The following is a 72,089-nucleotide window of genomic DNA, read 5'->3' as shown; positions in this document are numbered from 1 at the left end:
TCCTTACGAGTCGGAAAGAGCGCTAAACAATTGGACTACAGAAGAAATACCTGTAGTTTTTAGGATTTCCTCAGAGTAATGTCCAGAACACCCTTATTGCTTTTTAGCCTAGAAGTGATAAGGATTCCTTTGTGAAATAGGCTCATGTCCAGAAAATCGTTACTTTAATAAAGTTCATGTTTGCAGTCATTTTTGGAGCAAATCTTTCTTTCCATAAGAGCAGTTATTTTAAGTTTCTCTCGAACTACACTTGCATTTCATTCATGACCATATTGCACCAAACAAATTCCTGAATCCATATTGTTTATCATAACAGGTCCTACGATATCAATGATACGAATATCACTCTTACAAATTTAGAGTCTCCTTTTGAACGAAACATGTGTTTAGAGGGATCGTATGATTTTGAGGATGACGAAGACTGTGGTTTGTCTCCTGACTTGTTGAAAATAGTAGAAAGGACTGAGAAGCAAATCTTACCTCATAGGGAATCAATAGAAATTGTGAGCTTGGAGGAAGGTAAAGAGGTGAAGATCGGATCGGATATCTCTGCAAAGACAAGATAAGACCTCATCGAATTACTCCGAGAGTTCAAGGACGTGTTTGCATGGTCATACCAGGATATGCCGGGGTTGAGTGCCGACATTGTAGTCCATTGCCTCCCTATAAGAGAAGATTGCAAGCCAGTGCAGCAAAAGCTCAGAAGGATAAGGCCTGATATCGTGTTGAAGATAAATGATGAGGTCCAAAAGCAGTTTGATGTTGGATTTCTGCAAGAAGTCAAGTATTCTGAGTGGGTGGCTAACATCGTACCAGTTCCAAAGAAAGATGGAAAAGTTCAAATGTGTGTGGATTATCGGGATTTGAACAAGGCTAGTCCAAAGGATAATTTCCCATTGCCCCACATCGACACATTGGTAGACAATACTGCAGGCCTTTCATTGTTTTCCTTCATGAATGGTTTTTCTGGGTATAATCAGATAAAGATGCATCCTGAAGACATGAGAAAGACTACGTTCATTACGTTATGGGGGACGTTTTGTTATAAAGTGATGCCGTTTGGATTGAAAAATGCAGGAGCGACATACCAAAGAGCCATGGTAGCCTTGTTCCATGACATGATGCATAGGGAAATCGAGGTTTACGTTGATGATATGATCACGAAATCTAGAACGGAGAGCGAACATGTGCGGGTCTTGAGAAAGTTATTCTTAAGATTGAGGAAGTTCCAGCTCAAGCTTAATCCAGCGAAGTGCACTTTTGGGGCCAGGTCAGGAAAGTTGCTAGGCTTCATAGTCAGTGAAAAGGGAATCGAGATTGACCCATACAAAGTTAAGACAATACGAGATTTACCTCCACCTCGCACTCAGAAAGAAGTTCGAGGTTTCCTCGGAAGACTAAATTACATCGCTAGGTTCATTTCACAACTAACTGAGAAATGCGACCCTATATTTCGTCTTCTGAAGAAACATAATCCTGGTACTTGGGATGAAGAATGCGAAGAAGCTTTTAACAAGGTGAAGCAGTATTTGTCTAATACTCCAGTGCTGTCACCACCTAGCCCGGATAGGCCTCTGATATTGTATCTAATGGTATTTGACAATTCCATGGGGTGTGTGCTAGGTCAACATGATGAAACAGGGAGAAAAGAAAGGGCGATATATTATCTCAGCAAGAAATTCACTGACTGTGAAATGAGATATTCGCCTATTGAGAAGTTATGTTGTGTCTTGATTTGGACAACCCGAAGATTAAGGCAGTACATATTATACCATACGACTTGGCTAATCTCAAAGTTAGACCCGTTAAAGTATATGATGGAGTCAACTACTTTGAATGGGAGAATGGCCCGATGGCAGATCTTACTGTCTGAATTTGATATTGTTTATGTGAGCCAGAAGGCTGTGAAAGGGAGTGCAATTGCTGGCTTTCTAGCTAGTAGAGCTCTGGAGGACTACGAGCCGTTGAGTTTTGATTTCCCAAATGAAGACCTGATGTGTATAGCGGCTATTGAGGAAAATCCCCAAGAAGGTCACGGTTGGAGGTTAAACTTTGATGGAGCCTCGAATGCTGTGGGTAATGGAATTGGGCCAATCCTAGTGTCCCCGAATGGTGATCATTATCCTTTTACTTGCAAATTGGATTTTGATTGTACAAACAATATGGCAGAATATGAAGCATGCATCATGGGTATTCGTGCAGCTATAGAGCGAGGAATCAAAGTGCTAGAGGTCTATGGAGATTCAGCATTGGTGATATATCAGCTCAGGGGTGAATGGGAAACGAGAGATCCCAAATTAATCAGTTATCGAAAGTTGGTCCTCGAATTGATTAAGGAGTTTGAGGACATCACTTTTTGCTATCTCTCACGAGATGAGAACCAGATGGCTGATGCACTAGCTACTTTAGCCTCCATGATCAAGCTGAACGGACATGGGGATATGAAGTCAATCCAAATGAGTATCTATGAATACCCCGCTCATTGTTACAATATTGAAGAAGGAGAAATCGATGATAGTCCTTGGTATCAAGATATACTACGGTATGTAAAAAATCGTGAGTATCCTGGCCAGGCAACGGAGAATGAAAAGAGAACTCTGAGAAGACTAGCCATTGATTACGTCTTAGATAGGGAGATCTTATACAAGAGGGGAAAGGATCAAGTTCTGCTAAGATGTGTGGACGCCGTGGAAGCAAAGAAAATCTTGGAGGAAGTCCATGAGGGCATCTGTGGAACGCATGCTAGTGGTTTCACAATGGCCAGTCAGATTATGAGATTCGGGTACTACTGGTCCACCATGGAAGGGGATTGCATCAATTATTCCAAAAAGTGCCATAAATGTCAAATCTATGGTGATAAAATGCATGCACCTCCTTCACCTCTTCATGTCATAACTTCTCCATGGACTTTCTCCATGTGGGGTATGGGTATCGGGCCAATATCGCCGAAGGCTTCAAATGGGCATCGTTTCATATTCGTGGTTATTGACTACTTCACCAAATGGGTAGAAGCTGCTTCGTATGCCAACGTTACAAAGTCATCAGTCATTAAGTTCTTGAAAAGAGAGATCATATGTCGGTATGGAATGCCTGAAAGAATCATATCCGATAATGCGTTGAACTTAAACAACAGCTCAATAGCAGAAGTCTGCAGTCAATTCAAGATCAGACATCACAATTCATCGCCGTATCGCCCAAAAATGAATGGTGCAGTGGAAGCGGCTAATAAAAATATAAAGAAGATTGTGGGGAAGATGACTGAGACTTACAGAGACTGGCACGAGAAATTACCGTTTGCCCTCCTTGCTTATCGAACGTCAATCAGGACCTCCACCGGGGCAACTCCTTTCTCCTTAGTTTATGGCATGGAGGCAGTCTTGCCTATTGAAGTTGAAATCCCTTCTCTCCGGGTCTTGACTGAGCTACAATTGGATGAAGCAGAATGGGTTCAATCTTGATACGATCAGTTGAACTTGATAGAGGGAAAAGGCTAAAGGCTATTCATCATGGTCAGATGTACCAGAAAAGAATGATGCGAGCCTACAACAAGAAGGTCTGACCTAGAGAATTTCACGAGGGGGACCTGGTGTTGAGAAAAATTCTTCCTCTACAAAAAGATTTTAGGGGGAAATGGATGCCGGATTGGGAAGGTCCTTATGTTGTAAAAAAGGCCTTTTCTGGAGGAGCCCTGATCCTGGCTGAAATGGATGGAAGAAACTTGCCTAATCCAGTAAATTCAGATTCGGTCAAGAGATACTTTACCTGAAGAGGGGAAAGAACCAAAGTGAAAACCCGCAAAGGGCGCTTTGATTCTAAAAAAAAAAAGGGGAGAGGCTAAGGTGAAAACCTGCAAAGGGCACCTTAAGACCAAAGGGGATTTGAGTTGAAAACCTGAAAAGGGCAGCTCAAATTTTGTTCGTCACGTGGTAGTCTTGTTGCACCTAAATCGGCAGAAAAGAGTGGATGACATCTTGGGGCATCAACAAAATGCTGTGAACCTCCTAAACACGTGTTGAATTCAGAAGGGTCTTCGAAAAGTTGTATAGAGAAATTCAAAGCAGAGATATCTAGGGCACCTGATCATAGTATTTGTATTGAATTCGTTGTTTTAGAATATTTCATTCTTCTTCAATATAAATGTCCCCAGACAATTCCTCTATCATTTGCAATCCATTGCGAGCTATGCTCCCAAATTAATTTTGTTTTATTCATCGTTATGATCTTTTCACAAGCATGTTGCATTAGAATGACGATTAATGGACTAGTAAAACTTTCACAAGGGAAGTTTTTCATATTACTCTAGAAATCTTTAAACAGCTCAGGAACCTGAAACAGGACTTTTGTTTAGACCCTCACTGGGTTAAAAGGTCGGAGATATCTAGGAAGTCAAGAGTCAAGATTAAAATTTGCAAGTTTTGACAAAGCGTTGTTGTCGCGAAGGAAGCCTTAATGAGCAATAATGATTTTAAACATTCAATATTCATTTTTCATGACATAGCATTCAAATGTCATTCATACATGCCTAGTTAGGAGCATTTGATTCATTCTGATCATGACATCCTAATCACTAGGCATAATTAGGTTCATAAAGTAAATTATACAGGTCATGTTCCCCAGAGAACAGATCGATGAAATCATAAAGCCTTATCTCCTTGAGTAATAGTGGAGTAGGTTGAAAAGCAGCAGATCTTGTCTTCCCATATCGGTGGTGAAGCAGATCAAAGAAAGCAGATCTTGTCTTCATGTACTGGCGTGAAGTAGATCAAAGGTAGCAAATCTTGTCTCCCCATACTGGTGGTGGAGTAGATCAAAGAAAATAGATCTTATCTTCATGTACTGGCGTGAAGTAGATCAAAGATAGTAGGTCCTGTCTTCCTATATCGGTAGCGAAGTGGATCGAATATACATATCTTATCTTCTCATACTGGTGGCGAAGTAGATTGAAGATTACAGATTTTGCCTCCCTAAGCAGTAGTGGAGCAGATCGAAGATGGCAGATTTTACCTCCCTGAAGTTGCAGTGGAGTATATTGAAGCCAGTAATTCTATCTCCCCATACTGGCGTGAAGTAGATCAAAGAAAGCAGATCTTGTCTTCATGTACTGGCGTGGAGTAGATCAAAGATATAAGTCTTATCTCCCTGAAGTTGCAGTGGAGTAGACAAAAGTAACCAATCCTATCTCCTTGAAGTTGCAATGGAGTGGATTAAAACCGCAGATCTCATCTCTCTGAAGTTGTAGTAGAGCAGATCGCATCAGACTTATCTTTAAGTTGTAGCAGAACAAATTGAAGCCATAGATCTTATCTCTCTGAAGTCTCAGTGGAGCAGATTAAAGATAGCAAATTTTGTTCTTTTGAGAAACTACAAAGTATGAATCCTATCTCCCTAGCATTGCAGTGGAGTGGATCAAGGCATTATTTCGTATACCTCTGGAGATGCAGTAGGAAGGAATGATGCTACCCAAAGAAGAGAAGCATTGAAGAAGTTGAGGTTCAGTGGGACTGGGCATAATTGGGCCTTGTATTCTTTGCTCTGTTCCCGTTACACGACAACGAGCAAAGAGGGGCAGCTGTAGCAGACCCAATAAGCCCGGGCCCGCACAAATAAATTATTGTGCGTAGCCCAGTTCTCTTCACAGGCCCAACAAACTAAATGGCCCAACAATTAAAGCAGCCAAACCCTAGTGCTGCAAGTCTAATGCCGCAACAGCCCCTTTGCACGTCGCAACCAACGCCCAGACGCCACACGTTTCGGAACCGGCCCTCTTCCTCGCGCCGTGCTCTCCATAACCACCTGTAAAAACGGACTAAAAGAGTTCCAATATTGTAAAACAAAAACAACGTGTTCTTGCGAGCTATAAAAGCCTTAGAAAATCTGTAAAAAGGGACGGATATTGAATAGGCAGAGAAATAGACAAAAAGAAATAGAAAGAAAAACAGAAAATATGAGTTTTATTAAGGTGATTCTTTAGTTTTCTTTGCGGTTACCGTCGTTTTTGTTTGCATTTTTTTTTATTTTTTTCCTTTATTTTCATTTTATTTCATTTAAGATAACAAAAAGGGAGGGAAACTTACCTGAAAACGCCATGCCACCGCCATCTCCGTCGTGATCGGAGTTTTGGTGAGAGGGCCGATTGAGCAGCGGCGCGATAATGCTAGGGGCAAAACCCTAGCAGAGCACCAGATGACCTTTGAGTGTTTTTTATTTTTTTTCCTTTTACTCTGGTTCAAATGGTTTTTTAAGGGAAAAATCTGTTTTAAATAACAGATCAAAACGGCGCCGTTTCGTCTAAGCCTTGACCCGGGCGGTGACCCGACCCGAAGGGGAGGATCCGCGCGTTTGGCTTCAAAGGGAAAATTGCGCATTTAGTCCTTCCCTTTTGTAGCGCGCACCAGTTAAACCCTTTTTTTACTTGTTTTAAAATTGGACCGCATATTTGATGTCCGTTTCAATTTAGTCCCTTGCTGCGCAGCGTTTTGGAAGGAGGGGATAATTTCCCTTTTGGTCCTCCACTGTTGTGCGCGCATTCAATGTGGTCCTGTCTTTTAATTTGCTTCAAATTTACCCATTTTTTTTCTTCTTTTTAGGTTCAATTTAGTTTTTTTTACTACTTTATTTATTTAATTTGTTTTTTTAAATTATGCTATATCATGATTTCATTTTTATTATTATTACCATTATTTCATCTATACCTACACATGTTTTATACATCATATCTAGGCCTATTTAATATACATGTATTTTAGGTTTTTATATATGCGTGCTTTGTTTTATATACATTATCTTACTTCCTTAATTTTTTGCATCCATATATATATATGCCTATGTGCATACGTTTTTGAATATGCTTCTTTTCTTAGACTTTTATATATTTTATATTTTATATATTTATACATACTCATATATTTCTGCTATTTTGTAAATATATACCATGTGCATACTTTTATCCATTTATTTTATTTTCATGACTTTCATATACATATATACACGTTTTTATTATTAGTTTTTTTTTATTTAATATCTTACATTACTTTTGATATGTATCCTTGTATATGTGTGTTAAATATATGTGCACACATATTTGCAAATATACTTGTAAATTGTACTTGTATATATATATTTTGTAAATATTCATTCACATATGTTTTAAATTAAAGTTTTTGTATCATATTGTACATTTTTTTAAAAAAACATTCCCTTTTTGAAAATATAGTTTGGCTTTAGCCATAAATCAAAATCATTTTCTCTTGATTCAAAGGGTTTTTTAAAAAATAAAAGTAATATTCAAAGTTTGGGGATTTTCAAGGGAAATTGAGCCCTAACGTATTGGGTTCTGATTTTCTTTGTTGATTTCGAATAACCAAGAATATTCTTTATTTTAAATACGTGAGCACAAAAAATTCATTTTTGGGAATTTAACTTGTTGTGCCCTAACGTATTGGGTGTGGCATGTTACTTTCTCAAAATAAAGATTTTCGTATATAATAAAAGTGATATTCAAGTTTGGGGATTATGAGGAATTGTACCCTAACGTATTGGGACTCGATTTCTTTACATGACTTGAACAATTGATTATCCTTTTGTAAATTTCATCATTCAAGCTTATTTTAAAATCTTTTTTAACTTTCGACACTAAGACATTAAATAGTCAATTTGGTACCGATTTTTGGGCGTTACGAGGGTGCTAACCCTTCCTCGTGCGTAACTGACTCCCGAGCCGGTTTTCAAAATTCGCAGACCAAAATAATTTTTAAGGTAGGCTGGTCACACCTTAATAAAGGATCGGTGGTGACTCCAATTTTTGTTTTTAAAGTCGACAACTAAAATTTTTGTTTTTCAAAAAACGGTTTTGACAATATGCACATTAAAAAGTTTTTCATATAATAAAATAATTTATTTTTTAAAAATTTAAATGGGTCGGGTTTGGGTTTGACATCTATGATTCGAGTTGAGCTTAGAAAAAATTTTAGACTCATTTTTCGCGCTAATCTCAAATCTATCAAACGGGTCTAAAATTTCACTATAGTTTAGTCCGACCCATTATAACCTCTACATATAAATAATAATTTTTTAATAAGGTTAAAATATGCTCCAAACTCCTCTATACTTTATACATTTAGAATTTAGTCTTTCTACTTTTATTTCCAATAATTTAGTCTCTATTTTTTTTTAGATTTCAGAATTTAGATCTAATTGTTAACACCATTAAATTGTTCTGTTAAATTCATTAATGTGACACTTTAAAATATAAAGAAAATTACTCACTTAATATTCATGTAAAAAATGACATTATAATAAAACTGAGTTTAACAAAAGAATTCTAACAACATTAACAATTAAACTTAATTTTTTTAATTTAAAAAAAAAGGATAAACATTTTAATTTTATTGAGAAGAAAGAAAAAAAGAAAAGAGGTAGAGAATTTTACTTTAATACATCTTCAAGTTTGTTTATGTTTGTATTTGATCCCTTTCTTGCTCTTTTAGGTTTTGACGTCTTTTCTTTATTCAAATTCTAATATGAGAATAGGGTAGTTGAATCAACCAAATTAAGAAGAGATTTCCCTTAATCTTCTCTCAAAATCATCTTCCATCAAAATTAAATTTCGAATTTTATAAATGTAAAAAGTATTATGCCCATAAGATAATTATGATATATTAGAAAATTATAGATTAAAAAAGTATATAATTGATATAGTATTAAAATTACTAATTTTTTTAAATATTATAAATTTTAACATTTTACAAATTTTATAAATCACATCAACCAAAGCTTGAACATTAAATACAAAAATTATTTTATAATTTAATTAATTGGAATTTATAATTGATAAATACTTTGAAATAATAAATTGAATAATTATTTAAATTCTTTAAATAATAAAAAATCAAATATATACAATTATTTATAAATTTGGTATATCATCCTCCAAATTTTTACACCCAAACACACTCTACAAGTCTTTTTATATACAGTTAATTAATAAAGGAAACAAAATCAAATTTGTCAATAATATATGCTAATCAAGGTTCAATTTTTTATCTTTATAACCCTAAACCTTACTTAAATCCAATCAAACTGAATGTTTAATTAGACCCACTTAATTGATGATTAATTAAGAATGTTTTAATTATAATATTAAAATTTAATCATTATTACTTTCAAAATTTTAAAATATCATTAATTATTTATGGTGCTAATTAATATTTTCTGCCCAAATTGAACCATGTAACAACTCATGGCATAAGGAAATAATGCGGAAATAAGAAATAACAAATTAATCAAGTTGTAATATTAATCAATATTAACTGTTTTATAAGGTCACCATAAAACAATAAGAAATATCTCCAATAGATACAAAATCAATTGCTCAACCATAAAACTAAGGACAAACTATAAAAACATAGTTATTCTTCCAATTCCAAATTATTTTCCAATATGTAACACTAACATCACATTTTATTTACAATAAAAACTATCAAGCAACATACAATAACTACATTAATGGACTTTCAACTCCCAACCAACAAAGTGATTTTTTTTCCCAGAAACTTGGGTGCAGAAAGTAGCGTTGGGTGCCATCAATCATGAACCTCTTTGTCTTCTGCCTTGTACCACCACTGTAAGATATCCTTTCTGTAAGGGTCTATACGTTTCCAATGAACAATGTAGTTACACCCATTCTCTAGACACTCGGCAGATAGATCTTCGCAATGCTCCTCACATATATGGCATTCAAGAGGGTAGTCATAGATCTTTCGGGTGAAAGTGAGTGGATGTGGGTGATCCTTGGTTGTGTAGGTCTTTCCGAGCTTCAAATACGAGTATGCATCAATAACACAATTTTTATGGGCTGAATTGTCACAAATTGCACAGCGGTAAAACCAATGGCTTGCATTTCTTCTTCTTTCACAAATATCACAGTAATGGTACTCTGAATAAATGTTGTCTTCACTATATGTGAGCATGAGGGGATGTTCATCACACTTGTGTTGAATCTTGTCGGGAAGCGTAAGACAATCGAATTCCACAGCAAAGTTGCACTCTTTGCAAGCATACGTGGACTGTAGATTATTTCCACAGCCATTGCATTGCCCTTCATACTTTTCGTAAAAGAAAAGGCGGTGTTCATGCCCTTGACACGTGGAGGCATCCGAAATTTGAAGACAATGAACACAGAAACGTTCCTCACACACATTACAATCATAGGAGAAACAATTATTGAACAAAAATCCACATAGAGAACAAAAATAATCAGCATGTAATTTAAGAGTGAGGGGACGTTGGTGCATATGACCCCAAGCGTACATCTTCTTAGGCAATTCAGCACATGATTTATGGAGAAAGAAATCACATTGTGCACAATGGTAAAATGAAGTCGAGATGAACAACACGCAGCCATCACAATATTTATCATCCTTAACATCACTGCGGAAAATTAAGGTGTGAGGATGGCTTAAATGTTTTATCTCTGTGGGTATGACAATATTATCTCCAAGCTTGGTCTCTCTAATAACAACGAAGGCTGAATTGTTAAGCAACTCACCTGTTTCTTCCAACTCATCAACGACTATGTCGTACCAGCTGTAATCTTTTATTCCACAATTTGTATGGACAATATAATTACAATCAGAACAACAATAACATCCATGCTTCGAATTCACCTCCTCATGGCAAATCTTGCATTTCCCTGATTTGATCTCATATTTCCCAAGGATGAATGTGTGGGAAATTGAGTGACCATGTCGTCGAAACCTTTTGATGATGGGTTGCAATGAAATGCAACTTTCATGAACTATAAGGCCACATGGAGAACAAATATAAGAGATACAATCTCCACTTGTTCCACAAGCATCACAAAGGAATGGGACTTGTCTCCAAAACAAGGTGAATGGGTGTTCATGAATTTCACATTTGATACTAGGTTTTGGAGAGACACATTTAACATGAAGTCCAAACTTGCATGCGGAACAATAATAAGCATGTGACAAAGCTTGTGTTTCCCGACAGATTTGGCAGAGAAGAGATTTCAAATTAAGCTGTAGAATAAGAGGATGGTGACGGTGACAAGGGTGGTTAATTCTAGTTGGTCGCTCAACACATGCAATATGAAGGGTAAACTCACAAGGTGAACAACAATAGACAAGTCCCCTAGGTTGGGTTGTTTTGCAAATTTGACAAGGGAGACGCTGACTATTGAATTGTAAAACTAGAGGGTGTTGGCTATGAAAAAGATGATTGACTTCAATAGGTAGATCAAGACATTTTTTATGCAAGTGAAATCTAGAATCAAAATAAATGAATGGAGAATCTAGTAATGGCTTCCTACATGCAAAGCACTCGGTTTCTTCAAGTGCTTCAGAACCATTTTCTGAAGAGACCAATAGATCTTTTTGGGAAACACCTTCAAGCTCCCCAATCTTATTTTCAGCAATGGTTTTTGAAAACAAAGCACATTTTACATGAAGGTCTAACTTACAAGAACAATGATAAACAAAATTCTCACATCTTCTGTCACAGAATGCACAAATAGCCCATGAACCTATGTATGGTGGACTTGCTAAAAGATTAAGGCTATGGTTGGGATGAAAGGGGTGATTTACCTCTGGGGAGGCCTCGAAGCATTTCTTGTCAAGGTAAAACTCACACTCCGTACAACTATAGCTTGGACCTGATGCCTGCTCCCCACATCCTGAGCAATTAGCCTTCTCACTTTTAAGGTTGTGCTCTTCGATGAACTCCAAAGGATGTTCATGGCTAAAATGGTGGTGAAGCTCCATTTCTCCTTTTGTTTGGTTTCTATGCAAGTTTGTGGGTTTAGTAACAACAAATGCTTTAGTGGAAGCTTAAGGCTATAGTTGAGATATTTATATTGTTCCGTTAGATGAGAATGACATTTTCTATGAAAAAAGAATTTGTACTTTCTTTTCTTCTTACTTCTTACTTCTTACTTCTTACTTCTTATGATGCGTCTTTGAAATAACAAACCTATTTTACACGATAGAGATTTATTCTTTATCTCTATCGAATTTTCGATTTATCTTGTTAGTTTTTCTAATCAATTTACCTTTAATTCTTCCTATATTTTCTTTTTAAGAGTGACTTAAAAGAAAATTATACCTTTCAACGAAGATTTACCCTTGAATAGACCTGTATACAATATTAATTTCAATGTCACATGTTACGTACATTATTGTTGTTAGTATTTTATATAATAATATGCATACAAATGTTAATAATTAAATAAAGTTGAAGTTTAAAGTATAAATAAATATAGAACATAAGAATTTAAGAAAATAATTAAAGTGAAATTCTAAAAAACAATAAGATTTTAAGAAAATTTTTGAATTTAAATACTAATAGGCAATAAACAATAAATAATAATAGAAAATGAAAAACTAATCTAAAAATAAAAGACTAATCTTTTTCTTTTTACAATTTTTTTAAGTCATTCCTCTTCTCATTATGTCTTCTCATTCTACTCTTCTAGATATGTCTCCTTATTTATTTTGTTTCTTGTTTTCAGGAGCTTTCTTTTCGATTTCTTCTTTGATGGATCTTTAGCTTCAATTTTTTTGAATTATCGAAGCAGTCCGTCATCCTCTTTCAAGCTCATTGCTTCTCATCCTTTTATGGTTGTTTAGAATGTGATTTCTTCATTCGTACAAGATTTCAATGATTTTTCAAGATTTATCATAAAAAAGTTCAAGATTATTGGTCACCTTTTTCAAGTGAAAAGGTTGAAGGGATGTTGGTGAATGTGACCCAAAACTTGCGCTAACTCAGCACAGGATCTGTGGAGAAAGAAATGTTGGAAAAAATAGATTTTTTTTTGCAAGTTTTGAGGCATATTCTTAATTAGTAAAAGTAGAGTTTTGAATCATAAAATTATGATTTTATATTCTATTCCATAAGGCCTTTACAACGGTATATCATATGCTCAAAATAGTTGAGTGATTAATGAGAAATTGATGCTTAAAGTAAGCCACTTGTAAATTATGTTGAGAAAAATAGAAAGCTTAATATCACATTAGTTAGATATCAAGTGTGGAATATATTTATATATTCAAACCAAATTGATAGTTATTGAACTAACTTGGTGATTTAAATAAATGTTTTATGTCGAAACCGTTTTTTTTAAAACAAAAATTTTAGTTGTCGACTTTAAAAATAAAGTTGGAGTCGCCGCCGATCCTTTATTAATGTGTGATCGGCTCACCTTAAAAATTATTTTGGTCTACAAATTTTGAGAAAACGAGTTCGGGAGTCAGTTACGCACGAGGAAGGGTTAGCACCCTCGTAACGCCCAAAATTGGTACCAAATTGATTATTTAATGTCTTAGTGTCGTAGGTCAAAAAAAGTTTTAAAATCAACTCAAATGATGAAATTTGAAAAAGGATAATCAATTGTTCAAGTCATGTAAAGAAATCGAGTCCCAATACGTTAAGGTACAATTTCTCATAATCCCCGAACTTTGAATATCACTTTTATTTTATGTGAAAATCTTCATTTTCAAAAAGTAACATGCCACGCCCAATGCGTTAGGACACAACAAGTTAAGCTCCAAAAAATGATTTTTATACTCATGCATTTTGAATAAAGAATATCCTCGGTTATTTAAGATTAACAAAGAAAATCAGAACCCAATACGTTAGGGCTCAATTTCCCTCGAAAATCCCAAACTTCGAATATTACTTTTATTCAAAAAAAAACCTTTGAATCAAGAAAATAACTTTGATGTATGGTTAAAACCAAACTATATTTTCAAAAAGGTATGCTAAAAAAAATTAATGTACAATATGAAACAAATACTTTAATTTAAAATATATGTATATATGTATTTTCAAAATATAAGTATGAGACATAAATAAAATTTGAAAACACGTATAAGCATATATTAAAACAGGTATATATAAGTATACGTATATAAAATAAAAAAAATAAATGAAATATATAAAACAAAACAAAAACCTATTATAATTTCTAAGAAAATATGCATGTATATATATACGCGAACTTTATGAAAATAAGATAAAAATATAAAAATATGCATATGTGTATATATTTACAAAAGAAAAATGTATAAGTATATATATAATATAAAGTATATGAAAGTTAAGGAAATAAAATGAAAATAAGGAAAAACGTATGTATAAATATATGCATGTATTTATGAAGGTTTTAAAAAATATGCACCTATATATTATATGAAAAAAAAATGCGTAGGTGTATGTATTTTAAAAAAAAGTTTCGAAAATGAAAGACACAAAATATAGGCTTTGTACAAAATGTAAATATTTATAAAAAGAAAATTTTGTATTAGAATTGAAAGTATAAAGAAATTATATATATTATAAAATAATATAAGCATATAAAAAATGGGGACGAAAATGCAACAAGCGAATGACATGGAGGGCCTATTTAGCAATAAACCGTCTTCCAAAACGCTGTGCATTGACACGAGCCAAATTGAAACCGAAATAAAACATGCGGCTAAATTTTAAAAGACAAAATGGGTTAAATTGAAACGTAGCACAAGAAGGAGGGCCTAAATGTGAAATTGGACCATTGAAAGGAATAGGCGCAGATCCCACCCCTTCCAAACGGCGCCATTTTTTCTTCACTTATTTAAAACAGGTTTTCTAAAAACCCAATTGCAGCAGTAGAACAAAAGCAGTGATTTCACTGCTAGGGTTTCAAACCCTTTTCCATCGCCGCTCTCGGCCTACGGCCAATCCAAATCTCAGCCCTCCAACTCCGATTCGAAATGAAGCAGGCTTGGATCGTTAACGGCGAGTCCCCACAGGTAAGAAACCCTTCCTTCTATACTGCTATTTTTACAAAAAAAATGAAAAGAACATAAGCATAAAAAAAACAAAAGAATCGCAACCACCTCTTGATTTTAAAAATCCTTTGTATTCTCTGTTCCCCCCCCCCTTTTACACAATATAAATGGCCTTTATATAGCCAAAAATCAGAGAGGAAAATAATAAAAAATCGAATCTATATCTTTTCTGTTATTCCCCCGTATTTTCCTATTATTTTCTTGTTTCGTGGCTGTTTGTTGTTTGTTGCAGGAGCCAACTGGAGGAGAACGTGTGGGGAAGGCGCGCAAAAGGCGGCGACGAACGTGGCTACTGTTGAGGGCAGCGGCTGGTGGTTTTTTTGCTGCTAGGGTTCCTGTTGGAATTTAGTTAGTGGGCTGTTGGGGTTTGGGCCTGAGTGTTATATTTATTTTGGGTTTTAGACTGGGCCTGGGCAAATAATTGGTGTTACAGCTGCCCCTCTTTGCTCGTTATCGTATAACGAGAATGGAGCAAAGACTTAAAAAGACTAATTTTTTGCCTGGCCGAACAGACCTTGGCATTAGTAGCCTCGTTCCTTCCTACTGCATCTTCAGAGGTATAGGAACTGGTGCTTCGATCTACTCCACTGCAATGTCGGGGAGATAGAATTCATACGTTGTAGCTTCTCAAAAGAACAAAATTTGCTATCTTTAATCTGTTCCACTACAACTTCAGGGAGATAAGACTTGTAGCTTCAATTTGTTCTGCATAACTTAAAGATAAATCTGATGCAATCTGCTCTACTGCAACTTCAGAGAGATAAGATATGTGGTTTTAATCCGCTCCACTGCAACTTTAGGGAGATAGGATTATTGGCTTCAATCTGTTCAACCGCAATGTCGGGGAAACCAGATCCGCCGTCATAGCTTCAATCTGTTCCACCGCACCGTCAGGGAAGTAAGATCCACCGTTGTGGCTTCAATCTTTTTAATTGCAATGTCAGGAAAACTAGATCCGCTGTCACAGCTTCAATCTATTCCATTGCACTGCTAAGGAAGTAAGATCCGCCGTTGTGGCTTTAATCTTTTTAATGGCAATATCAGGGAAATCAGGTCCGCCATTGTGGCTTCAATCTGTTCCACTGCACTGCTAAGGAATTAAGATCCGCCATTGTGGCTTCAATCTTTTTAATTGCAATATCAGGAAAATCGGATCCGCCGTCGTAGCTTCAATCTGTTCCACTACTGCTTAGGGAAATAGAATTACTGGCTTCAATGTACTCCACTGTAACCTCAGGGAGGTAAAATCCACCATCTTTGATCTACTCCACTACTGCTTAGGGAGATAAGATCTGTAATCTTCAATCTGCTTCGCTGTCAATGCAGGAAGGCAAGATCTGCTATTTTCACTGATCTGTTCTTTGGAGAACATGACCTGTATAATGAACCTAATTATGCCTAATGATTAGGATGACATGATCAAAATGAATCAAATGCTCCTAACTAGACATGTGTGAATGACATTTGAATGAATGTAGAATGTCATGAAAATGTTATTTTAACGCTTGAGTTATCATTACTCCAAGTTTATTAAGGTCCTATCGCTAAATGTACTATAGCGCCTTTATGGTCGACTGGCGAACCCAATAAGCACTTGACCAGATTGCCCCCCACTGTAAACCTCCAAGTTTGATCCACTGGGATGCAAAATTTGTACCATCTTTTCCCGTTGTAACCCAAGAGTAAAAGATTTGGCCCCTTTCTCAATCCTTCGTTATCACAATTCAAGGATACAGGATGTGAAACTTTTTGGTCTCTTACACCATTCCCAGGGTGTTGTACCAAATGCTCATGCACAAATGAAGAACTTTCTTCTCCAAGAACAACTTCTTCTTATTATTCGGTGATTACTTTAAATGACCTCTTTGAAGCTTTGTCACCAACACGACATCTTGCCATTTTGTTCAATCAATACTTCAGACAAGAAAATTCAAAGGGATAGTCTTAATTTAGACACTTCTTTATCAGATTTCCAACCTGGTGTGTTCTAAATAATAGTCCTGCTTAAGGTTCCTATATTATTCAGAAACTTCTAGAGTAATATGCAAAACTTCCCTTGTGAAAGTTTTAATGGTCCATTAATTATTATTCTAATGCAACACACTTGCAAAGAGAACAAAATGATGGATAAAATTGAATTGTTCTGAGCATAGCTCGAAATGAAATAAATTATCAAAGATAATAAAGATGGATAACAAAGACATTGATTCAGGAATACGTATTTTGGAAATGAATAAAGTGTTCCAAGAATAACAAAAATGGTATACGGATTAGGTGCCCCAGATATCGCCGCTTGAACTCCTCTGTACAAACCTTCTGAAGACCATTCCAAGTTTAACATGTGTTTAGGAGTACTTTGTCGATGCCCCAAGATGTCGCCTACCCTTTCCTGTTGATTCAGGTATAGCAAGACCACTGCATGCCCCCATTCTGATCAGTATTTGAGCTGCTCTGAAAATTTCAAGCGCCATTTTGATCAACATTTGAGCAGCCCTTTTTGGGTTTTCAACTCAAATCCCCTTTGGTCTAAAGCGCCCTTTACGGGTTTTCACCTTAGCCTCTCCATTTTTACCTTTCATTTTTAATTTTCATTTTTTCACATCATTTTTTTTACTCAAACTTCTCTTTACGGGTTTTTACCTTGGTCCTCTCCTTCTTTAAACGGAGTATTTCCTGACTGAATCTGAGTTTACAGGACTTTGCAAGTTTATCATCCACCTCGCTCAAAATCAAAGCTCCTTTGGAAAAAAAAACCTTCTCTATAATCATAAGGTTCCTCCCAATTTGGCATCCATTTCCCTCTAAAATATTTTTTTTATAGAGGGAGGATCTTCAACATTTGGTCACCCTCGTAGAATTCTCTAGGATAAACCTTTTGTTATAGGCTTGCATCATTCATTTCTGGTACATCTGACCATGATGAATAGCATTTAGTCTTTTTCTTCTACGCGATTGGATCCGTTCTGCTTCATCCAACTTGCTTAGCCATACCCGGAGAGAAATAATTTCGCTTTCAATAAAAAAATCGTGATAAATTAAAGAGAGAGGCATTGCTCCAGTAGAGTTTTCACTGCATCATTCATGATATTAATCTTGAACATACTGCAAATTTCTGATATCGTGCTGTTGTTCAGATTACAATGACTGTGCTTAACCCGAGCATATCTAGGTATGACCATGTGAAGACATCATTGAATTCTTGGGGTAGCTCTATAAGGTCCCGCCTCGTCTTTGTGGTCATGTCAATTCCAATCTTCACCAAGCTCACAACTTTTAATGATTCTTTGTGAGGTAGGATCTGTCTATCCTCTTATTCTACCATCCTCAATAAGCCTGGAGATAAGTTACAATCCATGTCATCTTCAAAGTTGTGAGATCCCTCTAAACACGTGTCTCACTCAAAAGGAGATTCTAAGTCTATAGCAGCGTCACTCATGTCATTGATATTTGGGGACCCATAGTGGGTACCGAAGAATATACAAAATAATGTATGAATAATACGAATGAATGAATAAATGGTTTGGCAGGAAAAAATAATCCAAAAGGATGAAAGAATCGTAAAGAATGAAAGATCATATGCTCAAAGATGATCGCAATAATGTATTTTGTTAAAATAATAATGTCCAGGCGTGAGCCTATTTCACAAGAAAGCTCTTATTGCTTCTAGGCTAAAAGCAATAAGTGTGTTCTGAACATTACTCTAACAAACTCTAAATAATATAGGGGTTTCCTCTGCAGTCCCTTTATTTATAACCCCTCCCAGGCGGATATCTGACCAGAACCCTTTTAATTACGTCTGCACATATGGCATCAATGTGAAAATCTCACCACTTCTTCATATATTGCATTCTCCCCATCATCCATCATGATTGGGTAGCGGATTTCTTGCACTAGATGAGTCACCAAACTTGACAATCCCCATGTTGATAAGTCTTTCAACTTGCTTCTTGAAGGCAGTGCAATTCTCAATCGAGTGTCCCGTAATTCCTACATGGTATTCACATTGTGCGTTCGCATCATACCATTTGGGATACGGAGGTTGTAGAGGCTTCACAGGAAAAGGGGAAACAACACGTGCATCAAACAAATTTTGATACAGTTCCCTATACGACACCGGAATTGGCGTGAATTGGAGCCTTTCTGTGTTTTGTCTTGTACCAGCTTCCTGTCTCGATGAACCTTGTCGGTTAGCAGCCACCTTTCTTGACTGGCTCACAATAACTGATTTAGAGTAACCCATGTTGTTCACCTCATCTTCTCTTCTCCTTGAGACTGACCTCTTGTTACTCTCTCCAGCATCGATCTTTCCATTTCTTATGGCATTTTCGATCATCTTACCATTCATGATTATGTCAGGAAAGATTTTTGTGGCACTCCCCAACATATGTGTAATGAATGGTGCCTTCAGTGTGTTAATGAATAGCATGGTCATTTCTTTTTCCAAGAGCGGTGGTTGAACTTGGACTGCGACTTCCCTCCATCTTTGTGCGTACTGCCTAAAGATTTCGCTCGGTTTCTTCTCCATGTTTTGAAGGGTAATTCTATCAGAAGCCATGTCTGTCACATGACTATACTGTTTCATGAATGTTTGTGCCAAGTCCCTCCATAAACCAATTGTGGTACGGCTCAGCTGATTGTACCACTTAGATGCTGCCCCTGCTAGGCTATCTTGGAAACAGTGTATTAATAGATGGTCATTGTTAACGTATCCAGCCATTCGCCTACAGAACATAGTGATATGAGCCTCTGGGCAAGTCGTCCCATTGTACTTTTCGAACTCTGGCATCTTAAACTTATGAGGGAGAACCAAATTCGGAACTAAGCTCAGCTCTTTGGCATCAGTACCTCGATAACTTTCAGCAACCTCCATTGCCTTGAACTTCTCCTCAAGCCACTTGCATCTTTTCTCTAACTGTTTCGGCAACTCCTCCTTCATTTTTTCCTTCTCAGCCACTTCATCAAAATTAGGAATGGCAGAATTAACAGGATTATTTTCGGGATTAGATCCCGATCCAGCTTGAAAGCTCGGAGCACCAGCCCGAAACTGCTACGGCATGATGGTGACAGTAGATTTGCGCGGGTATTCAGCTTGAGTTCGCACATGTGGAGGGGTGAAACCTGGAGGATAGAGAGGCTCATCATCATTTCCCTCATCGACATTTGCCATGGGGCCCTTTCCTTTATCACTCCCCTTAGTTATCAGTTGGTTTAACTTTTCCATTATATCTTCTAGGGATTCTCGCATCTTCTCAGACATCTCTTGTTTCATCTTGTCTAACCGCTCCTGCACCTGTAGCTGAAGTCGGTCATGCATCTCCTTTTGACATTGTTCGAGTTTTTCCAATCTCTGATCCATGTCCTTAATCTTTGCTCGAGTGCCGTAACGGTGCTTGGTTGGTTGGTTGGTTTCCAGGTTAACTGAGCAATGATTTTTATTAATTAGGATCATTTAACGGTGTCTAATGCATATGATGTAATGAAATGCAAATGCATGAAATGAATGCAAAAAGAGACGTTGATTCTGGTTTAATTATTTACTAGAAAACTTCGCTAGAAAACAAATCTCTTTACACAAAGCGGATATATATATACGGCTTCACCCTCGTACTCTAAGCAAAGACATCGACCATTCAGGTATTAAGATGTATCTCGCAAATTTGAGCTTTTTCTTGTTTGATCTAGGTCGTAACTCCTTGTTCATTATCTTCTTTAAGAGGTTGAAACCTTTGATGACTTTTTGAATAATCTTTGGCAATTTGAATCCTCTGGTCATGTAGCAAAGTCATATACTCCTCTTGTTAGGTTTTTCGTGTCATATTTTTTTAGACTATACTCGGACAACCGTATTATCTTCCACCTTATCAAGAAACCCGTTTTCTGTGGTAAGTTCTCTATTTAACAACCAAACATGAATCAACATCTCTTTTCTATAACGAAATGTCATGCAGTCTAAATGATATGCAGTCAAAGTGAAACACAAAAAGTCAGTATCATGCATAAAATCATAATTCAATGTACACAGGAAATTATAAAAGCACCTATTCAGGACCCCTCTAGGGTTTGGTATAGCTCTACCTAGGGTAAGTTCCTAAGGTTTACTATATAAGGGTTATTTTCTAGAGTAAGGGTACCTGAACCATCAGATTCCTCGATCCTCACCCATTATAGGCTCATGTGGATCGAGTTCAGTTCAGGGGGATACATTTCCCTATGGCTGCACGGAGATGAAAATCTCACGAAGACATAGGTACGGATGTATCCTAGAAGCGGTCCACTACCCTGCACGGAGGTGAAAACCTCACGAAGGACTAGTTTCTCGCTCCCGTGTGACACTTTAAAATAAAAAAATTTACTCATTTAGTATTCATATAATAAAAAATAGCATTATAATAAAATTGAATTTAATAGAAGAATTCTAACAATGTTAACAACAAAACTTATATTTTTAAATCTAAAAAATAAACATTTTTCCATGTTTTACATTTAATTTTATTGAAGAAGAAGGAAAGAATTTTACTTTATTACATCTTCAAGTTTATGTTTGTGCTAAATTATTTATTTGATCCCTTTCTTGCTGATGTCTTTTCTCTATTCTAATTCTAATACAAGAATAGTGTAGTTGGATCAATGAAAGAAGAGATTTCTTCTAGTCTTTTATCAAAATCACCTTCCATCAATATAGAAATTTCGAATTTAATAAATGTAAAAAAAAATATTATGTACATAAAATAATTATGATATATTCGAAGTTTCCAATACCTAATTTCACCATTATCACGTGAGGTTAAACTCAATGAAGAGGTTTAATTGGCTCTTAACGCATTTAATTTGTAATTTAAGGGTAAACTTTAGTACTTGTAAATTATTTAGTTACGTTGAATTTGGATGAAAATTTTTATAATTTTGAAATATAAAGATTTTGAGAAGCGTCAATTAAATACTAGCTTGGATTAAAAAAAATTAAGAATAATTTTTAAGGATATCAAGTAGTAATTTTCAACATCATGATTAATGAAGATTTAGTCAAGCAAGACTATTTTTGAATAAATCACAATATGATTTACTTAGAGATTCATGATTGGCTCAAGTTTAATTGGTGAAAATATCTTTTTATTTCATGTCATATCAAGTGCTTAATTGAGTGAAACTTTAATAGTTTGTGTCAATCATACTAGCTCAACTTTATGAGTCTACAACTTTACATATCGAAGAATACTTGTCTATTGTTTTATTTATGAGTTTTAGAGAGCACTAATATGTACAATAGAGGAACTTGTTTTGAGAGCATTTCGGATTTACTGTTTTGATCAATCTGCGACTAAGCTTTTAAAGGGAAAAAACTTTGTGGGAGAGTGAATCTAGGTACTGTTGGGTTTTGTGCAAATATTTGACCAATTCATGTATGAATTATTGGAAATCAACCAAATGAGTAATATGATATCTTTACAAAACAAAATTTTACATGCTCACATATCAAAGGTCTAATAAGTTAGCGATTATCAAGTATATAGACTCTGGTTTTGTTGGAATATGAATGCAAAATTTTGTCATTAGGCTATAAAATTGGGTCAATAAATGGTAGTAATTTATTCTAGTATATCAACAAAAGCACATCAAAGTAAAACCATATACACTTCAAATTTTTGGTGGTTAAAGAAAGACTTCAGAGTGGTTAAGTGTCTATAAAGCATATTGAGACAAACTTCATGATTGAGGGTCTACTTATTAAGGGACTATCATGAAGAGATTTTTTTTATGAGCACACCACTCACATATGTGCAATGTTATTTGAGGATATTCAGTCTTATTGGGATTTTGTAGTTTTAAATGTTTTATATTATAGACACATTCTTGGTTATTTTACTTTACGAGAATTTTAAGGTTAATTTCTAAAAAAAAAGTTTGTTTGGTTTATTCACACTCTAATTTTGGTAATGTGTGATCTCACTAAAGTCTAGGGAGGACCAACGGAAAATAGACATGTTTACATACATTGCTTATATTGTCATGCTACACATCCATACTTGATCTAGGTCGTTTCGTTGTGTTGATATACGTGATCAACAATGAATTTGTTACAACATATGTACTGAAAGTTGCCTTGGTTCTATGTTAATATAATGGACGAAATTGTTAGAGATACCTGTTGGTAATGATAGTAAAGCTTTGAGCTTATAAGGATATTATGACATGAAATTATAAGGTGATAAGTATGTATATATTGGTCTAAGTTGGAATTTGTTGGAAAAATATGGATGTCGCATTTATAATAAGAATAACTATATAAAAGATTAATCTAAATTAAAAGTGATCTAATATAGTTAAGATTTATTATTCTTCAGTTATTAAATAAAATATGGTTCAAACATGTGTATAGATACTCATCTAATTAATTTCCATTTGATTACGAGTTAATTAGAAATTAATGTTAATGTGCAACAATTATGTAATAAGATTATGGTCATCAAATTACATATACATAAATTTTCTAACATTCCATCTTCGGAAAAAAGAAAATTGCCTTCTTTAAAATACTTGCGAGTTAATTTGGAAGATCAAAACCTTAAGCCTATAAGATTTCAATATATCAATAGTTTCTAGTATGCTTTGTCATCTAATTTTTGGCATTGATTATTTAACATGATAGATCCTAACTTATTAAGTTATATATATATAATATTATGATTCTAACAAATAATTATATAGGGGTGAGGCTGCAATATAGTGAATGAATTGAACTTAAATTACATCTTGCACAAAAAAATTGAAATGCAAAACTATTTCCCGTATTTATTGTTTTACTTTTCTAATTTCAATTATATGTTTAATTGTAATTTACAATACAAGTGATGAGCAACTCAACAAAAAATATGAAATTAGGTTAGACTGAATAAATTAAAGTTTCAAAATCAATAGGTGTAATTTCTTTCATGGTCATTGGAAATCATTTTTCCTTTTTTAGCTAAATGTGAATTATTTTTCTCAATTTCATAAATTAAATATTTTTTTAAAATTATAGAAAATATATAAAAAAAAGTTCAAAAATTTTTAAAAATAGAAAAAGTAATAAACACAATAAATAATAATATAAACATTTATTTTATAAATTATAAAAATTAAATTAAATATTTAAATTAGGTTGAATCATGTTGTATCGGATTTTTAAACAACTTGAGCAATTTTTTTTTATTCAACTGGTTTTTTCGCGTTCAACCAGTTTTTGATTTTATGATATCAATTTAACTATCATTTCTTGGATTAACTGATTCATCTGACTGATCAGGTTTGATTATGATTTTTCCAACAAAATTTGGCAGAAAAAGACAAGAGTAAGTGCTTGTCATTATTGACACTTTGAATGAACATTTCTTTGTAATTATTTAGCATAAATAAAAAGTTTTATCAAACAGTCCTATGGCTACCGTATAAAATTAATCAAAATCAAAGTTGCTTGTGACTTTTGAATTTGACTAAGGTTAGAACTCATCAAATCCAATTGATAAACTTGTATGTAAAAGCAACTGAGATTGCTCTTGTAATTGGTCACCATTTTTGCAAATCACCGAAGAAAATCAAGCAATAAAAAGAAAGGCTTCTAACAGCACCAATTTTGAGTACTACACAGAGTTGCCAATATGGAAGATTTCATAAGTAGTTTACCATATGAACTACTTTTCTTCAAGGAATACACTAAGATTTCGGTTCCATTGCAGCGAATACGGCCTCTTATCAGCCATAATTGCACCTAACAATAAGCTGCACCTTCATTTCTCAGCTGAAAACATGCAAAATCCAACACATTTTGGTTGGCAAATAGAGTTGAATAACCCCAATAATCTTAGTCATCATCAGCCAACTCCCTCTACTTCTTTCGTTAAGACCCTTAATTTGATATCAGTAAACCACCTTAGCAATGAAGCAGCTTCGTGTATGGTCTCGAAATTTGGGCTTCTTGAGAACCTGAAAATCATTGGATGCCATGGATTGGAATCCATGAGCATTGCTTCTGATACAAAGCTTTTGAGCTTAACCATCTTTGATTGTCCACACTCAAAATCTCTCCATATTAGACCCTATAAACTTAGGACCTTTTTGTATAGAGGGAAATTTCCATGTTTCTGCCTGAGTTTCATTTCAACCTTGGAAATGCCATGCTTGATTCTAGGCAAGGACCTGCTTACAATACCTTCAAAACATGTGATTTTGATCGAGTGCTGCTGACCATCAAGAATTCTGAAATTCTTACCTTGTGCAAATGGACTTTTGAGGTATGTTATCTCTATTTCTCCAATTCTAGTTTCTAGTCCTAACCAATAAAAAAAAACTGGGGATTTAGCTTAATTGATTCAGACAATCATTTTCAAAGGGTGATAGTTTAAGACTTGAATCCGGGCATTTACGATTTTTTTTAATTCAAATTAAGTTGTTATAATGTATAAAAATACCCAAATTAAATTTAATTGATTGATCCTTAAAAGGTGGCATCTAAGAAGTTTAAGATTTAAATCTTAATATTTGTAATTCTGTTTTTTTTTATGAAACCGTGGATTCTTTAATTAAAAAATTATTAGTGTTAATTTGGTATTGAATGTAACTAAATTCTAATTAATTGAATATTTTTGCAAATATAGGCATTAATTTATTTATCACTATCACCATTTTTCCAATTTTGTAGACTTAAATGGAGCTATTGTGGATGGATAATTATTTAAAGGGATTTTACAATTGTGATGCTTTAATCACATTCTTAAAACTGTCCTTCCTTGGAGCTACTCTTTGTGACTGTAAACCTTAATTTTCCTTTCCCTTTTGAGTGTTTGAAATTACTTCATTTAATAATTAATTACACATAGCACAGCAATTTTACTGAAATAAGCTTAATTAAATGTGCAGATTGATCTACGTCATGCCAAATGCAACAAAATGTTCCGAGCAAGTGGGCAGATACACAAAATTACAGTATCTCGGAGTGGTTAAAATTGGAAGGATTTGACAATCAAGAAGATGAGATTTTATTGGCCGAACGTTTACAAGATGTTTCCGAAGCTTGATTAAGGTTCCTTCACATGGCTTTCAACAGCCAACGGTGTCTCATTCATTAGTGTCACAAGATATGCTTTCTTACAGGTTTGTTCAAGCGAAACACACTAACCAGTTATGTTCCAAACATGGTCATATGTTTTATACAGTAAAGTATTCATTTCCAACACTATTTTTATGATGCACTTTTTTTATTGTATAGATTCTACGCTTTAAAGATATACACATAGTTTAGTAAGATCATGTGAATGATATTCCTCATTTTACTTGCTTTTCTTGAAACTTTTTAAAGTTGAATACTTAAATAGGAACACCGAAAGCATACAAGCCTTTCCTGTTTGGTTGCCGGGAAAGTAAGTAGAGAAAATGCAAAAAAGGGAGTGCTACAAGTATGAAGATGAAGAGATAAAAGAAAATAGGTTCGTAGGTTTATTTTTTTAGTGAGCCTTTTTTAATGGCAAAGGCAAAGGGAAGAAAAAAGAAAGGGCACAAATGAATCATAAATTTTTTGAGGGTTAAAATACGATTTTACTATATATTAATTATCAAATTTCCAATTCTGTAAGAGTTTAACGGCAATTTTACCATTTTTAGGACAATTCCCCTTGCTATCTAGTAACCTTTGTTTAATGGGGACACAGATTGATTATTTTTAATACATGAACTTCTACTTGCTCGACCGATTTGAGATATGATTTTTAAATTTTGTTCAATCTCGTTTATATTTATTTTTGACTAACCTAAATTTATTTTAGGCACGTCCATATTATTTTTATATTTTTTTTAAAAGTATTTATATTTTTTTATTTAATATTTAATAATTATATTTTTTTCATTTATTAAAAATTTTGATATAAAAATATTTAATATTTATAGGTTCAAACCTTGAAGATAATATTGTTGAGAGGAGCAATCAAACCCTGAATATAGGCTGTAAGATGGACATGCATAATATCAATATATATAAGCAACTTAATTTTTTTATTGATTTAATTTTTATGTATTATAAATTACATAACATATAAAAATAACATAATATAATATATTACAAACTTAAAAAATGGGTTAAGCCGAGCTCAAGCTCAATTCATATTTTAAACAATTTTTTTTGCCTAAATATATTTTCGAATCTAATGTTTTTTTAATTAAAGAATATTTTTTTAATAGAACCAACATGAAATAGACATGTTTACATACATTGCTTATATTGTCATGCTACACATCCATACTTGATCTAGGTCGTTTTGTCGTGTTGATATACGTGATCAAAGATGAATTTGTTACAATATATGTACTGAAAGTTGTCTTGGAAAATGGGTTAAGCCGAGCTCAAGTTCAATTCATTTTTTAAACAAATATTTTTTTTACCTAAATATATTTTCGGATCTAATATTTTTTCCAAATCTTTGTCGATTTTAAACAAACTTTTAAATATAAATAAAAGAACTCGACCATTAAATATGTCTAATGCACACTTTTCTTTTCTTTTCTTTTAAGTTTTCCTGACGCTAATTTAATGTCTCATGCCATAAAAAGAGGAGAATATACATTATCTTATATAAATAAGAGTAATTAATAATCAAGTAAACAAGGAAGGATTATTTACCAAAAAAAAGAAAACAAGGGTTAAAAAAGTGCTTCATATGTAGTCAAAATGTCATTTCTTGCTATCTAAGCTCATGAACATAAATCAATAACGTGAAGCTGATGTTTGCAGTCACCATATAATATATAATCCTTTCTTGTTTTCTGTTCCATATTGGTTGGTTAAACTATGATAATTTATTGACTTCGATATTATATATTAAAGCTTGAAATCATAGGTTAAAGAATTGGAGGTGTTGACCGTCAAATCCATGGGCAAAATGAAAATCTGATGTGAGAGGTTGAATAATTAAATTGACTTGCACAAAGAATTGAATCTAAGGGGTAGCATAAATTATTTATCAATCAAAGATTTTTTTATATATAGATTTTTATAAATAGATTCATAAATCTCTTTTTATTTCATGTCATACCAAGTATTAAATTGAGTGAAATATTAATGGAATTTGTGTCAATTATACCAGCTCGATTGCCATTTTGCAAGTATACAACTTTGTTTATCAAAGAGTATTTGCCTATTGCTTTATTTACAAGTTTTAGAGAGCATTAATTTATTCAAGATTGACACTTGTTTTGAGTGAATTTGGGATTTACTGTTTTATTAATTTGTGGTTAAGTTTTTAAGAGGAAAAAGACTTAGTGAAAGAGTGAATCTAGATAATATTAGGTGTTGTGCAAATATTTGACTAATTCAAGCATGAATTATTGGAAAGAAATCACATGAGTAATATTTAGAAAACAAAACTTTACCTACTCACATACCAAACGTCTAATAAGTAATACATCAAATTAGTATACAAACTTTGGTTTTTGTGGAATATGGATGGAAAATTTTGCTATTAGTCTATCGTTAAAACTATTTTTTTTTGACCAAAAATTAGCTTGATGATGTTTGAAAACACATTAAATTTAATTTTTTTTTAAAATATCGGGTTTTGTTAAGTAAATAGGAGTTGTCATCAATTTTTTATACTATGTATGATCAATCACCTATAAAATCATCTTTTAGAAAGAAAAGTTTTAAAATTTTTTAAAAAGATAATTTTGGGTTTGCGTTCAAAAAATCAAAGAAAAGTTTTGATTTGAGAGCTGATTACTCACAAAGAAGGTTTTAGCACATTTATTACACCTAAAATTGGTACTTTAATAAATACGTGTTGTCTCGAGCCTCGAAAATTAAAAGTTCAAATTCGATATTTAATTATGATCCCAATTGTACATTTTATTTTTATTTTTGAGTGAACCGAGTTTTAAATATATAGATATAATATATTTATAAATAACATATATAGATATTTAATATAGTATTTTTCTATATCTCTCGAGTTGACGAAAAATATAAGTTGAACAATTTTTCGATTTTGAAAACATTCCATCTTTAATTATAATTAATGAAATCTTTTCTAGCAAGATGAAAGAATAATGCATTATAGTAATTAAAGAAATGTTGCCTTTATTACAAATTAATTGGATTTTTTTTTATAAACACATTCATGAAAGGAAAAAGAAAGTGATTGAGTGTGTAAATAAGAATCCAGATCATGAGTAAATCAATTAAAGTAAAGTAAATGTAGCATAATGGTAATCACATTTTACACGTAAAAGCAAACTAATTTATTTAGTAAATATTTTAAAGGAGACAAGCCATGAAATCATTAAAGCATGCATGGGAACATGAAGGCACATGGAATATTGGAGCATCAATATTTGGCATGAAAAAGACACGATAAGTGCTTAGTTATTATTCACACTTTGAAATAGCCTTTCTTTGAAATTATTTAGCATTAAGAAAAATTTTTATCAAAAAGTCCTACGGCTACCGTGTAAAATTAATCAAAATCAAAGTTGCTTGTGACTTTTGATTTTGACTAAGGTTAAAACTAAACCAATCCAATTGATAAACTTGTATACATAAGCAATTTATATTAAAATTGTTCATTAATCGAGTTATTCGTTCCTGTTGCTGGAAAAAAAAGTACAAGGACTTGGAGTCTATTTTAATCAAAAATAAATTTTAGTCATCCATGTTGCTGGAAATCTGGGTGCCGAATGATGCACCAAAGGAATTCACAGCACGGTTACATGGCTCCGAGAATTTTTTTTTTTTTTAATATAGCATTGGGATGAGGGAGATTTTAAATTCTTAATTCTGGTGGGCTTCATTACAAAATCCTTCAAAATTATATTTTTATTCATTTAAGTACTTAAAGTTTTTTTATCAAAATTAATATTTAAATTATTAATTTTATCTTATTTTATTAAAAAATATACATCATCAAATAAAAATATATCATGATTTGAAATAAAATGAAACAAAATTAATAATTTAACTACCACTTTTAATAAAAAAAATTAAGTTTTAATAGTAAAATGAACAATCTTACAACACAAATATAAAAGCAAATTACAAGTACAACAAAATACGATAAATCCAAATTCAACCCAAATTTAACTTGGCCCCTGATATGATTTTTGTATAACAGTGAGGTTGCTAAATTAGTGACTGTTAGACTAATGTTAAGACTTAAATCATTGATTTTATTGTGAGAGAGATAGTGCATCATTGCTCTGGGTAAGGACCTGCAAATGTAGATTAAGGTCGAACTATATAAATAATTTTAGTGTTCTTTATTGTTAATGCATTTTTTGTGGCGTAGTCGAACTGTAGCCACAGTTTCAAGTATCACCTCCATTTCTTCAATTGATATCAAAGCCTTACACTTAATACAAATATTGTTTATTCTTGATAATATTTAAATTTAAATAATGGAGAAAAAATCATTTATTTGTTAGGTCAATAAATAGAATGATAAACACGATTCAACACGTTCAAACTCATAACGGCAACACTACTAATGTCAACCAAAATAAGACTCAATCGGTAATTTTTTTAGATTTAGGAGAGTAGTTAATTTATTATAGAGTTAATATGTAGTTTGGCCCCCTAAACTTATTCAAAAGTACTTAGTTGGTACCTAAACTTTTTTTTGTACCTAATTGGTACAAGAACTTGTATTTTGTCACCTAAGTTAGTACCTTTATACTAACACCATTAGTATGTATCAGCATGGTACTAATAGCCAATCTGGTGGTGGCACATGGCAACTTTTTAGTATGTCATGTGTTGAGCATAAATAAAAAAATTTAAAAAATATTCGAAATTAAATAAATTAATAAATATATATATAAATTTTTCCTAAATCATTCTAAATGTGAAAAAAATTATATTTTTATTAATTTATATATTTTTTGTAAATTTTTTATAAATTTTTGAAATTTATATCTGCCACATGGCGTACTAAAACGCTGTCATGTGCCACTAATGGATTGGTTATAAGTATCACGTCAGCATAAACTAACGGTGTTAGTGCAGAGGTACCAACCTAGGTGAAGGATTTCAAGTTCAATTACCAACTAAGTACAAAAAAAAATAGATACCAACTAAATACTTTTGGACAAATTTAGGGGCAAATTACATATTAACCTTTTATTTAATTTAAAAATATTCTAATTTTTTATTAATATAAACAATATTAAGAGCGACTGTTTTCTTAAAATAATTCTATGTAAAAATTGAAATTTTTTATTAGAAAAAAATATAATAAAAAATTGATATATATATTTTTATAAACTCAAGTTTTTCCTTATAAAATCCTTTAAAAAAGACAAGAGTATGTGTTTGGTTACTATTAACACTTTGATACAGCATTTCCTTCCAATTATTTAGCATAATTAGAAAATTTTATTGAAATCAAAGTTGCTTGTGATTTTTTATTTTGACTAAGATTAAAACTAAGCAAACCCAATAAAGAAACTTGTATATAAAAGCTCAAAGTAATCAGATAAGCAACTGAGATTGATTTGCAATTGTTCTCCATTTTTGCAAATCACCCAAGACAATCAAGCAATATATAAAGGGGCTTCCAACATCTCCAATTTTGAGTACTCTAGAGAGTTGCCATGGAAGATTTCATAAGTAGTTTACCAGATGGACTACTTTTCCACATAATTTCTCTACTTCCCTTTGAATCTGCAATCCAAACAATTTTCCTATCAACTCGATGGAGATTTCTATGGAACCTGCCATTGGTTCAACATGGCACCAAAGAAGATGTTCCCTCTGCAGTTTCTGGGTTCATTGCAAATTTTGATGAACACAATCCAACAAGGAATACCAGAAGATTTCGGTTCCATTTCGGGGAATACGGTCTCTTATCAGCCATACTTGCACCTAACAATAAGCTTCACCTTCATTTCTCAGCTGAAAACATGCAAAATCCAACACATTTTAGTTGGCAAATTGAATTGAATAACCCCCAAAATCTCAGTGATCATCAGCCAACTCCCTGTACTTTCTTCGTTAAGACCCTTAATTTGACATCAGTAAACCACCTAAGCAGTGAAGCAGTTTCGTGTATGGTCTCGAAATTTGTGCTTCTTGAGAACCTGAATATCATTGGGTGCCATGGATTGGAATCAATGAGCATTGATTCTGATACAAAGCTTTTGAGCTTAACCATCTTTGATTGTCCACACTTAAAATCTCTCCATATTAGATCCTATAAACTTAGGACTTTTTTGTATAGAGGGAAATTTCCATGGTTTCTGCCTGAGTTTCATTTCAACCTTGGAAATGCCATGCTTGATTCTAGGCAAGGCCCTGCTTTCAATACCTTCAAAATATGTGATTTTGATCGAGTGCTGCTGACCATCAAGAATTCTGAAATTCTTACCTTGTGCAAATGGACTTTTGAGGTATGTTCTCTATTTCTCCAACTCTAGTTTCTAGTCCTAACCAGCAAAAAAAACTGGGGATTTCGCTTAATTGATTCAGACATTCACCTTGATATCAGTTTTAAGATTTGAATCCAAACTTTTATAATTCGTATGTTTTCTATTAAATTATGTCGCTTTCAACATGATTATAATAAAATAAAATATTTAAGTTAAATTCAGTTGATTCGTGCAATCATCCTTAAAAGGTGACATATTGAGATTTAAGTCTTTAACATTTTTTATATCAAAACCAAAAACTTTTAATTAAAAAAATATTACTTTATAATTTCTTGTTATTGAATATAATTAATTTTTTTTAAATACAGGCATTAATTTATCCATCTCTATCATCTTTTTTCCAATTTTATAAACTAAAGGAGCTATGGTGGATCGATAATTATTCAAAGGGATTTTACAATTGTGATGCTTTAATCACATTCGTAAAACTTTGTCCTTCCTTAGAGCTACTCTTTGTGACAGTAAGCTTAATTTTCCTTTCACTTTGACTGTGTGAAATTACTTCATTTAATCATGAATTAGACATAACACTGCAAATTTCCTTTTACTTCGATCCTTACCTGTGCGCGCAGATTGATCACAATAGCTATGTCATGCCAAATGCAACCAAATGTTCCAAGCAAGTACGCAGATGCACAAAATTACAGCATCTCAAAGTGGTTAAATTGGAAGGATTTGACAATCAAGATAATGAGATTTTATTGATCGAACGTTTACGAGATATCATCGCCATCGAGCCATTAATCTTATCGACATCGGACGGAATATGTCTCCGAAACTTTATTAGGGTTCCTTCTCATGATTCTCACCACCCAAAGGTGTCTCATTCATTAGTGTCACAAGAAATGTATTCTTACAAGTTTGTTCAAGTGAAACACAATAATCAGTTATGTCCCAAACATGGTCACATGATAAGTTCGTAGGGTTACCAAATCATAAATATATAAATTCCAACACTATTTTTATAATGCACTTTTTTGTTGTATAAATTCTACACTTCAAAGATATATACATAGTTTAGTAAGATCACGTGAATTAATAACATCCATCTATTTCCTTGTTTTTCTTCAAACTTTTTAAAGTTGAATACTTAAATAGGAGCAACGAAAGCATACGACTCTTCCCTGTTTGGTTACCGGGAAAGTAAGTAGAGAAAATGTAAAAAAAGGGTGTGCTACATGTTTGAAGATGAAGAGAGAAAATATGTTCATAGGTTTCTTTTTTTAGTGAGCCTTTTTTTAATAGCAAGCGCAAAGTCAAAATCAAAAAAAAAACAATAGAGAGGGGAAAATTGGATTAAGGGATAAAATACAATTTTTGTAACACACCGGTTTTAAGGTTAGAAGTTTTGAGGTTTTAAGTAAGGGTCAGTGAGTAAGTTGAACTATTGTGTTTATTTTCGCATTTTAATGTTAGAATGAGCCTGTTGGTTTGGTGGTTAGATATGTATTAGTTTATCTTTGAGTTCTAAGTTTGAATCCTTATGTGTGATTTGAGGAAGTAGTCTTATTTTAGAATTGGTTTTTTCTTAAGTTTTAAAATATTTATTTATTTTTAATTATTGTATCAAAAGTCTTTCCCACGTTCTTTTTCCATTCTTTTCCTCCCTCTTCATGTTTTATTTCTTGTTTCGTTCTTTCTCTACTTCCTTTTTCTTTTGTTTCCCCAATTTCTAGATTTTCTTTTTTTGCTTCGTTTTCGTGGGTTGTTTTCGTCTCGTTGGATATAGCGTGGTATTCTGTTCTCGTTTCAATCGAAATCGAGTAGAAGTGTAAGTGTGTGGTTTTGGTATTGATTGGTTTTCTTTTAGTTGTGTTTAATCCATCCTAACATGTTCCTTTTTGGGTTGTTGTGTATTCGTAATCAAGTTTTCAAAATGATAGTCGAGGCGTCAGTCGTTTGTTGTGCGTTGGAAGCGCTTGTGTGTTCTAAACTATTCAAATTTCGTCATCAAATTGTTGAATGGATTCTATGGAATTCGGAAATTTTTGTGTGTTTCTGAAATTAAGTGGTTAGGGGTTGAACTGAAAACGAAATGCATGAACTCAAATTGGCTTCGGCGTGTCTCAGTATTGTCGATGTTAGGGATTGATTTGCTAAGGAAAAACACAAATTTCAGACTGTTTTAGGGTAGTTTCGTGACCACACGGGCATGTGCCGCACACGGGCGATCCACACGGCCGTGTGGCTGAATTTGGGGATTTTTCGATTTCCACATGGGCATGTCCCTTGGACACACACACACGACTATGTCTCTTAGCCACACGAGCGTATGAGATTTCCACACAGCCGTGTACCTTATTTTAATTTTAATCTATTGCTTATATGATATATGTCGAATGTTCTTTTTGGCTATATTTTAATTCTAATCTCTTTAATTTTATGGTTAAATTTTAATTTTGATCTCTATATTTCACTTCTTTTTTTTACATAAGAAATAATGGCTAAATTTTAATTCTAATACCTCCATGTTTTTATGGTTAAATTTCAGTTTTCATCTCTATATTTCTCTCAAATCAATAGTCTAAGGCCTTCCTTGGCTAAATTTCAACTCTAATCTCTCTAATTTTTATGGTTAAATTTCATTTTTTATCCCTATATTTCAACCAAATTTGAAATTTAATTTCTATACTTTAATTTTAACATAATTTTCAACTTTATAATGCCATTAGTTAGTTGAAATACTTTATTCTTATTAAAATACTTATGTGAATTTTAAGAATTGGTAATACCGTTAAAATTCTCTATTAAATTCAAGTTAATTATAATGCCAGTTTTTTATTACATGGATACCAAATGAGTACTTATTTTTCAAATTTCAAAATGTTACACTAACAAATTTGATAGAAGAATTTTAATGGTATTTTTAAATGAATCTAAAATTTTTAATTCAGATTAAATTTTCAAAAAAAATATAGATATTAAATTCTAAATATATATATATAAAGAATATTAAATTTTAAATATATAAAAAAATAATTTTTTTAAGAATATTACAATATTTAAATTTTTATTCTATAATTTAATAAATGAATAACCCAACATGAAACGTGATTGAAACCATACTAGTTAATTATCAATTAAAGACTTTTTTTTATTATAGAGTTTTTGATAGTCTGATATTTGAATTTTAGAAAGAAGAGTGAAATTTTCTGCGGTAGGGAAGAATAATTTTAGTCATCTTTGTTGTGGGGAATTTGGGCACCAAATGATGCACCGAAGGACGTCACATCATGGTTACATGGCTCTTTTAATTCTTAATTTTTTTAGACTTAATTATAAAACTGATCCTTAATTTATATTATTTTTTTCATTCAAATATCTAAAGATTTTTTTTGGTTAAAAGTTGTATCTAAACTATCAATTTTATTTTATTGACTAATATTATGATTTGGAGTAAAATGAGATAAATTAATAAATTAATTATTATTTTTTATTAGAAAATTTTAAATACCTAAAAGGGCAAAGTGATAGAGGGTTAATTTTGCATTTAAGTCACTCTTTAAAGATTGAATGGTTGATGTTTATAAATAGGATGTTCATAGATATTTTGAACAGTGGAAGATAGTATATGGCTCCTCCAGGTAGATAGATGTCTGGAAACAAACAACACAATTTCCTGCAAACTGAAAGCTTGTGTTGTCTTGTTTTTGAAACAGCTGTCTTTAATTAAAGAAGTTCATGGACAATTTGAAGTGGGAAACTTGCAATGATGAAACTATTTAAATAGATTAAAATTCGAGTGAATGTGGGATACATGTACGTGTTTAACATAACCAAAAACTTATGTCGGATTCAGTAAAATCAAGAGGCTTTTAAATGCTCATTCAACACAAATTTGAAAACAAATTACAACTACTACAACTCTAAATTCATTTCCCTTCTTTTTTTTTTCTGTTCTCTTTGACCTAAAAATGTCAGAGAGAAACTTGGCCCCTGACATGAATTTGTCTTTTATTATTATTATTATTAAAAATCATTGGAAGGGAGAGGCTGATGGGTGCCATCACAAATGAAGATATTGTCATAGATGATGGCAGCAATGGCGGCTCCGATGAAGGGACCAACCCAATAGACCCAATGGTTAGTCCATGTCCAGCTAACAACAGCAGGACCGAATGAAACTGCCGGGTTCATCGAGGCACCATCGAAAGCACCACCAGCCAAGATGTTGGCACCAACTATGAAACCAATTGCAATAGGAGCAATGATCCCCAAATCTCCCTTTTTTGGATCCACGGCCGTGGCGTATACCGTGTAAACTAGGCCGAATGTCATGATGATCTCGAAGATCAGCGCGTTCCAGGTGGATACACCCGAGGATAGCGCAAAAGCTGATGTTTCCTACGGTTCATTGAAACAAGCAATATTAAGCATTAAACTATTTTTTTTTTTACATGAAATTAAAGCTATGGATAGGAGGGGTTACCATTCCACCGGAGGCAAACTTGAGAAGCAAGCAAGCGACAACGGAGCCTAGCAACTGCGCAATCCAGTACGAAAAGCTTCGTAACAAAGTAATGTGGCCACCGATGAATGCCCCGAAGGTGACAGCAGGGTTAACATGGCCACCTGAAATGTTTGCACCAACCGAAACCGCCACAAACAAGGCAAAGGCATGTGACAATGATGCAGCTACCAGCCCCGCTGGTGTGCTTGACCCATTGTTCGTTAGCTTGTCTGCAATCAAATAAAACATTAGCCCCTTAATAGTAATTATTTGTTAGATTAATAATTCTTTTCATTTTGAACCTTTAATCATCCATTCTACGTGAAAATAACAAAAGCGAATGAACTTTGAATCTTACTGTAAGCCATGCCGGACCCTTCTCCGGCAAATACAAAAATAATCATGGAAAAGAATTCAGCCAAAGCCGCTTTTATCACAGTCGGATGGCTGGCCTCTCCCGGTGCCCCAACCGCAATTCTATTTATCGGCATTTTTCCTCAACCTAAATTTTCTTTGATCAAAACAGGTTTGCTACTTTGGTTTCTAAGAAAGTAGCTTTTGTGTGTTTAAAGTGTTTAATAAGAGGTTGAATTTTAAATATACCTAAAATAACGGCTAAGTAACCGGTAATGCAGGTACCCGGTAAAAAAGGAGCACAGTGGAAGAGTAGGGGGCCGTGGTTTTTTATGCCACATGTCGGTGACTTTACAGCTAATAAATGGGACCTCTGATAGCCACGCGTGTGGCTGTGATTGAATGTAGTTAATGATGCGGTGGGTCACGATGATAATTGTGTGGTGTGTGGTCCGTTGAGAGTCTCGTAGAGGCGACCGAGATGGGCGGCTAGAAACCGACCATTTGAATATTCAATATCACAACGTGCAATTATTGTGGGCCCATAGGAATGCAACCCCTAGTATTGAGTTCCAGGGATGAAAAAACCCGGATCCGATGGGTTTTGATCCAACTCGATTTGATTAGGTCACAATTTTTTTAAACCGGATTTTAAGGTGTTTGCCACAATATCATTATTAAAATTTAAAATATATAATAATAAAAGTTAGGTTAAAATACTAAAAAGCTTTTCGAAAATCAATTGGGTCTTAGTTCAAAAGTGCAAATAATTGGACCTTTAACTTAAAAATAACAATCAATTGCGCCTTTCGAATAGAGGTGTTTATGGGCCGGGCGGCCCGGCCCGGACCGACGGCCCACCCGAAATATGAGAGGGTTCGAGTAAAAATATAGACCCAAAATATGGGTTTGGGCAAAAAAACGGGCCGGGCCTCGGGCACGACTTTTTTGGCCCGGGCCCGGCCCGAATATATAATAAAAAATATTTTTTTTATATTTTTTAAAATTTAAAATACTTTTTTAAAATTTTTTTAAAAATTGGTGTTTATTTTTAAAAAACGGGTCGGGCCAGGCCGGGCTCGGGCCTAAGAAATTTTTTTCGGGCCGGGCCTGGATAAAATTTCAGGCCCATATTTTGGGCCCGGGCCTAGTATGCTGGCCGAAATTTTTTACGGGCCCAGCCCGGCCAGGCCCATGAACACCTCTACTTTCGAATTATCATTTCTATTAAAGGCCTCTCATGAGCTATTAAGTGTTAATGTAGCAGGTGATATGATAGTTGACATGAAAATTTTGATGATGTGGCAGCTAACATGGAGTGTTTAAATGATTTTTTATTCTTTTAGGGGAGTGTTATTGATTTTTGGAGATTATATAAAAATTCTCAAGAAATTATAATTTTTTTTAAAATATTAAAATATTTTAGAAATTATAGAAAATTATATAAAAATAACTAAATTGAAAATATTAAATTTATTATAAAATTTATAGAAAATTATTAAATATCATAAAATTTTAAAAAAATTATAAATATTGCTAAATGTTATAAAATTTGATTGATATGCTATGAAATAATGAAAATATTAAATAAATATTATAAAAATCTAGAAATGATAGAAAGTTATATAAAAATAATTAAAATGATAAAAATCTATAAAAATTAATGAAAAAAAGTTAGAAAAGCTTATTGAAAGTATAAAAAGTTGTAAAAATTAAAATATATAGTAGAAAATTATAGTTTTTTTTTTTTTTTTTTTTGAAGGTTTGGATTAGATTTTAATGAGGGAGCCTGAAGTGTGATGATAATCTGATTTGGATGGGATGTTGAGTAAAGGGTTCAAAAAATAATAGATTTAGCGTGTGGTAATTTAATGTGAGTAATGAATAATAGTTTTGGTTGAAGAAACATGACCAATACACGTTGATAAGGATGGTTTACAGTATGATGTGGGTCAACATGAGTGGGAAAACAAAAAAAATGAATAGTAATTTTTATTAAAAAACTTATAACTTATTATAAATTATCATAATATTATAATTTTTTAGAAAATTATAAAATATATATATAAGTTATTAAATATTATAAAAAATTAAAATTGTTGCTCTTTTTATAAATTTTTATATAATTTTTGAAAGTTTTATATAGTCCCTAAAAATCAATTAAGTTCTCCTAAAATACTTAAAAAGTCAATTAAGACCTCCTAAAATAATAATAAATCAATTAAGCCTTTCACGTCAACATTTTTTTACGTCAATCGTCATGTCATCAAAATTTTCACGTCAACCGCCACGTCAGCACTTAATAGTCTGCCAGGAGCCTTAATAGAAATTACTTTTCAACTAAAGGACCCAATTAATTGTCAAATTATATTCGAGAGATTTTTTAATACTTTAACCTAAAATTTATATTAATATTTACTTTATTATAATTATACCTAAAAAGCCATTAATAGTATCATTAAAATAATAAAAAATATAAAATTCGTGGCATATTAAATGGAGTTAACTTTGATTTTTGGAGTTGGGTTCAAAATTTATATTAACCTAAAAGAAAAAGGAAAAGGAGGAAACCAAAATCATTGGTAGGGGGACAAAATGAGATGTTACACCAACCCCAAAATTAATAATGTACAGTCATATCATATTGGACCGACCATCTCCCCAACAAAGAGCTTCTCGTACAATCAATTACGTCTTTTGTTAATAATTGAATTTATTTTCCTTCTATGATTGATTATTGAAGACTTGTCTCCTCAATAAGGACGTAATCATTTATTACGTTGCTTGAATAAAATATTATGATTTGCCCATTTTCCTCCCCATTTTAGGATAATTGTGAGATTAAGCTTTACACCATTATTATATATCTTTCGATAATTCTGGTTTTAACCTTTTTATTAGGTTGAAATTAGAGATTATTTAATATATTAGTTTTATAATGTTAGTAATAAGTTCAAACTAATATCAACAAGTGTTGAGTGTAGTGATAAGATAAATTGTAAAATTGTTGGGAATAACAACCACAAATCCTAAACATGAATTATAAAACGGACATAGAGAACATAAAAAAATAAGTCCCGATCAATAATACTTTTAGTTGATGTCATTAAAGTAATAATATGTTTTTTTTAAAGAAAAATTAGTTTTAAGTATTTAGTTGATATGTAAAGGCGGATTTGGGGGAGCTGGCAGGGGCCTCGACCCCTCTAAAATGGAAAATTTTCTATTTTGACCCTTTAAATTTTAAAAATTTTAAATTAGTAAAAGTAAAATTACACTTTGACCCCACTAAAAATGATAAAATTTTGTTTTAATTCTTTAAAAATTATAAAGATATAGACAATTTAATTTCAATCCCCCTAAATTTTTTTCCTGACTTCAACCCTACTGATATGTAAATTGATTATTATTTCTTTTCTAGAGGGTTAGGGTGAGGGTTGTCCAAAAATTGACTCGAAATTGATGTTAATTGAAGACTCGAGAGCACAAGTCTCTATTAATGGTTCAAGAAACAAATACATCAATGCTAGTTACACCGTTAATCGCAATTCACTTTGCAACTAAACAACTGTTCAACTTATCATATATGTTTACATATTTTAATACAAATTATGTGATTAATTATTTTAGATTTTGAGGTGAAGTAAGAATTTTAATTGAAGAGCTTGTGTGATCAAGTTGAAGGAGATCTAATTTCTATAGAAATTGGAATGAAAGAACTTCACTGCCATGTAGAAAACTAATTGAAAAACAATTCCAGATGTATATCTTGTTCACCCTAACTAAAGATTACAATTCCAGATGTATTTTATTCATCAAACGAATTTGTTTTGGTACAAAATACTTTTAAATAAACTGGTTTGATGTTTTGTTTGTAGCTACGTTTTCAAGGAAAACGTATTAGTGGAACTTGATAAATGGGTTTAACTTAAATAAATCACGACTTCTATAATTACTTGATGATAGATTAATTTCTAGACAAGTCTCAACAAATGTATAAAAAGATTTTGACCTGCGTAATCAATTTTTATGTCAATCTCTACTTTTATACAATAAAAAAAACTCAACAGTAATAATGTAAATTTATTATAGGTTGCACATGATTGACCAAACTTTCATATGGCGTTGACTATGGGATCAAGTAACAAACAGTGGCTTTGTCCCAAAAATGGTGAAATTGCAAGTTCAATTAAAAAGTTGCAATGTTAATGCAATGATAAATTTACATTTTGATCTCTCAAAATTTTTAACTCAGTTTCAACTTCTCTTAAAAATTTTCTAACTTCGCTCCTAACAACTCAAAAAAAAAAAACTCACGTCATTACTTTTAAGTCTTTAATGGCATCAAGTAATAATGCTGTTAATTTGGATTTATGAATGAGGTTATAAAACTAGAGGATCAAACCAAGGAAAATTAAAATAGAGGGATTAAATCCCAAATTTCAGTATGCCAAAGGGACTAAAACCAGAATTAGACCATTTATATTTGACACTTGTTTTGAACCATGTAAATTTTGTAAATACTTATAAGCACCAGAACAGGGCTGTTTCATAACAAAAACAAAAATTTATCGACACTCAATTTTCATTTAGTAACAATAATCAAAACAATATAAAATTCAAGTTATGATCAACTAAACTAATATTTCTGCATGCAAAAATGTAAAATGTTTGAAACACACACAATAAAATGAAACAAATAAGGCCCTACCCCTTCCAATTCTATCTTCCTCTAGGATCCATAATCTGTGAAAACACGTCGCTCGTTGTTGTTGCATCCGAAGCTACTTGATCGCTGACAATATCGTAACAATCGGTGTCAACCGATTCGACTTGAGGGATCCATCCTGGGATTTCCGGAATATGATTCGCGCTGTTATCGGATGAATCGTTTTGTATCGAAGCCTCTTGTAGTTGAAGAGCATACTCCAAGTTCCATAACACATCACCCATTGTGGGCCTTTCAACTCCGTGTTCGGCCAAGCATTTCTCGGCCGTTTCGCCGAATTTTCTCAAGGAATCGATGTTGATTAATCCGACTAGATTTGAATCTATGATCCTTTGTAATTGACCTCTCTTTTGCCAATACATACCCCATTCAGCAATGTTCACTTGTTCCCTTGGAAGTGCTGGGTTAATTGCAGGCCTAGCGCATAAAATTTCCATGAGAACGACTCCGAATGAGTACACATCGGATTTCTCGGTGAGTTGCTGTCGGCGGAAGTACTCCGGGTCGAGATAACCGAAGCTTCCTTTCACTGCAGTGCTTACATGAGTTTGGTCTAATGTAGGGCCTAGTTTCGACAATCCGAAATCCGCGACCTTTGCTGTGAAATTTTCATCGAGGAGTATGTTCGTTGTTTTCACATCTCGGTGAATGATTGTGTCTGATGCTCCTGTGTGAAGGTAGTGCAGGCCTTTCGCAGCTCCGATGCAGATTTCGAGCCGTTGTTTCCAGCTTAGCGATGGAAGATTGGAACCGTACAAGTGTTTCCGTAATGGACCGCCTGCCATGAACTCATAAACGAGGATCATCTCGTTTTGTTCTTCACAGTAGCCTATAAGAGAAACTAGGTGCCTGTGCCTCAACCTGGAAAGCATCAAAATTTCCGTCCTGAACTCGGTTAGTCCTTGCCGGGATCCGGGATTTCCACGCTTTACCGCAACCATGACCCCATTCTCTAGAACACCTTTATAAACCTTCCCAAATCCACCTACACCAATGACCAAGCTCTCGTCAAAATTCTTGGTTGCTTCACGAATCTCTGCGAATGATAGTACCCGGCCTAAACCGTGAGATTGTGCAGTTGAAGCAAGGCTGCAAATCGAAACTTTCGAATCCGAATTTCCCACATTCGCTGGGAGAGAAAACCAGGTAGAGGGGCAACGTTTAGGCTTCTTTGGCCGGTGCAAACGTAATAACAGAGCTGCTACGACGAACACTAAAACCGCGAAAACCGCTGCCGAGGAAATTGCTAGAGCAACCAATTTTCTTCTCGGGAACTTCGAGTTCTTTCGGATTTTACACACATTTCCATCAAGGCTACCACAATGATTGCTCATTTTCATGATCTCTAAACCATTCAAAATTGCATTGGTTGGAAGATTTCTAAAATCAGGTGGACCGACTTGAACCAAAATCTGATTAGATCCCATCGAAACCTTTGTGACGAAGTCGGCATAGTAGGCAGCCGATAACACCATCGTCTTACTGGAAATATCGAAAGATGGCAAAGCAGATTGTTTGTTGATATAAACATTGAAAATCAAGCTGTTAAGAACGGTACTAACAATGTCACAAAAATGCAGCCTAATGAAATAAGTGAAGCCCTCATCGACATCGAACCTCCACGAAATGTTAAACCTCTGATCGGTCACGTTTGCTTCAGCCATTTCTTGTGCAGTAGCATAAACCGAATTCGGTGCAATTTCAGCCGAGACACCATCAATGTACTTGATCAAATTCGGATTCACTGAAACATTGTTGGCCGATGCAGCATTTATCAAATAAGCTTGATCTGTCTCCCATGTCCTCCACATAGAATCATTCTTGGGCGTCAAAACAGGGCCTCCCATGTTTATCCTGTAAACCGTCTCGAAAGCTACACGTTTTGGGATCTCAACTTCCGGTCCAAACGGAACTGGCACGACACCGGAAGGGAAATTCGTGTCGGGTAAAGCCACAACCTCAATCCCATTAACAAATGCAACCGAACCATTGCCTGGAGAAAACGTCAATTCCAAACCCGAATCTCCGATCTCGATCACATATTCCTTCATTACTGGAGAGTTTTGACTCGATTTCGAAAACGAAAACCGGTGCAACGTGATTCCTTTAGCCATAACTGAAAAAACTGCAGATTTCAAATTGTATCTTGTGTTTTGAACAGGAAAAAAGTGCAACCTTAACCAATGGCGACCAATCTGCTTAGTTCCAATAACATAAACTGATGTTTTCTCAAAGATTCTAACAGAACTATAAAGAGCTGAGTTACTAAAACCGTTAATTACATCCCCAGAAACAACAATGCCAGTAGAAGGTGACAATCTCACATTCCGAAAACTATTATCGGGTCGAAAAACCCGAGAACCATCAACTTCGACCGGATTACTTCCGCCGCAATCAATTAAGAAACCATCAACAGGAGTAAAACCAGAACAATTGATGGATTGAACAAAGAAAAGAAATGTGAAAAAGAACAAGACCAACACAATTGAAACTTCCATTTTTCTAATACATACCATGTCTTAATGAGAACACAGTTTGAAGTTGAAACATACCGGAAAAGAAATTTCAATGTCAAAGGTCAGGTTTTTGTTTTTGTGGGGGGGGGGGGGTGAGAGTTATGAAACTGACATAACTGAAACTTTATGAGATTTGGTTCTTTTTCATTTAATATTTTGCGGCATCTAAGGTGAGGAACATGAGGGCCTGATTTTTTCTAAAGAAAAAGAAAGAAAGAAAGAAAGACATGTTGCAGGGTCATTGAACGTCTTAAAACACAAACTGACTGTCCTTTTTCTCTAAAGCAACAAAACCATATTTGATTCCTTGTTGACCAACTACCTTACTTTTTTAGCACTTTTCTTTTTACCATTATATTCTCCATATCTTTCAGCTTTTTTAGCTAAGCTAAAACTTTGTAAAATTTTAAAAATAAATTAGTAAAAAGAAAATCGTAACGCAATTAATATGACTCAAATCCAAATCACATCTAAGCAATGAACATTCTATTTATCAAATCAACACACAGAGTTTTAGTTGTTTACTCTCGAAATTAACAATCATTCAATATTTAGATTAAAGGAGACCGAAAAAATCTCTTAATCTAAAACCTAACATATATATTTGTATTAAAAATTATTCATATCCGATATTTATCAGTGTAACTTTTGTGAAGCATAAGCAAAGGTTTGAGCACATGTTCACATGCCTGATCCTAAGACATTGTTTCAACCACTTGCCTTAGATTTTGTAATAATAATAATTTAGTTCCATGGAAGTTATCATTGGAGATTGGACCGCAAAGAGTGCTGTTTATGATTAAAATAAGCGATGTGAGAGAGAGATTTATAGCAGCTGGGTCTTCGCCTAGTAATTTGCAGTGAAGCCTAGGAGAATGAACTGCGAATTCTTTTTTAATTAAAATGAAATAAATAAATAGAAAAAAACAGCATGCGTATGAAGTATACAAGGTTTTTAATGTTGTAAGAATAAGAGTTAAGGTGGAAAGAGATTCAGTTGGCATATATGGTCAAACTGACACAGATTATAATAAGCTGACAAAAATATTGACAGTTAAGGTTTGAGAATGAATATTTATAAATAAACTCCACCATTTATTTTTCTTTTAATATCAAATCTAAATCCCATGAAGCTACAGAAGTGAAGGGTAGGAGGTGGATCTTATTATTATAGAATGGATATATATATATCTGTTACATATGAGAGGATCCTTTTTTAAGTTTTTTTTAATTATATTATTTCTCTCGTATTTAATTCATATATTTTAATTAAGTCATTTTTAGTTTTTGCTTTAAAAATCTGATGTGGTAAATATATTATCGTATGATAATCTCATATCAGTTTGTTATTTTTATATATTACTCACTAAAAATTTAGATAATGAATTAACATTGATCATTTAAGTTAATATTTAAATTTCAAAGTTTGAAAAGTATAAAGACTTGAAAATTTTAATTAGAGAATATAGGCTAAATTTATAATTGTATGCATGGTACATGAATAAATTTATAGGTTGGCTAAGTTTTATTGTTTATTTTTCATGTTTTATTTTTAAATAAGTTGATGAAATTGGGTGGTATTAAATCAAGAGTGTTTTAAGTATTTTATATGAAAGGACATTAAAAAAAAAATTGTCCTCTAAAGTTCAAATCATATTTACTTAATTAGATATTTATGTGATATGTAATTTGTTAGTCACTCAAGTAATTAAATTAGAAAGTTTTTATAGATGTCAATAAAATCATGTATGTATAAATTATCAAATATGCGTATAATTAATAAAATATTTATAATGAAAAAGTTAATAAATTGATTTTCACTACACATTAAAATTTCGAAATTTATCCAATGATAGAATTATTTATTCTATAAATAGTGAAAATTATGGAGACATTAATTTTTTATTGAATATATATATTTAAATATGTAGAGGCAAAATGTATATTCGATGGTAATTATTTATTTGTTCATTAAAGTCAATCTACCTAAAGATGAAGTAGGATATATTTAATTGTGTGCTTATCTAAATTCATAAAGTAAATTTTGAGCATTGATATATTATTTTGCAGCTATTTGCTTCATTTGTAAGCTTCATCTGTTTCCTTATTTAATGGGTTAATTTTTTTTTAAATGGAGTAAACAAGTCAAGTTTTATTTAAGTGTTTTTAATTTTAATTTGGCACTATTAGAAGATAAACTTATTATTATTAGGTTAAGCAGTGAGAAAGAGAGGTTCTACCATAAACAATAAGAAGAATAAAACATATTGAGACTTATGTTTTTGCTAATGACTACTGCCAAGAAATTTATGACTACAATTTCACAAATTGAAAGTGCTCTTACATTTGGAAGAATGTTTTCATTCGGCAGACTAACCTCTTATTGGTACTTCAATGGCACAACTCACAACTAAGAAGTTTGATGGGTTGAGAGGGGAATACAAGAACATATCATCGAGATTACTAGTATTGCAGTAAGACTAAAGATCTTAAGGATGATGGTGGATGATCCCTTAGTGTAGTTCATTTTAAATTTACTGTCTTTGAATTATAGTTCATTCCAAATTAACAATAACACTATTAATGATAAGTGAGATGTTAATGAATTCAGGAGCCATGATTATAGAGTAGAGTCAACGAAGTCGTTCCATCAAACTTATGGATCAAGGAGCTACAAAGGACTTAAGGTAAACACTAATAAGTTTAAGAAGAAAAATATGTATGTAAATGTATCTAATGGCGGAAAAAAGAACATACGTTATATAAGTGTCACCTTTATAAAAAAGTCAAACATTATAAAAAAATTGCCAAAAAATGCAAAGCTTGGTTTGAAAAGAAAGATAAATTTTTTATGTTTCTATATATTTCGAATTAAACTTAATTAAAATTCATCATAATACTTGGTAGTTTGGTTCTTATTCAACATGATGCAAGGATTCCTTATAATCCAAACCACTAACCCAAATAAGAATTTTCTATACGAGTTAGTATTTGGTACATTGACAACATACTTATTATTCCATAAGCCGTCTTGAAAAATTAACAAGTGTCTATTTTATTTAAATGTTTTACTATACTCCCATTGGACATTTGTCAACCCCTGATCTTGCTTGTGGAGTCTAAAAACATCACTAACAGTGCACCAAATAATATAGAGAGCCATATGAAGGCCCCAAATAAAGTGGTCTAATGTAAGGCAATTAAGTTATTTACTTTAATAGAAATTAAATCATGGTCATTTATTTAGTTGCTTGATGATGGATATATTAGATTAAAAGTTGATCATTATACATTGATTCTCCCTCTACCTATTAGAATTGCACATACAAAAAGTCATATAAAGTTGTAACATTATCATCAGGATTTGTGTAAAAAAAAAAAAGTAAGAAAGAGAAATCAATTAACTCCAATTTTATATTATTTTGAAAATCTTAAAATTATTTTCATGATATTTACAAATCCAATGAATGGAGGGGAAAAAAGTCTGAAAAAGTACATTCATGGGTAGCTCTTCTTTATCAGATTCATATATTGGCTGATATTCAATTTATAAGACCCTTTTTTACCACAAATATAATGGGGCTTGAGTTGGTTAGACCGATGGCATTCCATGTTATATATTCCCCCATTATAGTTTTACAGTACAAGCTAGTTTAACCAACGATAATATACATTTTAGTGTCTAAACTTTGCTTCAGGGTTTAAATTAGTACTTGAATTTTTTAGTTTTGAGGTTTAAATTGGTGTTTCGGGATTGTTTCTTTCCTTATAATTTAAATTGACACGTAAATTTAACTTTTTAGTTTAAATTGGTATTTAATTATTTGAATAAATTTGAAGTTCAGGTGCCTACTTGAACTTAAAAAGATTTAGGTAATAAATTAAACATGGATACTAATTAGAGGAAAAGAAGGGTGTAATTACCTGTTAATGAATTACTATCAAGTGAATCACGTGTCATAGCAAAGAGGAACAAAATGAGGTGTGCAAAGAGAGTGGGAAAGGAATAGTCCCCACTTTGACTGTCCCATCCAAATAGGAACCAATGCTTTATGAGAGGCTTCCTGCTGCTTCAGCCTTCAACACTCTGAATTGGCTGTTTCCCTTAAATGGTTACTCTCTCAAGTCTCAATCACCTCTTGGCTGGTTTTTGGATTTTCAGTTTGTTATGTATATAATGCAGGTACCTGTACTATAAATTAATTGTATTTTATTTTATTTAAAAATAAATAAATAAATTTTTGTACATCATATTTAAAAAATAATTTTTTATTTTTTATTAAAATCTAGCGTGACTAACAAAATAATTAAATAGTCACGTGTACCTCATGTTAACTTATAATAAAATGATCAATCTATTCTCTAAGTTAGTGTACAAGGACTAACGTATCTATTTTCTGAATAAAAAGTGCAATATATTTCAATTAACCAGTCATAATCCGTATATACTTAATATAAGTACAAGAGATATTCGTACCCAAGATTATTTCTGTCATGGATGTTGAGTTTGCTCTATTAAGTGTTTATACTTTCCACTTTTCAGTAAAATGTGCCTCACTCCATCACTCCAATTAGCTTATCTCGAGCTACTGCTTTTCTAGTTTTTCTTTGCAGAAGTGTGGCAAATTGCACCAAAGCTACCACTTCCAATGGAGAAAGTTAAAAAGAATAAATCCCAAATTTGATATTTCCAAGACAGACATCATCATGACATGAAATTGAAAATATTATGTCTTCATGCAAACAAGTAAAAGATTGTTACTGTTGGGAACTGCAGCTGTAAACAGCAACCTCACTTCATGGTGAAGATCTCTCTGTTGTGTCAGTAAATCATTTTATGGCCTTATTTTTCTTGGTAACAACACTTTTCTAGTTGTATCTAATTTCGAAATTTAACAAATTAGTCACTTTTTTTAAAAAAATGGAGCAACTTTTATTGATATTTCTAAATCAATCTTAATTATTGGGATTAGTAGGAGTTGGCTCTCAAAATGGTAACTACAACAATCTTATGTTTGCCACATATGGTGTAAAGATGAGGGTTTAAACAGAGAAGGGAAAATTTTTTGGAATTTATCTCAATGTTACCCTACCTAAATAAGACTAGCTTTTTACTGTAAAATTAAGGGTGCACCTAGAGGGGACTTAGCTAAATGGGAAATTTAATTTTAAACCCCTAAAAGTAAAACCATTAATTTAAGCCTTTTTTAATCTTTAATCAAATAAAAAACTGCACTTTTGGCCCTTTTAAAAATTAAAAATACATTATTTAAGACTTTTTAACATAAAATTTTAGTTTTGATCCTTTAATATTTTATAAAAAAAAAATTCTAACTTTGCTCCGGTAAAACCAACAACACACCCTGAGAGGGTGGTTTCCTATTTGGTTCTTTGTTGTAATGAGTGTTTTGTTTTATGCTTATGTTGTTCACATTTTTATTTTTAGTAAACTTGTTTGGATTATTGAAAAAATAATTTCTTCTTGACCTTTAAATAAGAGAATACAAATATTTTAGTGTATTCAGACTTATGTATTCCCGTATTGACAATACTATCGTTATCAATCGAGTTAAGACTCGATCAATAATATAAATTAGTAGTTAAAACAGTCAAAATTTCTAATATTTTTATGACTTAATATTCACCATTTTTCTGAATTTGATATTTAAGCACGACTACCTCCTCCAACTTATAAGAAGCCGTCATGTGTATAATTCTTTTCCACCTCAGATATCTATATGGGATTACTGAATAAATTATACGAAATCTTTAAAATATTAAAATAAATTTTTTTCAACACTGTTAATAGACCTCGTAACACAAAGAAACACTTTTTTTAAAAAAAATATATTCTTTCATTAAAAAAAGGCCATCAAGGAATGGGCCCAAACAAAAATAAAGTCTTCCCCACCAAAATCTTAATTATCTTAATTATCAAAGGACAGCAAATTTCCCAAAATTTTTAAAAATATTATTGGATTAGGTTGTATTTTCTAAAAATTACAGGACTAAACTGAAATAACGAAAATGCTTCCAGCTTATTTTCTAACTATTTTTTTTTTATTATTTCGACTTTTAGAAAATACATTCTAATCCAGTAATTTTATTTTAGAAAATGACATTCTTTTGAGAAATTTACTCAAAGAAGGATAGGGTTGGGGTTATTATGCCCAAAAAGCCAAACACTAGTGATAAATACTTTAATTATCATCGAATATGGCATCAAATTGAGGAAAAGCTTCGAGGGCTAAATTGAATATTGAACCTATTTTTAGGCAGCACAAAATATACGAGGCTCAACAGAACATCACTCAATTGATGGCACAGTATAAAAGAAATGTAAATTGCATATTTATTTACAAAAAGATTAGAACCTGACTTTTTGCCTCATCTAAACATTTCTTTTGGTAATCAAAGTGCAAAAATTTACAGAAAAACACATACATCATTCAAGTTTTGGTAAAAGAAGAGTTGCAGAAATTTATAGAAACAAGTGGAAAATCCAAAACCCCACACCTCAAATAACACTAAAATTATCAACCCTTTTCTGATCAGTAAACAAAATTAATATACCCTGGAGACAAATGAACAGCCCCAATCTAAATGCTGTTTTGCCCCCTTGAAAGAATGTGGATTTATCCCTCTCAACAGCCACCCCAAATTCACAAACCCTATTCCTAAAACCCTACTTTTAAACAAATGTAACTACAGTCGCTGTGGTGCCTACTCACCGGTGTTGATGTTACCACCCTCGATCATTCTCATGTGTTCTTTGGTTCGCCTTTCACATAGAACACAGTTACAAGTTGCATCATCCCCCATTTGTCTGAAATGATTCAGGATTGTTCGACCAAGAGATTCGTAGCTGACAGCTTGGTGGTAGTTCCAGCAATTCAAATGAGTGAAATGAGCAATATACAGCAGAACCAAGGTATGTTACACTTGCAAGCCAAACTAAACCAGCCGATGCTGACGCAAGCCCTTCCCAAAATGAGGTTGCATTAAACGAACATACAAGCCATTTTTGGCTACCAAAGAATCATGTGTTCCTTCCTCTACAATTCGACCACCATTAAGTACTACAATGTTGTCAACATGCCTCATCATTGCAGCTCTATGGGCTATCAAAATGGTAGTTTTGTTCCCCATTATCAGCGTATCAAGTGCCTCCTGGACCACTCGGCTAGACTCAGATTCAATGGAAGAGCTAGCTTCATCCAATAATAAGATGGGAGCATTCTTCAGCACAACTCGAGCGATGGCAATTCTTTGTTTCTGTCCTGGGGTCAAATCCACACCCCTCATACCAACATGTGTGTCATAACCATGAGGCAAGCTGCTGATAAAATGGTGAGCATTAGCTATCCTTGCAGCCTCTTTCATCTCAGCTTCACTAGCATTGTGCCTTGCATATATGATGTTTTCCCTGATAGTAGTTGAGAAGATTATGGGTTCCTGTTGAACAAGACCCAAGTGATTCCTCAACCACCTCAAATTGTAGGTTTTTAAATCCCGCCCGTCAAGTAGAACCTGACCTGCTACTGGATCATAGAATCTTTCGATCAAAGATATTATGGTACTCTTCCCAGAGCCTGAAACTCCAACAACAGCTAAAGTTTGTCCCCCATTAACTTTAAGACTAAAATTGCTCAAGACCAACATTTCTGGACGAGTAGGATAGCAGAAATCAACGTTTTTCAACTCAATGCTTCCGTAGACATTAGGTGGCTTCAATGCCGTGTTATCATCTGGCTCGATTTTAGGGACTCGCTCAATAATTTCAAACACTGAAGTGAGAGATTTCCGCCTCTTAAGAATGTATGGTGCCAATCCAAATGGCTCCACGAGTGCAAAAGTAGCAAAAGAGAAAACCATGTACTCCTTGACAGCTGTAGGCAGATCCATGTACCGTCTTTTAACACAGAGTGCAGTGTACCAAAGGAGAAGAGCATTGCAGGCAAAAAGAAGAAACTGTGAAAAGCCAAAAGCAAACCCTATCGCCATTCCATGAAATAAACTCTTTTTCAATATTCTCTTCAGCTGCAATCTGTAGAGCTCCATTACCTTATTACCGGCGCAAAATGCTACAACAGTGTAAATGTTTCTCACTGCATCCTCAAGGACCAATGATGCCTTCCTATGCATCTCCTGGATTCCCTTAGAAAATCCAGCGAGCCATAATTTCTGCAACATTTAAGTATGCAACAATTCAGAAATTCGGACATGGACAATTTAAGTTCAATAAGAAAAAGGCAACAGCATGGAGGAGATAAAGAAGCAAACACAATACATGGATAAAATTGAAACTCCACTTCTTTTTCAATAATGAAGTGAAAACCAAATAACAAAAGATATGCAAACCTGTGCAATAGCGGAGACAGTTAGAACTGGCAGGGTTGCAAATGCCACAAGCGCCAACCGCCAATGTAGCAACATCCCAATTAGCAAAGCAACAAGAACAGCAGTACTATCCTGTACAAATATTGAAAGTCGGTTGCTAAAAGCAGCCCGTACAAATGTAGCATCGTTTGCCAAGCGCATGGACAAGGTGTCAGCGTTATTCTCTTCTTCATCAAACCATCCAACTTCATTGCGCAGCATTGCTGTCGATGATAGGCAAAACAAGGTAAACAATAGGCACTGAATTCAGCATTCCAGTAAATTTGCAAAATTGATTTGAAGATTCAGATACCTGAAAACATCATCCTGCGAACCCGTTCAGTCATCTTTTCCCCCATAATGCCAAAGTAGAAATGTTGCAAAAAGTTAGCAACAACAGTCACTATACCCATACAGGCAATTATCAAACACCACCTGTCTACTTCATCCTGTAAGTGATGAGGTTCCTGATGCCTATAATATGCAGTTACTATCAGAGCAATAACATAAGCAAGAAGTGGATTAAAAGAGCCAAAGATTGCTGCGCCAATGCTTCCCAACACAGCATAGAGCCACTCTGCAAAACTAAGTTGTGCCAAACTCCAAAACGATGGAGCTTCCCTACGATGTGCTTCCTTATCTTTCATTGGGATGTCACCAGAGTGACTGAGAGGACGACTAAAAGTCTGAGAATGGGAACGTTCACTTTTAGGGTCAGAAGTCAGAAGGGGTGATACGGGAGATTCTGGGTCTGAACCACTTGATTTCGGCCTCTGGGTAGCCTGAACGTCAAGTTTTGGCAACTCTGGTAGTCTCATTTCAAAACTATCCTGCCTCCTGATTGATGGTTCCTTATCACCACCATCCACAGGCAAACCGTTTTCCTGCATTTTCTCTGGTGGTGGACTATGAGCCTTAGGTGATTCTTGTGAGTTAAAAGCACCATCATGGGCCCGGAATCCACCAGGAACCCTTTGAAGAGATGGTGATTTGATGAATTTTGGAGATGATGATTCTTGGAAGCTGTAAATTGATGAAGACTCCTTTTCAATCTGGAAAGTAGACGTCTCCTTGTAGTTCCTGACTGGTGTCCTGAAAAATTATAAACAATCATAAAAACACAGGAGCACTTTTTGTTTAATCTAAATGAAGAAAATCACTAACAAGAAACAGACTTTCATAATCTTCCAGCCTTTTTAATAAAAGCATCTATGGTTCTTATTACCTCCTTGGAAGTTTTGCAGCCTCTTCACATTTAAGGAGCTCTGCATACAAGCCATCAAGGGCTAGTAACTCGTCGTGTGTACCCATTTCAACCAGCTGACCCTCTTCCATCACAGCTATATAATCAGCATTTCTTATGAGACTAAGACGTCGAGCAATTATTATGGTTGAACGCCCTAACATGAGAAGATCTAGAGCTTCCTGTACAGTTCTTTCAGCCTCAAAATCAAGTCCACCAGTCACCTCATCAAGCAGAAGGATGGTTGGGTTCAAAAGCACAGCTCTAGCAATAGAAAGTTTGATTTTCTGTTCTTCTGTCAATGCTAAGCCAGCCCTCCCCACCTGAAAGTCACGGTAAATGATTTTAACAAAATATGACACAAATAAGAAATATATATATGATCAGCAAGATAGGCAAAACTAGTATATCTTGTGCTCCCATATTTCACCTGTGTCTCATATCCTCTCTCAAGCGAACTAATAAATGTATGGGCATGTGCTATTTTTGCAGCTTCTTCGATTTGATCAAGCGTAGCATCTCGTCCATAAGCAATATTATCTTTTATGCTCAAACTAAGTAATGCAGGTTCCTGGGTAACAAGTCCTATTTGGCTTCTCAGCCACTCCAGCTTAAGATTTTTAATATTCTCTCCATCTAGAAGAACTTCCCCTGCATCACACAAAATAAAATCATTTACATCATGTTGGCTAAACACCATGCAATGGTTTCAACACCTAAATGGCATGCCACTGCAGTGCGATAGATAACATCATATGATCATAATACCTAATGTAGGATCATAAAACCGTTCCATGAGCGGAATAATACTGCTTTTCCCAGAGCCATTTCTGCCAACAAGGGCCACAGCCTTTTTAGCAGGTACAGTGAGGTAAAATCCACTCAATATAGGGATTTCAGGTCGAGAGAGATAACTAAAATATACATTGCGAAACTCAATATTTCCTTGAAGGGAGGGTGACATGTTCCCTTCCTGATTAGAGCCAGAGGATGACCGACTAATCATCTCAAAAAGTCTATAAGCAGCAATTCGTCCTTGGTCAAATGAGTAGAAATTTGTTGCTGCTTGGTTCAACCCACTGCACAATATGGAAAGGATTGGTAAGGAAGTGCAGATTAGACAGAGCAGGAAAAAAGAGAAGCTGATGCTTACAGGCCACTTAAAATTATAGCAAAAAGAGCTGTTATTATTTCACCACCATGAGCTCTGTGATGTGTGACCAGGAACCTTCCGACCCAAAGTTGTAAGGCACAAGAACATATAGCAAGCCCATATGTAAATCCAAGCCCAAGCCCTTGTACAAGACTAATCAATATACCATATCTCAAAGTTGCTTGCAATGAGGTTGCATAAGAATATTTGGCCAAAGTTTCATTTGTAAATGCATACAAGGTCCTAATGTAAGAGACTGCCTGCAAAAAAACGAAAACTATATGTATATTAGCATCATTCTCTACTGTGCTTACCCTTATATAAGGCTGATTCTATGTAGAAAGTGAAGTTCAACAAAGAATTCATGTCATCATTTCAACAAATTCAACAGTAATGAACCCAAAAAAGGTATAATGAGCACGATGCATTGATGATAAAGAAAATCTCTAGTGCAAGTTCTCCCTAGCTTTGGGCAGCTTCTTTACTCCAGAAAGCAGAAGCAGTGTCCAAAGTTCAAAAAGAGTTTTAATAAAATTGTTTTAGCTTATAAAGAAACTGCAAATCAGCTTTCTGCAGGCTGAAAGGGATCTTCTGACAAGAACCTCTACATACAAGTTTAATAGAAACTTCAAATAAACAGAAGGTATTGTTATGTAAATCAAGTTATTTCAAATCGACAACACCTTTGAAAAGCTAGCAGCAATTTTTTCCCATAACTCCAGCCTGGCTGAAGAGGCTTCTAAACTAAGCTTCTAAACATCCCTATAAATATCAAGCAAGCATTGGAGGTAAACCTTGCCATCATTTCTGTTTCAAATACAAATAACTAGCAAAGTTTAGTCCATAGGTCCTTATATTAATGGCCAGTTCAAATAAACTCATGCTCAAATGTCAACAGTAACTGCACTCATAAGTCACTGTATACCATTTGGACAACTCACTTTAAATGAACATTAAGCAAAGTAGCCAATTTAAATTCACTTAACAACATTAAGAAAAATAAGTCTGGTTGAAAGTAATGGAGCCAGGAGAGAAGAGAAAAACCTGTTCAGCAACGCTAGCTGCCTCAGCATAAGCATCTTGGATGTTCTCAGCAAGCCTATGAAGAAATATATTGGATATGCCTCCAGCAGCAACAATGAATGGACCAGTAGCTAGTGTTATGAGAACAATCTCCCAACAGTTGATAAAACCAATAATTAGACCACTGAAAAATGTAGCCATGTTATGAATGTAATTCCCAACCTGTATCATCATAGGAATATTAGGATAGGAGCAGACATCTGTGAGGAAATCCCACCAAAGACTAAGTCACTAATTAAAAAAAGTAGGGAAACCCACATGTGACTGAACATACTTTTTCACTAAGAGCAGACTGGATGAGCAGTACATCACTCAATACTTGACTCACTATGTCTCCATTATTCCCATAAGTATCAAAAAAGCTCATATCTTGGTTCAATAAAACTTGAACATATTTTGACCTGATGACAGCAGTCTGCCTCTCTCCCGTCAAAATCCAGCACGAAACCTCTATTACACAGAACAAGTCAGTGACAAGTGGCAGGAATGATGCATCAATCAGAAGGAAACAGAGATGAAGCAATAACCGGATTTGATATCGATCAACTTACCAATCCAGCCAGCAGCGAAAACACCAGCAGCAATATAAACAATGGTTAAAGCAAGCTGCAAAACAAGAATGAAACAGTTGGTGGCATGCAGAAGTACAAACAACACAGAGTCTGAAGAAGACTACAAATTTTAGCTGCTTATATCAAGCAAAAGAAGAAAAGAATTAGACAAAAACTAAAGCTACAAAAGATGGTTTTGCTTTGTCCCATGTTATTTGCACATTAACACCTATAAGAATAAAAGCAATCCTGATTTAACCCTGAAGATAGAGAGTTTTTACATCTTCATAGTAACAATTAAAAATGATATATTAGTTGCAAACAAGTAGAGATATTCACATGGAATCGGTTTACATGCACCCATGATAGCAACTACATGAGAGAGTTGCAATACACATAGCATCAAACTGGAACTACAACCAAAATGTCACAGTTTGATTTGCAATTAACTAAACCATCAAATTAAAAATTCCATTCTTTCTGCAGTTCACACCTATTCATCCACCTTCTTTCCGCTAACAAATATAAAAGCCTCAAAAAATCTAAAGATGAAACACATCCTTCACTTCTGAATAATATGCTAATCATTTCTTCTAATGAAGGCTTGAGCTTGAATGTGTAAGAATAATGCCGTCCCCAACCTAGAGGGAAGGAAGTAATCAAGCCTATGTTTAGCGGATTCAGGGTTAGGGTCAGATATGGGAATGTGTCCAATACAGACATGCTCAAATTTGTCCCAAGTTTTCCATATATTTGGAGGATTATATCCATATCCATGTCCAAATATTTGGAGGATAAGGTGTCAAGACAAAGGTATCTTCTATTTTAAGAAAAATGAAGATCCCATATAACATAGGTTAAAGACCATCCATCCACCCAAAATACTAGAACAGCAATATCCTGCTATGACAATACAGAAGCCTACAAAAGCAATAACCATTAATCTTAATCTCATATAAACATTTCATGTTTTTTGACACCACAAAATTTCCTTACGATCCATTTCAAAGCTAAAATCTCAGCCCCCTCCCCCCCCCCCCAGAAAAAAAATAAACCAAAAATAAATTGCTTTTGCCAATTGCAAGCCAACAAAACTTAAAACCCAAAACTTTTATACACCTTGTCATTTCCAGAACACATTTTCAATAAACAAACCATTATCCAATATACCAAAAATTAAAGAGTAAGGAAATTGCTTAAATTCAGAATCAAACGGTCCATCTCCCCTAATTATACCAACTTTCCAAATATAAAACATAGTTAACTACACTGTCAAAATTGCAAACTCCTGAAAAACTATAAATTGATCAACTAAGACACTAACCTAAACCTTTAAAATCCCAAAATTTAGGTTTTTTCTTTACTTCCTTAATAAATAAATAAATATAGCTAACCTCTCTAAACCTGTCAATCTGCTCATCCAATCTCTCCGGCTCCGGTAGTGACGACCCAATTCCAAGAACATGAACAATCTTCGCAAAGTAATGCAAGTAAACAACAAGAGCCGTCCCATGAGCAGCAGCAGCAACCGATCCAACGATCATGAGAACCCAATCAAGCCTATCAGCACAGGCAAAGAGTCTCGAGAAAGGAACAGCAGCAGGTGGCGGCTCCAGCTCTTCAGCCTCCTCCATTTCCTCATCCGCCTCCACCTGCGCCGCAGCAGCAGCTGCTGCTGCTTCTGCAGATGTATCTAAGTACGGAGAAGGCGATTCCGGTGGCTCCGAAACCTCTGATACTGGTGTCAAGGGCTGTATATGGGGTGGTGACCACCCAAACAAACCCCTTGATATCATCATCTTGAAACCAAACCCAAACCCTAACCCTAAGTACCCTTCCTCTAAATTTAGCAGAAACTTTAAGCCGATCTGCTAAATTCAGAGACCAAAAAAATTGCAAAAAAAAAAAATCAGATTTTTCCTCCACTTAGTTAATTAAAGGTTTGGGTTTTCTTTTATATAAATTGGGTTTTTTTGTTTAGTAAAAATTTGGAGAGCAGGTCAACTATGGCGGAAGAAACATAAGAAAGAAGAAAGAAAGAAAGAAAAAAAACTGAAGTAACCCACGGTTACATTCAAGCAAAAGAAAAAAAAATTAAAATTTAGGAGATTTCGATTTTTGGAGGCTTTTTAATGATTCCATTTTTTGTTTTTTTGTTAACGGCAAAAAGTATATACATATATATATATTTGCTTATAGGATTTTTCCTTTTTTGACAAAATTTTGCTTATAGTATATATATTTTTCTGGTAAAATGCTGATAGGATATTTCAATTTTCTTTTTTTTAACTATTTTTCTTAATTAAATTGTCTGAAAATATTTTCAAAGTAGATTTTATGATATTGAGCTGTGTTTATTAATAATTTTGTAATTATAGGATATTATGTAAGTATTTTACTGATTTATGTGAAAAAAATAAAATATTGTTAAAATAATATAATTTATTTAGTAAAATCATGGTTTTTAATATTAATTTAATTAAATATATTGTATAGATATTAAATTATAATAAAATGAATTATAGAAACCTAAAAGGTGAAAATCATTTTAAAGTAAATTTGAAAGCCTGCTTATTATATTTATAAATTCCATAATTGGTGTTGTTTATTAATACCAACTTCAATGTGTTTTAAATTCAAAAACTGTTTTCTCAAAAATTAATTATAGGTTAAATACAGGTATTAATCCTCCCACTATTTATATTTTCAAATTTTAAAATTCTAATTTCAACCCCAACGATAACAGATAATTTCTACTATTAATTTCATATTATTTAAATTTTATTTATTTAGTCTCAATTCTCCAATTTAATTATATTTTCGAAATTTTAAATTTCAGTGTTGACTTAAAATAATAATCACTAAATTCGCTAACTAAATGTATTTATATTTTTTAATATTATAATTATTTATTCATGACTTAAAAATTCAAAAAAAATTTAAAAGTATATTTTTGGGAAATAGGGTGAACAGCTGGATCTTCGCTTGACATTGGATATTTAAATAATGACACGTGTGGATGTGTGTAAGTGTCAGGGTAAGTTTAGCATTGCTAAGAGGACTAAACCTTTTGATTTCCCCTCTGCCATTGCCAGTCCATTTGCTCTGTTCTTGTTCCCCTTGCTTTTTTTATCTTTTCACTTTCTCCCTTCCTTTATTTTTATATATAATTTGGTTATGCCAATGATTGTTAATTATTAGTTTTTTCAATTTTTTTAATTTTATTCTTTTATATAGATTATATTATAGGAAAAGTGAAAAATTAATATTTGTACGTTAGATTAAATATCAAATCGATGAATTCTGTTAAAACTTTCGTTCATTTGCACTGTTAAAAACTTGTATGACTGATGGAAAAATTAGATAGTGACATGTGGTATACCTGTGCACCTCATATTGATGTACAAATATTAATTTTTAACAATAGAAGTTGATGGAACTTTTAACAAAATGATCACTTTATTCTTTGATCTAATATATAATGACAAATGGAGCCAAATGCAATCCGACTTTTAGTATAGTGACCTCTATGGTAATTCTACCATTAAGTTCTTCTATTAATTTAACCATTGAATTAAGTAATCTGGATATTAAACGCCAGTTTGAATTTGACCTAAAGCATATTTAAAACATTTTGATTAAATTATGAAGGCATGTTAATTTATTGTATAGATAGTTTAGACTTAACATATTAAAAGAAAGACAATGCTCTAAAATTTATGATGATTGTCCTTTTTTAATACGTTAAATATAAGTCATCAATGCAATAAATATGTGTTTTAAATGTGTTATAAAAATAGGTATTTAACGCCTAAATTGATACCTTAATTGATTGAAAGACTCGGTTGATTTATATTATTTTTATTAAGTTGATAAAAATACTTTGAAATTTAAAAATTAATTTAAACTAAATTAGTATCTTATTTAAAGATATAAAACTCAAACAGTTACAAACCCTCATTCGTATCAAAAATCATCTTGGTGATGTAGTCCACTTCTAAATTATCTTATCGAGGGATATGGATTAAAAACCAACATCATTTATGTAATGCATTTTAAGCTTTGATTATTAATAGCATAATTCGTTTTTGGAGCATTCCCACTTGACAAGTTATAATAATCACTATAAAAAGATTGATTACATAAAAAGTATGAACTAATTCCTTTAAAGTTTCTTGGTTGAATTTAAACCTATTTCCAAAGTAGGAGAATCATCAATGGATTCATTTAGATGAAACCAAGAAAATAATTTTTATTTTTAGAAAAAGGGGAAAATTGTGATTCCAAAATTTGTGTTGTTTTAGATGATAATAATACTAACATGGGGGATTTGATCATGGACAGATTGGAGCATATGTCCTATTGCCACTAACATCAATAAAATAATTAAAAACTTTTGGATACCATTAAATTTGAAGTAAGCTGCTTTTAAGAGTGAGAGGCTGCGAAAATATATACCACAACCAAAAATATTAATGTAATATTAATTTTTTTTATTAAACTATGATCAATCGAGTCGAGTGAATTTAAAAATTAATCATTTTAAAACTTCATGTGTTAGTCTAATAGTTAGGGTGTTCACTGTTCTAAATGTGGTTTGGATTCGAGTCGTGCTAATTGTGTTACTGTCCCTCTCCTTTTGTAAATTCACCAAAAAAAATTAATCATTTTAATTTTTATTGGTGAAATTTTAAGTCACGTATTTAGTTTTTATATTTTTTTAAAATTTGAAATTACTTAAATGATAGCAAACAAATTTTTTAGGTTAAATTATGCGATTAATTCCCTATTATGTATAAATTATGGATTTGGTCTCTATTCTCCAATTTATTACTTTTAGTCTCAATATTATATGAATTATGAAATTTTAATGCTAACTGAAATGGTAGATGCTAAATCCATTAACTAAAATAACGTATTTTTTTTTTGTAAATATCATATGAAAATAGCAAGTTGATATGACATTATATATATATATGTTACTAGGATTATTGTATAAAATTGTAAAAATAACATAATTTAATTTAATGAAATTATGGATTCAGACTATGTCAAAGACCAAAATTTTAAAATTAGTAAGTTATAACAACTAAAAATGAAATTAAGGTATAAGAATTAAATTCATAATTTACAAAAAATAAATATATTTACAGTACTCTTTTGTAATTATAAAAATTTTAATTCCCTAAACATGTTTGATTGATAAAGTGTAATTATATGATAGTTCTTAATATCATGTTTAGTAGTATTAATTATAATTACACAACTATATAATTTTAAAATATAAAAATATATTAATTAATATAAAATTTATCAATAATATTTGAAAAAACTCTCTAAACAAATAACAAAACCTAAATCAAATCATTTTATATAATATGTTAGTCCAAGTTGACAGTACGATTACTGTTGAAAAATATGAAATTGGTCATTGAGTGTTAGGGAAGTGGGCGTTTCCCCAAGCGCCGGATCTGTGAGAAGACAACTTCCATATTTGAAGTGTTGTCAATTTATTAAACAGTTTGGATGGATACGTTGAGTATATGGATGACATCTAGGTCATTAATTAAGGTCATATCACTTAGGGAAACATATTTTGAAGTTTGGATTGGATCGTATTACCTTTAATTAATCCCTAGAATTGAGAAAGTTGGATTGGATTGAATCACTAAAAATTTAGCTGTCAATAATCCTTATTTACCTTGATTATTATTCTATTATATTCCGCTTATAAGATGGATGTTTTATAGGAATTGGGATTGTGATAGATATTCTCTATCTTAGCAAGTATTGAAATATTTTTTATAAATTGAGAGACTTATATAGGTTTTTGTAACTAGAATTGAGACCACTAACTCTATTCAAGTGAGCAACTTTTCTATGAGTGCATATTGATAATAAAGCTTTTTGTATTGTAATTTTACTTGCTGAATTCATAGGGGTGAATTTAGTGGTGAGAGTATCAATGTTCAAGGTTCAAAAGTGAGGAGAATTATCACGGGATGTGTTATAGATTAAGTTCACTTGTTGTAATTATTGAAGAGAGGATATTTCTCACTGAGCTAGGCTTTGTAGACGTAGGAAAACCGAATTGCATAAATAATTATTGTTTTGTTTACTGTTTCTAGATTTGGTGTTAAAGGAGTGTCCACTTCCTTATCACTCATTCCAAGCACTTAGCTTAGATTGCAATAATTGTTTTATAACTTCAATTAGTAATAAAATTAGGGTGAGTATTTGGTATAGTTGCAGTGCATTTTTTATTTGACAAACAACTTTAAATTTTGACATTTGTCTTTTGTTTAGATATATATTTTTTGATAGCTTACTATACCCTTACAGGACATTTTTGTCAACTCATTATCTTTGCTTGTGGAGTTTAAAAACTCCACTAGCAGTGTACCAAATATTTTCTCATAAATTTAAAAAGAAAATAAACCTTCTATGAAGTTTTACTAATTATTTTAGCATTCTATATTTATTGGGTTATTCTCTCTCGAACATTAAACATATTAGAAACTCTATCGTACACGTATGTGTGTGAAAATCACATATTTAGAACACATATTTGTGTTTTAAAATAACATGCCATAGATAATGAAACGTATGGTTTGAAAACACATCAAATATGTAAAGCTAAAGTACCCTTAAATAATATAACTTATTTTAATTATGGGAGAACATTTTCATAATTTTCCTAATTAAGTTGATGACTGATTGACTCATGATACCAACTTAGTAAAGGTTTTATAAATAGTATAGATAGAAATCCTATCACACTCATATGCTGGTGGAAACCACGGGTGTATCGTTGGAAGCACAAAAAATAACCTATCCCTATAAAATAACAAAAAGAATAGTATAAGGGAAGTAGGGTCAAATCCTTAGGGACTGGATTTGCACAACTTCTGGTTTGTAACACCCTAAACCCAGCCTAGACATGACAGCCGAATTCAGGAGTGTTACAAGGAAGGATTTTGAAATCAGAGTTACTTTGATAAAGCTTTGTAATGTTGTTCAATAAATCATCCAAGATTTATATTCCACATTCATTTATATCTTTTTATCGGAAATGTTATATAAATGTCCGCGTCTTTAAATGTCCGTCATAAACCAAAATTAACCGAAGAGCTCTGAGAGTCCAATTGTTACAAAACTCCCAGAAATAATCCATAATTAAACAAAACCATTACTTAAAAACGGTTTACAAACTCGTGGTCACTGTGAGACTCCGCCTAAGTCTGAGGATCACCTGAATAGAATAGACAAACAGATGTGAGTTTTTTGTAAGCTCAATGTGTAACCCAACAGAAATAGACATGTTATACAAACAGAAATCACATATACAGTTAGATACAGATTCAGACTTAAGTCCATTACAGATACAAATAACAGAATCAGATATGCAGAACAGATATACAGGTTCCTCCTCCATCTCTGACCATCCCATCACACCATGTGGGGTTAAAAACACCTACCCTTCCCTACACAGCATATTGTGCCATTACGACACATATCAGATAATATGCAGCCATGCTGCTAGAATATAGCTGAAGTTCGCTACACAGAATACTTCCTCCACATATAAAATTTCCACCCCAAACATAATTACAGAATACAGATACAGAATATCATGCTTACATCCACGCATACGGATAACATATATATAACAGAACAATCAGACATGCGTAACAATGCCCTACTCAAAGCAGTCTATCAGAACATCAGATCACCTAATTTAGGGTTTGGTTAGCCCTTACCAACCCTACAGTAAGTCCACAGTCGATCGACACAACCCATGTGGCCATAGGGAAAATTTTAGAACCCACACGCCCAACTTAGCCTAGCCCGTATGGTCCATAAGGCCACACTCATGCACCACACAGTCGTGTCTTGCGCACGGTCATACCTTCGTCAGACACACGGTCGTTTCTTGCACATGACCAACCACACGGCTAGGCATACGCTCGTGTGGCATCAACAGAGAGCTTTTTTGGCTTTCATCGAAACTCAATTTTTTTCGCGTTTTGGAAACACACCTGATTCAATTTTGATGTGAAAACATTCCCAAGTTGACCATCACCTAAAATTGACAACCCAAACACTTAAAATCAGTCATAATTCACAATTAACCCAAGAACATGAAATCGAAAAAAGTTCAATTCAAGCGTTCATCATTTACCCCAATACCCCAAACAGTTTCGACTAAGATTTCGCAAGAGGAGAGCCCCGTTCTTCGCGATTCAATATTGTCAAAACAGAAAATGAAGTTCCAACTGGCAAATTGGAAACTGGAAACTACAGAGATACTAAAATCACACTTACCAAACATCCACAATAAAATAGAAAGACACGATACGGAGATTTGACGACAATTTGAAACAAAACCAAAGGAAATATCAAGAAGGAAAGAATAACGAAAGAACAGAGAAAGGCCAAAGAAAATTGACATTAGTTTTTCCTAGAGAGAGAGAAAATCTTTTTGAAAAAGAATTTAAAATAAAAATAAAAATAAAAACCACTTTGATTACAACCCTACTACATCTACTAACTCACAACCACCTCAGAATTTTAACCCTACCAAAACTCTATCTCACAACCGAGACAAAAAATAACATACACGTTCACGCAAAGACTCAAACATTGAACCTCCAATGCATTTACTCCTTACCATTCAAACCAGCAGGATCATTCTGATATGGATTAACAGACAACTTAATATAAACCCTCTCAACAAAGACAATGCTAGGATTAGAGAAAATAACATAATTTATCAATAAGGAGACTTGAACCCAAGACCTCATACACACACCCAGAACAGTTAACCACTGAAGCAAATACACAGTTGTGTTAGATATTTAAAGAAACAAAGATAAATTATTCAGGGCATTACATTGTTCATCGAGATCCTGAGCACAGTTGTGCCCGAGAAAAAACAACGTACCTGAAAAAAACAAAAAAACAGAATTAAAAATATGGAGGGCTTGGAATTGTATAAATTGAAATCGAAATTATAAAAAGAAAGAGAATTGAGAAAAGAGATTCTTCGATCGAGAAATTCTAACAGTCGGTTACCTCAATCCTCATTGGGTTCAATCCTAGGCTTTTAGGTGATCCTTTTTATGACAGAATAAGCTAATTATAGTGGAAGAGGACGCCTACAACCACCAGCTCCACTTAGATTTTAGCCTTACGATTTAGAGGAACCTGACTCTAGCCAACCGTCAATTTTGTGGGACCGTTTTACATTAAATCATCACTTCTCAATGGTGAATACCACACCATTTTGTCTTTTGGGCTCGACAACCACTGACGTAGTAAGCTAACGAACCGACTGTGCAACCTTCCCAAAATATACAAAGCGACCGCTTTTATGCAAGATGAAAAGATCACTTTTGGAAGGACATGGATGGAAACGTCAGTCCTGTAATGCAGAGAAATGATGAGTACTTGTTGAGAAGGCTAAGTGCGAATTCTAAGCCTCATGAACCCTTTTTTTTGAGGAATCTCGACAATCTTTGGCTAGATGAGTTTAATGGTTTATGCTTTTCAGGAAAAAAAACAAGTTTAATAAAATGAAATTTTATTAAAAAATAAAAGAAACAAAAAGCTAAGAGCCTTAGGGCAGAGGGAGTTTTTATAGAAAAGATCGGTCTCTAATTTTGTCACTCCATCCCCTATTCATAGTACATGGAAAACTTAGTTTGTTCCTGTTTAAACTCTAAAGGATAAATAAAGATAAAAATTGAAATTAAATCTAAATAATAATCTTAACAATAATCCTAATAAAATTCAAATTTAAATAGAGTCTTATGTTTATAAATATTTTCTTTGAATTTTTGCCCCCAAGTCTTCCACACTTTGTATTTTCGACACCATTTCTTTCCTATTTCGCATGCTGGCCCATTTTGTCTTGAAATTTATGCTTTATGCCCCAAAGGTTTCTTTTGCCTTCAATTTAATCCCTACTAGATAAAAAAACCATAAATAGCTCAAATTAGTAGAATCATACTCAAAATAAATATGTAATTAATATATAAAAATATGTCATTTCAGAGTATTATCAAATTCCCCCTACTTAGCCCATACTTGTCCTCAAGTATGGTTCCTATCCACTGTGTAATTTAGATTTTACCACGAAAGAAATATATATCACTCCAAAGTTTTATAAAAATTAGACATAATGCATATGAAAATAAAGAGAACCTTTAGCTTGCTTTAAGTAAAACTAAATAAGTATTCCAATCTAAACACACAAAAATCAAAATTGACTTGGATTACTTCATGAAAATTAGGTATTTTACTAAACTTACCAAGACACCCTATTTGTTTCCACCCTTAGCCCCGAAATGCAATTCTTTATTATTATTTTTTACTTGTTTTTCCTTCTTCTTTTTTTTTTCTTTTTTTTCTTTTCTTAAGAATATATTGAACCTTTTCACGCGAAGAGAGATGACAACCAAGCACCCACCCCGGTTACTCAGCCCAACATACTTCTAATTTATATATGTTTTCTTTTCTTAATAATATATTGAACCTTTTGACGCAAAGAAAGATGATAACCAAACACCCCATCCTGGTTACTTAGCCCAACACATTCTTAAAATTTTTTTTGTTTAATTTCGATTAGTAGAGTTTTACCTAACACGTCACACAACCTTTTGACGCAAATGACGCAAAGTAGGATAACAACCCAAGCACCCTACCCTAGTTACTCAGTCAGTTACGTTTTAAGCTGCTCTCATAACCACGGAGGCATCAAAATATATTATTATCATGGAACAAAATTTTAATGTTGGAGGACTAAGAAAAACAATCAAGGGTCAAAAATAAGTTTTGGCAACTACCTAACAGTCATGAACATAAATTTAGGATTGTTTGAGCCATAGATTGATGTGTTAAATTCGAGTTTTCGTTAACCCTAGCGTTAAGCACTTCCTCTGGGGGATCAACTCCTACTCTTTCGTTTTCTAATGTTTAAGTAGGGTTTTCGTTAACCCTAGACTCAACTTCGTTGCCTACTTCTATTTCCGGCGGTGGGTTACTCTGAGTCCCTACCACCTCTGACTGCTTTTTTCGTAACTTCGTTTCCTTGAAATTAGCTCTCGCAGTCTTCTCTATTTCTGAATCAAATGCAATAATACCTGGAGCAGATCTTGTCATAAGAAAAAAAACAAGATTAGTACATTACTAGTCCCCGGCAACGGTGCCAAAATTTGGTGTATCATTGGAAACACAAAAAATTTCATCACACTCATATGCTTGTGGAAACCACGTATTTAGAACTCATGTTTGTGTTTCAAAATAACATACAAGAGGGGCGAAGCCAGAAATTTTTTAGGGGGCAGAATTAAAGTATACATTTTTACGATAGTAAAAATGTAATTCTACCATTTTAATAGCCTATATCTTTATAATTTTAAAGGATTAAATAAATTTTTATTATTTGGGGGAAGTGCAATTTTACCATTACTAATGAAAAATTTTATAAATTATAAAGGGACCTAAATGGAAAATTATTCATTTTAGAGGGGCCAAGGCCCCTGTCAGCCCCTAGCTCCGCCTTTGACATACAATAAATAATGAAATGTAAAGTTTGAAACTAATTAATAATAACATATGAAATATGTACGATGTCAAAAAAAAGAAGATTAAATTGTAAGTAAAACGAAAGTACCCTCAAATAGTATAACTTATTTTAATTATAGAAGAACATTTCCGTAATTTCACTAACCGAGCTAATGCATGGTTGACTCATGATACCAACTCAGTAAGGAACTTGTAAATAGTATAAATGTTCATTGTTATTATCAGTTAGTCTATAACCAAGTAGAAATAATTAATAACAAATACTATGCAATTTAATTATAATTAGTATAAATAATTTATAATAAATACTATGTAACTTGGTTAATTATTTAGTAGGTCAAAATGTATAGAAAATTATCTCTCGCCAATAACATTTTCGGATTGTTTAAACAAGACTGGGTGAATAAAATATAACTATATTTTAAAAAAATATGTATACAACATATGTCCTAAAATTTAGAAATTGGATTTGAGTGTAATTATTTGTAATTACTCTAATTCTCACCCTCTTCTCACGAATTGAAAAACGTAATTGAAATATTCAAATTAGTGAGACCCACTAATTATAGTAACTAATCAAACTTATAACAAATGTGTGATTACAATCAATTACACTCAACTCTTGATTGAATTTTACATAATTTTCAAACGTGACCCTTAAAAAATTTAAAATAGTATTTTACATAATTTTAGAAAGCACATGGCTATTTAATATTTTGATGGGACTAGTCTTTTAGCCTCGAAAGGGGTAGTTATATCATACATCCTCAAATTATGGTATAGATTTTGAATTGGTTTTCTAAACTTTAAAATCTTATAATTGAATCCTAAAAGCACCGATATTGTACCAGTTAGGTTTTTCCATTAGCTTAGGCATAAAATGCTAGCTCAAATTTGACATGAAGTACATTTAAAACATGGGGATCAAACTTTATACACATATGTATCTACTATATGGACACTTTAGATTTACCATGGTTAAGAAGATAGTTGTCCTAAATTTTATTGGCGGTATTTGTTTTTTAACACGTCAGATTCAAATTGTCTTTACAATAGACTCATATGTTTGCAATTTGATTTGCATGTTTTAAATATGCTTAATGTCTTATTTGAATTGACATTTAATGTCTAAATTGAAAGTCTTAATTGATATTTTCTTTGTTTTTAATCTATATTTTGGGTAAAGATTTGAAGTTTGTTTGATTGATACTTTTTCGAAAAATAAAAACACAGTAACAAAATCAAGTCATACACAAGGTTAAAATATACTCCAAGTACTCATACTTTTCATATATTTAGAATTTAGCCCTCTATTTATATTTTTAAGAAATTAGTTCCTCTACTTTTCAAATTTAAGAATACAAGTTCAATTATTAACACTTTTAAAATTGTTATGCTAAATTCAAATTTATTACAACGCTATTCTTTTTGTTACGTGAATAAAAAGTGAATATTTTCTTATTTCAAAATATTGGTTTAATAATTGAATCTAAATTTTAAAATCTAAAAAATAGATAGATTAAATTCCTAAAATGCATGAAGAATATACTTGTATATAAAAAATTAAACAAACATATTATTTTTTAATAAAAAAAACAAACTATACATAAATTTGGTCCAACATCGAAAGTCAACAAAGCAATCTACCATACCAAACCCTTTAGATATGATACATTTTATATTTACATCAATCTTGAATATTGATTTTTTTAATAATTTATTTGATTCTTTAATTTTATAAAAAATTTATTTTAACTTTTTATTTAATTTTATTTGTTTCTTTTAATCTTTAAATTTACGTTATTTGTCAAATCACACTAAAATGGATGAAAAAATTAATATTTGTTAACTTTGCTGACGTGACATACATGTGGATTGTCACGTGGATGCCACACCAGTTATTAATTAATTTTTAATTTTTTAAAAAAATCAAAAATATATTATAAAAATCATTCTTAAAATTTTAAAATTATTAAAAAGTATAAAAGTATACAAATATTTTTAAATTTTTAAAAAAATAATTAATTGCTAACGTGACATACTCATGGATTGCCACGTGGACGCCATGTTAACTAAGTTAACAGATGTTAACTTTTCGATCTATTTTTAGGGTGATTTGACAAACAATATATGTTTAAGGACTAAAAGAACAAAAAAAATAAAATGAAAAATTAAAATGAATTTTTTTATAAAGTTAGAAGACCAAATAAGTTATTATACTTTTTTTAAATATTCAATTTATGAAATTACAAAGATTAAAATGTTAGAACCCTATGTATTAACCTGATAATTAGGGTGTTTACCGCCCTAAATGTGACCTGAATTTAAATCGTGTTATACATGTTGTTATTAGAGTTTTACCATCCACTTTTAATTCAACAAAAGAAAACGTTAGATATAATGCTTCATGTTTACTATAAAGTTTTTTTTTTTCTTAAAGTTGTAGATAGATGTGGGAGACTCCAAATAATTGCTGTTGGTGGTATCATTGCCCCATTGGTTTTTGTCCATATCTTCTTGTCCCTTTCCTCTTTTCACAAAACATTGAAATCCATCATTTCCACCTATCATTTTTTCATTAGGATTTTTTTTAATATCGAAAAGTCACACCAATTTTGAGTTAATTTGAAATTAAATCAGGTGGAATCTCTAAATAAAAGTTTCATCACTCAATTTAACTTTTCTATATAAGGGGGAGTGAGAGATTTTTTTAGGGTGGAAATAAAATTGTATATTTTTATGATAATAAAAGTGAAATTTTATTATTTTAATAGTTTATATTTTTATAAATTTAAAAAATTAAATCAAAAATTTTTATTCTTAAGGACTATATACTAATTTAAATTTTTTAAAATTATAAAAAAACTAAAAATAAAATTTTCGGAGGCCGGGGCCTGCGAACTCCCTAACTCCGCCACTGTTATGTTAAACACGTATGGTTGTGTTTTAATCTTCTAGAGCTACGTGATTGTGTAAACGTTGTGCATGCAATTATGTCATAGTATTTGATCTTTTAGAAACCATAAGAATTGAAAGTGACTGACTAGTCTCCCTTGCACTACGCGTTAGCAGGTAGAAGAAGTTATTTCGAGCATTGTTTTTGTTATTGGAGTCAATTAGAAAATGGGGTCTGTTTGAACTGTTGGTGATACCAATCACCAGACATAACATTCTGCACACATTGTTATCCCTTTCGTATTCACCTTTTTAACATATTCAATGTCCATTTCGTGAAAAAAGGAATTAAATATACTTTAATTTTATTAAATAAAAAAATAGTCTTGTCACAAACACAATCACAACTTTCATTAATAATCAAAGTCCGGTTTCTCAATTCCATCACCATCACCACGGAACTCTTCAATGCCTTCTTCACCTTCATTTGTTCCTTCTTCTTGCTGTTTTCATCACCATTTGGACTCAAAAACACAATAGTTATCTCAATTCAAAAAGATAATATTTATCTCTTCGTGAGTTTTTATAGGTTATTCCTTCCATGAATTGTGTATAGTTCTCCGTTGAAACTAAAGATAAAACTCAATATAAAAATGATATTTTCGATTATTAAAGAATAAATGGACTATCAATTTTAACATATTTAAACACACACACACACAAAAAAGACAATAATGATCTCAATTCGAAATTTAGTGGTGCAGATGCGAAAAAAAAGTATAGGATAGTCAGATTCAGCCATTTAATTCCTATAACTTTTGTATGTCATTAATAAACTATCTGACATTGGTAGCCCAAAATC

General features: G+C 32.8%; 5 protein-coding genes across 6 annotated transcripts; 1 reads left to right on the top strand and 4 right to left on the bottom strand.

Annotated features, from left to right (window-relative positions):
• Positions 1–9,441: 9,441 nt before the first annotated feature.
• Positions 9,442–11,791, bottom strand: LOC107936452 (uncharacterized). Its single transcript, XM_016869179.2, has one exon. The coding sequence runs from the start codon at positions 11,778–11,780 to the stop codon at positions 9,582–9,584; it is 2,199 nt and encodes a 732-aa protein (XP_016724668.2). The 5' UTR covers positions 11,781–11,791; the 3' UTR covers positions 9,442–9,581.
• Positions 11,792–31,353: 19,562 nt separating this feature from the next.
• LOC107936459 (F-box protein At2g39490) lies at positions 31,354–33,324 on the top strand. The gene is made up of 3 exons (XM_016869184.2): positions 31,354–32,246; positions 32,594–32,746; positions 32,858–33,324. Exons 1-3 carry the CDS (start codon positions 31,452–31,454, stop codon positions 33,206–33,208), a joined length of 1,299 nt encoding a protein of 432 aa, XP_016724673.2. The 5' UTR covers positions 31,354–31,451; the 3' UTR covers positions 33,209–33,324.
• Positions 33,325–36,084: 2,760 nt separating this feature from the next.
• On the bottom strand, positions 36,085–37,387 carry LOC107936442 (aquaporin TIP1-3). The gene is made up of 3 exons (XM_016869167.2): positions 37,094–37,387; positions 36,715–36,965; positions 36,085–36,629 (listed from the first exon to the last, which is right to left on the bottom strand). Exons 1-3 carry the CDS (start codon positions 37,224–37,226, stop codon positions 36,255–36,257), a joined length of 759 nt encoding a protein of 252 aa, XP_016724656.1. The 5' UTR covers positions 37,227–37,387; the 3' UTR covers positions 36,085–36,254.
• Positions 37,388–41,656: 4,269 nt separating this feature from the next.
• Positions 41,657–44,505, bottom strand: LOC107936463 (receptor-like protein kinase THESEUS 1). Its single transcript, XM_016869189.2, has one exon. The coding sequence runs from the start codon at positions 44,332–44,334 to the stop codon at positions 41,812–41,814; it is 2,523 nt and encodes an 840-aa protein (XP_016724678.2). The 5' UTR covers positions 44,335–44,505; the 3' UTR covers positions 41,657–41,811.
• A 6,158-nt stretch (positions 44,506–50,663) lies between these two features.
• On the bottom strand, positions 50,664–58,897 carry LOC107936462 (ABC transporter B family member 6). Of its 2 annotated transcripts, XM_016869187.2 has the most exons (11): positions 58,138–58,897; positions 56,744–56,798; positions 56,467–56,642; positions 56,154–56,354; positions 55,110–55,369; positions 54,725–55,035; positions 54,387–54,607; positions 53,939–54,279; positions 53,027–53,805; positions 52,696–52,937; positions 50,664–52,518 (listed from the first exon to the last, which is right to left on the bottom strand). In XM_016869187.2, exons 1-11 carry the CDS (start codon positions 58,540–58,542, stop codon positions 51,289–51,291), a joined length of 4,221 nt encoding a protein of 1,406 aa, XP_016724676.1. In that variant the 5' UTR covers positions 58,543–58,897; the 3' UTR covers positions 50,664–51,288. The 2 variants fall into 2 exon arrangements, with proteins under 2 accessions (XP_016724676.1, XP_016724677.1); XM_016869188.2 differs by lacking the exon at positions 58,138–58,897 and having other exon boundaries at positions 56,451–56,642.
• Positions 58,898–72,089: the final 13,192 nt, after the last annotated feature.

The sequence above is a fragment of the Gossypium hirsutum genome, chromosome D10, assembly GCF_007990345.1.
Source record: "Gossypium hirsutum isolate 1008001.06 chromosome D10, Gossypium_hirsutum_v2.1, whole genome shotgun sequence".
Lineage (NCBI taxonomy): Eukaryota > Viridiplantae > Streptophyta > Magnoliopsida > Malvales > Malvaceae > Gossypium > Gossypium hirsutum.
This window is presented reverse-complemented; position numbering and strand designations above follow the sequence as displayed.

What these genes read in the sequence shown, in the direction of transcription:
- LOC107936462 (XM_016869187.2), bottom strand. Translation starts at nt 58,542, where the DNA reads ATGATGATATCAAGGGGTTTGTTTGGGTGGTCACCACCCCATATACAG. An exon ending in TTTCGCTGCTGGCTGGATTG is followed by an intron (nt 56,643 to 56,743) that starts GTAAGTTGATCG and finishes TCTGTGTAATAG; the next exon opens with AGGTTTCGTGCTGGATTTTG. An exon ending in GTTTTATGATCCTACATTAG is followed by an intron (nt 54,608 to 54,724) that starts GTATTATGATCA and finishes TGTGTGATGCAG; the next exon opens with GGGAAGTTCTTCTAGATGGA.
- LOC107936463 (XM_016869189.2), bottom strand. Translation starts at nt 44,334, where the DNA reads ATGGTATGTATTAGAAAAATGGAAGTTTCAATTGTGTTGGTCTTGTTC.
- LOC107936442 (XM_016869167.2), bottom strand. Translation starts at nt 37,226, where the DNA reads ATGCCGATAAATAGAATTGCGGTTGGGGCACCGGGAGAGGCCAGCCAT. An exon ending in AGGGTCCGGCATGGCTTACA is followed by an intron (nt 36,966 to 37,093) that starts GTAAGATTCAAA and finishes ATTTGATTGCAG; the next exon opens with ACAAGCTAACGAACAATGGG. An exon ending in AGTTTGCCTCCGGTGGAATG is followed by an intron (nt 36,630 to 36,714) that starts GTAACCCCTCCT and finishes AATGAACCGTAG; the next exon opens with GAAACATCAGCTTTTGCGCT.
- LOC107936459 (XM_016869184.2), top strand. Translation starts at nt 31,452, where the DNA reads ATGGAAGATTTCATAAGTAGTTTACCAGATGGACTACTTTTCCACATA. An exon ending in TGTGCAAATGGACTTTTGAG is followed by an intron (nt 32,247 to 32,593) that starts GTATGTTCTCTA and finishes TTTTAAATACAG; the next exon opens with GCATTAATTTATCCATCTCT. An exon ending in TAGAGCTACTCTTTGTGACA is followed by an intron (nt 32,747 to 32,857) that starts GTAAGCTTAATT and finishes CTGTGCGCGCAG; the next exon opens with ATTGATCACAATAGCTATGT.
- LOC107936452 (XM_016869179.2), bottom strand. Translation starts at nt 11,780, where the DNA reads ATGGAGCTTCACCACCATTTTAGCCATGAACATCCTTTGGAGTTCATC.